The 72089-nt window shown below is 43.7% G+C and overlaps 4 non-coding genes and 3 pseudogenes across 4 annotated transcripts; all 7 read right to left on the reverse strand.

The window, feature by feature from the left end:
* Window positions 1-15816: 15816 nt before the first annotated feature.
* On the reverse strand, window positions 15817-15940 carry LOC130120228 (small nucleolar RNA U3; annotated as a pseudogene).
* Window positions 15941-16964: 1024 nt separating this feature from the next.
* On the reverse strand, window positions 16965-17186 carry LOC130120191 (small nucleolar RNA U3). The gene has a single exon (XR_008810915.1). It is a non-coding gene; the product is annotated as a small nucleolar RNA U3 (small nucleolar RNA).
* Window positions 17187-20241: 3055 nt separating this feature from the next.
* Window positions 20242-20447, reverse strand: LOC130120199 (small nucleolar RNA U3). Its single transcript, XR_008810921.1, has one exon. It is a non-coding gene; the product is annotated as a small nucleolar RNA U3 (small nucleolar RNA).
* A 694-nt stretch (window positions 20448-21141) lies between these two features.
* LOC130120208 (small nucleolar RNA U3) lies at window positions 21142-21348 on the reverse strand. Its single transcript, XR_008810928.1, has one exon. It is a non-coding gene; the product is annotated as a small nucleolar RNA U3 (small nucleolar RNA).
* A 3945-nt stretch (window positions 21349-25293) lies between these two features.
* Window positions 25294-25505, reverse strand: LOC130120189 (small nucleolar RNA U3). Its single transcript, XR_008810913.1, has one exon. It is a non-coding gene; the product is annotated as a small nucleolar RNA U3 (small nucleolar RNA).
* A 2596-nt stretch (window positions 25506-28101) lies between these two features.
* On the reverse strand, window positions 28102-28258 carry LOC130120223 (small nucleolar RNA U3; annotated as a pseudogene).
* A 393-nt stretch (window positions 28259-28651) lies between these two features.
* LOC130120224 (small nucleolar RNA U3) lies at window positions 28652-28882 on the reverse strand (annotated as a pseudogene).
* Window positions 28883-72089: the final 43207 nt, after the last annotated feature.

Raw genomic sequence — 72089 nt, forward strand, 5'->3', positions numbered from 1 at the left:
TAAGGTATGGGTTTTATCAGCTCAGGCAGACAATCGCACAGAGAATACCAGAGCAACAGAGACTAAGTCTTCGCAGTAGCCAAGCTAACAACGGCAATGGCATTTCTGATGGAAAGTACCAAGCTCCTCGGAGTGAAAGTCTTGGATAAAATTAATGGACGTTTCTTTTTATATGTTTCGCTTAGTGTAAGGGTTTTATCAGCTGAGGCAGACAATCGCAAAGAGAATACCACAGCAACAGAGAACAAGTCTTCGCAGTAGCCAAGCTAATCACGGCAATGGCATTTCTGATGGAAAGCACCAAGCTTCTCGGAGTGAAAGTCTTGGATAAAATTAATGGACGTTTCTTTCTATAGGTTTCGCTTAGTGTAAGGGTTTTATCAGCTCAGGCAGACAATCGCACAGCAACAGAGACGAATTCTTCGCAGTAGCCAAGCTAACCACGGCAATGGCATTTCTGATGGAAAGTACCAAGCTTCTCAGAGTTAAAGTCTTGGATAAAATTAAGGGACGGCCCTATGTTTCGCTTAGTGCTAGGGTTTTATCAGCTCAGGCAGACAATCGCACAGAGAATACCACAGCAACAGAAACTAACTCTTCGCAGTAGCCAAGCTAACCACAGCAATGGCATTTCTGATGGAAGGACCAAGCTTCTCGAGGCGAAAGTTTTAGATAAAATTACTGGACGGCTCTTTCTATGTTTCGCTTAGGGTAAGGGTTTTATCAGCTCAGGCAGACAATTGCAAAGAATACCACAGCAACAGAGACGAACTCTTCGCAGTAGCCAAGCTAAGCACGGCAATAGTATTTCTGATGGAAAGTACTAAGCTTCTCGGAGTGAAAGTCTTGGATAAAATTTATGGACGTTTCGTCTATAGGTTTCACTTAGTGTAAGGGTTTTATCAGCTCAGGCAGACAAAACGCACAGAGAATACCACAGCAACAGAGACGAACTCTTCGCAGTAGCCAAGCTAACCACAGCAATGGCATTTCTGATGGAAGGACCAAGCTTCTCGAAGCAAAAGTTTTAGATAAAATTACTGGACGGCTCTTTCTATAGGTTTCGCTTAGTGTAAGGGTTTTTATCAGCTCAGGCAGACAATCGCACAGAGAATACCACAGCAACAGAGACGAACTCTTCGCAGTAGCCAAGCTAACCACGGCAATGGCATTTCTGATGGAAAGTACCAAGCTTCTCAGAGTGAAAGTCTTGGATAAAATTAAGGGACGGCCCTATGTTTCGCTTAGTGCAAGGGTTTTATCAGCTCAGGCAGACAATCGCACAGAGAATACCACAGCAACAGAAACTAACTCTTCGCAGTAGCCAAGCTAACCACAGCAATGGCATTTCTGGTGGAAGGACCAAGCTTCTCGAAGCGAAAGTTTTAGATAAAATTACTGGACGGCTCTTTCTATGTTTCGCTTAGGGTAAGGGTTTTATCAGCTCAGGCAGACAATTGCAAAGAATACCACAGCAACAGAGACGAACTCTTCGCAGTAGCCAAGCTAAGCACGGCAATAGTATTTCTGATGGAAAGTACTAAGCTTCTCGGAGTGAAAGTCTTGGATAAAATTAATGGACGTTTCGTCTATAGGTTTCGCTTAGTGTAAGGGTTTTATCAGCTCAGGCAGACAAAACGCACAGAGAATACCACAGCAACAGAGACGAACTCTTCACAGTAGCCAAGCTAACCACAGCAATGGCATTTCTGATGGAAGGACCAAGCTTCTCGAAGCGAAAGTTTTAGATAAAATTACTGGACGGCTCTTTCTATAGGTTTCGCTTAGTGTAAGGGTTTTTATCAGCTCAGGCAGACAATCGCACAGAGAATACCACAGCAACAGAGACGAACTCTTCGCAGTAGCCAAGCTAACCACAGCAATGGCATTTCTGATGGAAGGACCAAGCTTCTCGAAGCGAAAGTTTTAGATAAAATTACTGGACGGCTCTTTCTATGTTTCGCTTAGGGTAAGGGTTTTATCAGCTGAGGCAGACAATCGCACAGAGAATACCACAGCAACAGAGACTAACTCTCTGCAGTAGCCAAGCTAACCACGCCAATAGTATTTCTGATGGAAAGTACCAAGCTTCTCGGAGTGAAAGTCTTGGATAGAATTAATGGACGGCTCTTTTTATATGTTTCGATTAGTGTAAGGGTTTCATCAGCTCAGGCAGACAATCGCACAGCAACAGAGATTAACTCTTCGCAGTAGCCAATGCTAACCACGGCAATGGCATTTCTGATGGAAAGTACCAAGCTTCTCAGAGTTTAAGTCTTGGATAAAATTAAGGGACTGCCCTTTCTATGTTTCGATTAGTGCAAGGGTTTTATCAGCTCAGGCACACAATCGCACAGAGAATACCACAGCAACAGAGACGAACTCTTCGCAGTAGCCAAGCTAACCACGGCAATGGCTTTTCTGATGGATAATATTGAGCTTCTCGGAGTGAAGGTTGAATGCCCGGGCCAGCGCGTGTCACCAGAATGCCTCCGCCAGTGCTTGTTTAGAGATATCCCCAGAATTAGGGATGTGGATAGAGTTTGATGGATTAAGGATACCGTAAATTTGGATGTTTCTTCTTTACAATTCACCTCCCATCTTGATTAGTTTACCCTGCTTTAAGCTTGAAAAGTTATTGATGGGGTTTAGAGTAATAAGCTTCTCTTTTTTTTGAAGTAGTCTGCTATTGCAATTTAATGTTTTTAGGGTAAGGGTTAGGACTAAGGTTTAGGTCTGGTTAAAACTGGTGGATTTCTGAAATGTTCCCCCTTTTTAACCCCTCAGAATGCGCTCCTTCCTCGAAGCTCCCATAATAGATCAAAAAAAAAACAACAAATGTAGAATGAGCTATCTGTTAATTTTATCCAAACCTTTCACACCGAGAAGCTCTGTACTTTCCATCAGAAACGCCACTACAGTGGTTAGCTTGGCAACCGCCAAGACAGTCTCTGTTATTATCGTCTTCTTTGTGGGATTAATTCTTAGCAGGAGTCAAGCTAACCACGGCAATGGCATTTCTGATGGGAAATACTGAGTGTCTTGGAGCTTTAGGTTTGTATACAATTAACAGATGGCTCTTTCTACATTTTAAAGGGTTGGGATAGGTTTAGTATAAGGGTTTTATCTGCACAAGCAGACAGTCTCTGTTGCTGACCAATAACCCTACACAAACCCTGACTGAAAAATGTAGAACAAGATGGCTCTTTCTACATGTTTCGCTTAGGGTATGGGTTTTATCAGCTCAGGCAGACAATCGCACAGAGAATACCAGAGCAACAGAGACCAACTCTTCACAGTAGCCAAGCTAACAACGGCAATGGCATTTCTGATGGAAAGTACCAAGCTCCTCGGAGTGAAAGTCTTGGATAAAATTAATGGACGTTTCTTTTTATATGTTTCGCTTAGTGTAAGGGTTTTATCAGCTCAGGCAGACAATCGCACAGCAACAGAGATTAACTCTTCGCAGTAGCCAAGCTAACAACGGCAATGGCATTTCTGATGGAAAGTACCAAGCTTCTCAGAGTGAAAGTCTTGGATAAAATTAAGGGACGGCCCTTTATGTTTCAATTAGTGCAAGGGTTTTATCAGCTCAGGCAGACAATCGCACAGAGAATACCACAGCAACAAAAACTAACTCTTCGCAGTAGCCAAGCTAACCACAGCAATGGCATTTCTGATGGAAGGACCAAGCTTCTCGAAGCGAAAGTTTTAGATAAAATTACTGGACGGCTCTTTCTATGTTTCGCTTTGGGTAAGGGTATTATCAGCTCAGGCAGACGATCGCACAAAGAATACCACAGCAACAGAGACGAACTCTTCGCAGTAGCCAAGCTTACCACGGCAATAGTATTTCTGATGGAAAGTACTAAGCTTCTCGGAGTGAAAGTCTTGGATAAAATTAATGGACGTTTCTTTCTATATGTTTCGCTTAGTGTAAGGGTTTTATCAGCTCAGGCAGACAATCGCACAGAGAATACCACAGCAACAGAGACGAACTCTTCGCAGTAGCCAAGCTAACCACAGCAATGGCATTTCTGATGGAAGGACCAAGCTTCTCGAAGCGAAAGTTTTAGATAAAATTACTGGACGGCTCTTTCTATGTTTTGCTTAGGGTAAGGGTTTTATCAGCTGAGGCAGACAATCGCACAGAGAATACCACAGCAACAGAGACGAACTCTTCGCAGTAGCCAAGCTAACCACGGCAATGGCATTTCTGATGGATAATAGAGCTTCTCGGAGTGAAGGTTGAATGCCCGGGCCAGCGCGTGTCACCAGAATGCCTCCGCCAGTGCTTGTTTAGAGATATCCCAGAATTAGGGATGTGGATAGAGTTTGATGGATTAAGGATACGGTAAATTTGGATGTTTCTTCTTTACAATTCACCTCCCATCTTGATTAGTTTACCCTGCTTTAAGCTTGAAAAGTTATTGGTGGGGTTTAGAGTAATAAGCTTCTCTTTTTTTTGAAGTAGTCTGCTATTGCAATTTAATGTTTTTAGGGTAAGGGTTGGGACTAAGGTTTAGGTCTGGTTAAAACTGGTGGATTTCTGAAATGTTGCCCCTTTTTAACCCCTCAGAATGCGCTCCTTCCTCGAAGCTCCCATAAAGGATAAAAAAAAAACAACAACAAATGTAGAATGAGCTATCTGTTAATTTTATCCAAACCTTTCACACCGAGAAGCTCTGTACTTTCCATCAGAAACGCCACTACAGTGGTTAGCTTGGCAACCGCCAAGACAGTCTCTGTTACTATCGTATTCTTTGTGGGATTAATTCTTAGCAGGAGTCAAGCTAACCACGGCAATGGCATTTCTGATGGGAAATACTGAGTGTCTTGGAGCTTTAGGTTTGTATACAATTAACAGATGGCTCTTTCTACATTTTAAAGGGTTGGGATAGGTTTAGTATTAGGGTGTTATCTGCACAAGCAGACAGTCTCTGTTGCTGACCAATAACCCTACACAAACCCTGACTGAAAAATGTAGAACAAGATGGCTCTTTCTACATGTTTCGCTTAAGGTATGGGTTTTATCAGCTCAGGCAGACAATCGCACAGAGAATACCAGAGCAACAGACTAACTCTCCGCAGTAGCCAAGCTAAACACAGCAATGGCATTTCTGATGGAAAGTTCCAAGCTTCTCGGAGTGAAAGTCTTGGATAGAATTAATGGACGGCTCTTTCTATGTTTCGCTTAGGGTAAGGGTTTTATCAGTTGAGGCAGACAATCGCACAGAGAATACCACAGCAACAGAGACCAACTCTCTGCAGTAGCCAAGCTAACCACGGCAATGGCAATTCTGATGGAAAGTACCAAGCTTCTCGGAGTGAAAGTCTTGGATAAAATTAATGGACGGCTCTTTTTATATGTTTCGCTTAGTGTAAGGGTTTTATCAGCTCAGGCAGCCAATCGCACAGCAACAGAGACTAACTCTTCGCAGTAGCCAAGCTAACCACGGCAATGGCATTTCTGATGGAAAGTACCACGCTTCTCAGAGTGAAAGTCTTGGATAAAATTAAGGGACGGCTCTTTCTACGTTTCGCTTAGTGTAAGGGTTTTATCAGCTCAGGCAGACAATCGCACAGAGAATAACTCTTTGCAGTAGCCAAGCTAACGACGGCAATGGCATTTCTGATGGAAAGTACCAAGCTTCTCGGAGTGAAAGTCTTGGATAAAATTAATGGACGGCTCCTTCTATGTTTCGCTTAGTGCAAGGGTTTTATCAGCTCAAGTAGGCAATCGCACAGAGAATACCACAGCAACAGAGACTAACTCTTTGCAGAAGCCAAGCTCACCACGGCAATGGCATTTCTGATGGAAAGTACCAAGCTTCTCGGAGTGAAAGTCTTGGATAAAATTAATGGATGTTTCTTTCTATATGTTTCGCTTAGTGTAAGGGTTTTATCAGCTCAGGCAGACAATCGCACAGAGAATACCACAGCAACAGAAACTAACTCTTCGCAGTAGCCAAGCTAACCACGGCAATGGCATTTCTGATGGAAGGACCAAGCTTCTCGAAGCGAAAGTTTTAGATAAAATTACTGGACGGCTCTTTCTATGTTTCGCTTTGGGTAAGGGTATTATCAGCTCAGGCAGACAATCGCACAGAGAATACCACAGCAACAGAGACGAACTCTTCGCAGTAGCCAAGCGTACCACGGCAATAGTATTTCTGATGGAAAGTACTAAGCTTCTCGGAGTGAAAGTCTTGGATAAAATTAATGGACGTTTCTTTCTACATGTTTCGCTTAGTGTAAGGGTTTTATCAGCTCAGGCAGACAATCGCACAGAGAATACCACAGCAACAGAGACGAACTCTTCGCAGTAGCCAAGCTAACCACGGCAATGGCATTTCTGATGGAAAGTACCAAGCTTCTCGGAGTGAAAGTCTTGGATAAAATTAATGGACGGCTCTTTCCATGTTTCGCTTAGTGTAAGGGTTTTATCAGCTCAGGCAGACAATCGCACAGAGAATACCACAGCAACAGAGACGAACTCTTCGCAGTAGCCAAGCTAACCACGGCAATGGCATTTCTGATGGATAATATTGAGCTTCTCGGAGTGAAGGTTGAATGCCCGGGCCAGCGCGTGTCACCAGAATGCCTCCGCCAGTGCTTGTTTAGAGATATCCCCAGAATTAGGGATGTGGATAGAGTTTGATGGATTAAGGATACGGTAAATTTGGATGTTTCTTCTTTACAATTCACCTCCCATCTTGATTAGTTTACCCTGCTTTAAGCTTGAAAAGTTATTGGTGGGGTTTAGAGTAAGAAGCTTCTCTTTTTTTTGAAGTAGTCTGCTATTGCAATTTAATGTTTTTAGGGTAAGGGTTAGGACTAAGGTTTAGGTCTGGTTAAAACTGGTGGATTTCTGAAATGTTCCCCCTTTTTAACCCCTCAGAATGCGCTCCTTCCTCGAAGCTCCCATAAATGATAAAAAAAAAAACAACAACAAATGTAGAATGAGCTGTTAATTTTATCCAAACCTTTCACACCGAGAAGCTCTGTACTTTCCATCAGAAACGCCACTACAGTGGTTAGCTTGGCAACCGCCAAGACAGTCTCTGTTACTATCGTATTCTTTGTGGGATTAATTCTTAGCAGGAGTCAAGCTAACCACGGCAATGGCATTTCTGATGGGAAATACTGAGTGTCTTGGAGCTTTAGGTTTGTATACAATTAACAGATGGCTCTTTCTACATTTTAAAGGGTTGGGATAGGTTTAGTATTAGGGTTTTATCTGCACAAGCAGACAGTCTCTGTTGCTGACCAATAACCCTACACAAACCCTGACTGAAAAATGTAGAACAAGATGGCTCTTTCTACATGTTTCGCTTAAGGTATGGGTTTTATCAGCTCAGGCAGACAATCGCACAGAGAATACCAGAGCAACAGAGACCAACTCTCTGCAGTAGCCAAGCTAACCACGCCAATAGTATTTCTGATGGAAAGTACCAAACTTCTCGGAGTGAAAGTCTTGGATAGAATTAATGGACGGCTCTTTTTATATGTTTCGCTTAGTGTAAGGGTTTCATCAGCTCAGGCAGACAATCGCACAGCAACAGAGATTAACTCTTCGCAGTAGCCAATGCTAACCACGGCAATGGCATTTCTGATGGAAAGTACCAAGCTTCTCAGAGTGAAAGTCTTGGATAAAATTAAGGGACTGCCCTTTCTATGTTTCGATTAGTGCAAGGGTTTTATCAGCTCAGGCACACAATCGCACAGAGAATACCACAGCAACGGAAACCAATTCTTCGCAGTAGCCAAGCTAACCAGAGCAATGGCATTTCTGATGGAAGGACCAAGCTTCTCGAAGCAAAAGTTTTAGATAAAATTACCGGACGGCTCTTTCTATGTTTCGCTTTGGGTAAGGGTATTATCAGCTCAGGCAGACAATCGCACAAAGAATACCACAGCAACAGAGACGAACTCTTCGCAGTAGCCAAGCTAACCTCGGCAATAGTATTTCTGATGGAAAGTACTAAGCTTCTCGGAGTGAAAGTCTTGGATAAAATTAATGGACGTTTCTTTCTACATGTTTCGCTTAGTGTAAGGGTTTTATCAGCTCAGGCAGACAATCGCACAGAGAATACCACAGCAACAGAGACTAACTCTCCGCAGTAGCCAAGCTAACCACGGCAATGGCATTTCTGATGGAAAGTTCCAAGCTTCTCGGAGTGAAAGTCTTGGATAGAATTAATGGACGGCTCTTTCTATATGTTTCGCTTAGTGTAAGGGTTTTATCAGCTCAGGCAGACAATCACACAGAGAATACCACAGCAACAGAGACGAACTCTTTGCAGTAGCCAAGCTAACCACGGCAATGGCAATTCTGATGGAAAGTACCAAGCTTCTCGGAGTGAAAGTCTTGGATAAAATTAATGGACGGCTCTTTTTATATGTTTCGCTTAGTGTAAGGGTTTTATCAGCTCAGGCAGCCAATCGCACAGCAACAGAGACTAACTCTTCGCAGTAGCCAAGCTAACCACGGCAATGGCATTTCTGATGGAAAGTACCACGCTTCTCAGAGTGAAAGTCTTGGATAAAATTAAGGGACGGCTCTTTCTACGTTTCGCTTAGTGTAAGGGTTTTATCAGCTCAGGCAGACAATTGCAAAGAATACCACAGCAACAGAGACGAACTCTTCGCAGTAGCCAAGCTAACCTCGGCAATAGTATTTCTGATGGAAAGTACTAAGCTTCTCGGAGTGAAAGTCTTGGATAAAATTAATGGACGTTTCGTCTATAGGTTTCGCTTAGTGTAAGGGTTTTATCAGCTCACGCAGACAAAACGCACAGAGAATACCACAGCAACAGAGACGAACTCTTCGCAGTAGCCAAGCTAACCACAGCAATGGCATTTCTGATGGAAGGACCAAGCTTCTCGAAGCGAAAGTTTTAGATAAAATTACTGGACGGCTCTTTCTATAGGTTTCGCTTAGTGTAAGGGTTTTTATCAGCTCAGGCAGACAATCGCACAGAGAATACCACAGCAACAGAGACGAACTCTTCGCAGTAGCCAAGCTAACCACAGCAATGGCATTTCTGATGGAAGGACCAAGCTTCTCGAAGCGAAAGTTTTAGATAAAATTACTGGACGGCTCTTTATGTTTCGCTTAGGGTAAGGGTTTTATCAGCTGAGGCAGACAATCGCACAGAGAATACCACAGCAACAGAGACTAACTCCCTGCAGTAGCCAAGCTAACCATGCCAATAGTATTTCTGATGGAAAGTACCAAGCTTCTCGGAGTGAAAGTCTTGGATAGACTTAATGGACGGCTCTTTTTATATGTTTCGCTTAGTGTAAGGGTTTCATCAGCTCAGGCAGACAATCGCACAGCAACAGAGATTAACTCTTCGCAGTAGCCAATGCTAACCACGGCAATGGCATTTCTGATGGAAAGTACCAAGCTTCTCAGAGTGAAAGTCTTGGATAAAATTAAGGGACGGCCCTTTCTATGTTTCGATTAGTGCAAGGGTTTTATCAGCTCAGGCACACAATCGCACAGAGAATACCACAGCAACAGGAACTAACTCTTCGCAGTAGCCAAGCTAACCTCGGCAATAGTATTTCTGATGGAAAGTACTAAGCTTCTCGGAGTGAAAGTCTTGGATAAAATTAATGGACGTTTCTTTCTACATGTTTCGCTTAGTGTAAGGGTTTTATCAGCTCAGGCAGACAATCGCACAGAGAATACCACAGCAACAGAGACGAACTCTTCGCAGTAGCCAAGCCAACCACGGCAATGGCATTTCTGATGGAAAGTACCAAGCTTCTCGGAGTGAAAGTCTTGGATAAAATTAATGGACGGCTCTTTCCATGTTTCGCTTAGTGTAAGGGTTTTATCAGCTCAGGCAGACAATCGCACAGAGAATACCACAGCAACAGAGACGAACTCTTCGCAGTAGCCAAGCTAACCACGGCAATGGCATTTCTGATGGATAATATTGAGCTTCTCGGAGTGAAGGTTGAATGCCCGGGCCAGCGCGTGTCACCAGAATGCCTCCGCCAGTGCTTGTTTAGAGATATCCCCAGAATTAGGGATGTGGATAGAGTTTGATGGATTAAGGATACGGTAAATTTGGATGTTTCTTCTTTACAATTCACCTCCCATCTTGATTAGTTTACCCTGCTTTAAGCTTGAAAAGTTATTGGTGGGGTTTAGAGTAAGAAGCTTCTCTTTTTTTTGAAGTAGTCTGCTATTGCAATTTAATGTTTTTAGGGTAAGGGTTAGGACTAAGGTTTAGGTCTGGTTAAAACTGGTGGATTTCTGAAATGTTCCCCCTTTTTAACCCCTCAGAATGCGCTCCTTCCTCGAAGCTCCCATAAAGGATTAAAAAAAAAAAAACAAACAACAAATGTAGAATGAGCTATCTGTTAATTTTATCCAAACCTTTCACACCGAGAAGCTCTGTACTTTCCATCAGAAACGCCACTACAGTGGTTAGCTTGGCAACCGCCAAGACAGTCTCTGTTATTATCGTCTTCTTTGTGGGATTAATTCTTAGCAGGGGTCAAGCTAACCACGGCAATGGCATTTCTGATGGGAAATACTGAGTGCCTTGGAGCTTTAGGTTTGTATACAATTAACAGATGGCTCTCTACATTTTAAAGGGTTGGGATAGGTTTAGTATAAGGGTTTTATCTGCACAAGCAGACAGTCTCTGTTGCTGACCAATAACCCTACACAAACCCTGACTGAAAAATGTAGAACAAGATGGCTCTTTCTACATGTTTCGCTTAGGGTATGGGTTTTATCAGCTCAGGCAGACAATCGCACAGAGAATACCAGAGCAACAGAGACTAACTCTTCACAGTAGCCAAGCTAACAACGGCAATGGCATTTCTGATGGAAAGTACCAAGCTCCTCGGAGTGAAAGTCTTGGATAAAATTAATGGACGTTTCTTTTTATATGTTTCGCTTAGTGTAAGGGTTTTATCAGCTCAGGCAGACAATCGCACAGCAACAGAGATTAACTCTTCGCAGTAGCCAAGCTAACCACGGCAATGGCATTTCTGATGGAAAGTACCAAGCTTCTCAGAGTGAAAGTCTTGGATAAAATTAAGGGACAGCCCTTTCTATGTTTCAATTAGTGCAAGGGTTTTATCAGCTCAGGCAGACAATCGCACAGAGAATACCACAGCAACAAAAACTAACTCTTCGCAGTAGCCAAGCTAACCACAGCAATGGCATTTCTGATGGAAGGACCAAGCTTCTCGAAGCGAAAGTTTTAGATAAAATTACTGGACGGCTCTTTCTATGTTTCGCTTTGGGTAAGGGTATTATCAGCTCAGGCAGACGATCGCACAAAGAATACCACAGCAACAGAGACGAACTCTTCGCAGTAGCCAAGCTTACCACGGCAATAGTATTTCTGATGGAAAGTACTAAGCTTCTCAGAGTGAAAGTCTTGGATAAAATTAATGGACGTTTCTTTCTATATGTTTCGCTTAGTGTAAGGGTTTTATCAGCTCAGGCAGACAATCGCACAGAGAATACCACAGCAACAGAGACGAACTCTTCGCAGTAGCCAAGCTAACCACAGCAATGGCATTTCTGATGGAAGGACCAAGCTTCTCGAAGCGAAAGTTTTAGATAAAATTACTGGACGGCTCTTTCTATGTTTCGCTTAGGGTAAGGGTTTTATCAGCTCAGGCAGACAATCGCACAGCAACAGAGACTAACTCTTCGCAGAAGCCAAGCTAACCACGGCAATGGCATTTCTGATGGAAATTACCAAGCTTCTCAGAGTGAAAGTCTTGGATAAAATTAAGGGACGGCCCTTTCTATGTTTCGCTTAGTGTAAGGGTTTTATCAGCTCAGGCAGACAATCGCACAGAGAATACCACAGCAACAGAAACTAACTCTTCGCAGTAGCCAAGCTAACCACGGCAATGGCATTTCTGATGGAAAGTACCAAGCTTCTCGGAGTGAAAGTCTTGGATAAAATTAATGGACGGCTCCTTCGATATGTTTCGCTTAGTGTAAGGGTTTTATCAGCTCAGGCAGACAATCGCACAGAGAATACCACAGTAATAGAGTCAAACTCTTCACAGCAGCCAAGCTAACCACGGCAATGGCATTTCTGATGGATAATATTGAGCTTCTCGGAGTGAAAGTTAAGGGTTGAATGCCCTGGCCAGCGCGTGTCACCAGAGTGCCTCCGCCAGTGCTGGCTTAGATATATCCCAGAATTAGGGTTATGGATGTGGATAGAGTTTGATGGATTAAGGATACGGTAAATTTGGATGTTTCTTCTTTACAATTCACCTCCCATCTTGATTAGTTTACCCTGCTTTAAGCTTGGAAAGTTATTGGTGGGGTTTAGAGTAATATAAGCTTTTTTTTTGAAGTAGTCTGCTATTGCAATTTAATGTTTTTAGGATAAGGGTTAGGACTAAGGTTTAGGTCTGGATAAAACTGGTGGATTTCTCAAATGTTCCCCTTTTTAGCCCCTCAGAATGCGCTCCTTCCTCGAAGCTCCCATAAAGAAGCAAAAAAAAACAAAAACAAATGTAGAATGAGCTATCCGTTAATTTTATCCAAACCTTTCACACCGAGAAGCTCTGTACTTTCCATCAGAAATGCCTGCAGTGGTTAGCTTGGCAACCGCCAAAACAGTCTGTTACTATGGAATTCTTTGTGGGATTAATTCTTAGCAGGAGTCAAGCTAACCACGAAAATGGCATTTCTGATGGGAAATACTGAGTGTCTTGGAGCTTTAGGTTTGTACACAATTAACAGATGGCTCTTTCTACATTTTAAAGGGTTGGGATAGATTTAGTATAACGGTTTTATCTGCACAGGCAGACAGTCTGTTGCTGACCATAACCATACACCAACCCTGACTGAAAAATATAGAACAAGATGGCTCTTTCTACATGTTTCGCTTAGGGTATGGGTTTTATCAGCTGAGGCAGACAATCGCACAGAGAATACCACAGCAACAGAGACTAACTCTCCGCAGTAGCCAAGCTAAGCACGGCAATGGCATTTCTGATGGAAAGTTCCAAGCTTCTCGGAGTGAAAGTCTTGGATAGAATTAATGGACGGCTCTTTCTATACGTTTCGCTTAGTGTAAGGGTTTTATCAGCTCAGGCAGACAATCACACAGAATACCACAGCAACAGAGACGAACTCTTTGCAGTAGCCAAGCTAACCACGGCAATGGCAATTCTGATGGAAAGTACCAAGCTTCTCGGAGTGAAAGTCTTGGATAAAATTAATGGACGGCTCTTTTTATATGTTTCGCTTAGTGTAAGGGTTTTATCAGCTCAGGCAGACAATCGCACAGCAACAGAGACTAACTCTTCGCAGTAGCCAAGCTAACCACGGCAATGGCATTTCTGATGGAAAGTACCACGCTTCTCAGAGTGAAAGTCTTGGATAAAATTAAGGGACGGCTCTTTCTACGTTTCGCTTAGTGTAAGGGTTTTATCAGCTCAGGCAGACAATTGCAAAGAATACCACAGCAACAGAGACGAACTCTTCGCAGTAGCCAAGCTAAGCACGGCAATAGTATTTCTGATGGAAAGTACTAAGCTTCTCGGAGTGAAAGTCTTGGATAAAATTAATGGACGTTTCGTCTATAGGTTTCGCTTAGTGTAAGGGTTTTATAAGCTCACGCAGACAAAACGCACAGAGAATACCACAGCAACAGAGACGAACTCTTCGCAGTAGCCAAGCTAACCACAGCAATGGCATTTCTGATGGAAGGACCAAGCTTCTCGAAGCGAAAGTTTTAGATAAAATTACTGGACGGCTCTTTCTATAGGTTTCGCTTAGTGTAAGGGTTTTTATCAGCTCAGGCAGACAATCGCACAGAGAATACCACAGCAACAGAGACGAACTCCTCGCAGTAGCCAAGCTAACCACAGCAATGGCATTTCTGATGGAAGGACCAAGCTTCTCGACGCGAAAGTTTTAGATAAAATTACTGGACGGCTCTTTCTATGTTTCGCTTAGGGTAAGGGTTTTATCAGCTGAGGCAGACAATCGCACAGAGAATACCACAGCAACAGAGACTAACTCCCTGCAGTAGCCAAGCTAACCACGCCAATAGTATTTCTGATGGAAAGTACCAAGCTTCTCGGAGTGAAAGTCTTGGATAGAATTAATGGACGGCTCTTTCTATAGGTTTCGCTTAGTGTAAGGGTTTTATCTGCACAGGCAGACAGTCTCTGTTGCTGACCATAAACCTACACCAACCCTGACTGAAAAATGTAGAACAAGATGGCTCTTTCTACATGTTTCGCTTAGTGTAAGGGTTTTATCAGCTCAGGCAGACAATCGCACAGAGAATACCAGAGCAACAGAGACTAACTCTTCGCAGTAGCCAAGCTAACCACAGCAATGGCATTTCTGATGGAAGGACCAAGCTTCTCGAAGCGAAACTTTTAGATAAAATTACTGGACGGCTCTTTCTATGTTTCGCTTAGGGTAAGGGTTTTATCAGCTCAGGCAGACAATCACAGAGAGAATACCAAAGCAACAGATACGAACTCTTCGCAGTAGCCAAGCTAACCACGCCAATAGTATTTGATGGAAAGTACCAAGCTTCTCGGAGTGAAAGTCTTGGATAAAATTAATGGAAGTTTCTTTCTATATGTTTCGCTTAGTGTAAAGGTTTTATCAGCTCAGGCAGACAATCGCACAGAGAATACCAGAGCAACAGAGACCAACTCTTCGCAGTAGCCAAGCTAACCACGGCAATGGCATTTCTGATGGAAAGTACCAAGCTTCTCGGAGTGAAAGTCTTGGATAGAATTAATGGACGGCTCTTTCTATAGGTTTCGCTTAGTGTAAGGGTTTTATCTGCACAGGCAGACAGTCTCTGTTGCTGACCATAACCGTACACCAACCCTGACTGAAAAATGTAGAACAAGATGGCTCTTTCTACATGTTTCGCTTAGTGAAAGGGTTTTATCAGCTCAGGCAGACAATCGCACAGAGAATACCAGAGCAACAGAGACTAACTCTTCGCAGTAGCCAAGCTAACAACGGCAATGGCATTTCTGATGGAAAGTACCAAGCTTCTCGGAGTGAAAGTCTTGGATAAAATTAATGGACGTTTCTTTTTATATGTTTCGCTTAGTGTAAGGGTTTTATCAGCTCAGGCAGACAATCGCAAAGAGAATACCACAGCAAAAGAGACCAAGTCTTCGCAATAGCCAAGCTAACCATGACAATGGCATTTGTGATGGAAGGACCAAGCTTCTCGTAGTAAAAGTTTTGGATAAAAACCAACGGATGGTCCTTGCTACATGTTTCGGTTGACGTAGTGTTTGAGTTTAGTGTCAAGTTTTTCTGCTCAGACGGACAGTGCCCAAGCGCTGGCTTAGCGATACCCCAATATGAGAGTTATGGAGAGATTGATGGGTTCAATTTGGATGTTTTTTGTTCTTTACAACTGATCTGCCACTGTCCTGTATTTTGATTAGTTTATCCCGTGTTAAACTTGAAAAATTGCTGGTGAAGTTTGGAGCATTATGATTTATTTTTTTTAAATTGAAGTTCTCTGCTATGGCAGTTTGTTTTTAAAGTTATGTTTCAATAAAATTGATAAGATTTCTCCATTTTACCAATCAGAGGATGCATCTTGCCTCAAATGCACACAGCTTGAGATTATCCACCGTTTATCCGGTTTTAAACTTGAAAAGTTATTGGTGGGGTTTGGAGCATTATAAGTGATTTTTTTTTTTAATTGAAGTTCACCGCTATTGCAGTTTGTTTTTAGGGTTAGGTTTAAAATAAAAGTAATTGATGGCTTTCTCAATTTTTTTCTTTTACCGTTCAGAGCTTGTAATCAAATCACTTCTCTGTACCTGCTTCATGCTCAGGAAGAAGCACCGCAGCTCATCATCGTGGGTGGCGGACTCACACTTAAACATTTTTCAAGCTAAGAACGACAGAAATGACCGCTGAAAGTGTAGTCTTCTGAATCTTTGGGTTAGGATTAGGTTTGCATAATTTGATGGAAATGGCATTTCTGATGGAAAGTACCGAGCTTCTCGAAATAAAAGTTTTGGATAAAATTAATGGATGTCTTTTTCTACATCTTTTGGCCAGGGTTGGCGTAGGGTTACAGTGAGGGTTTTTCCTACTCAAAAGTACTTCCACAGAGAATACCACAGCAACAGACACTGTCTGCCTGAGCAGATAAAACTCTTACACTAAACCTATCCCAACCCTTACAGAAAGATGTAGAATGAGCCATCCGTTAATTATATCCAAACCTTAAGCTCCGTGACAGTATTTTCCGTCAAATACCATTGCCGTGGTTAGCTTGACTTCTGCCAAGAATTAATCCCACAAAGAATACCATAGCAACAGAGACTGTCTTGGCGGTTGCCAAGCTAACCATTGCAATGGCATTTCTGATGGAAAGTACAGAGCTTCTCGGTGTGAAAGGTTTGGATAAAAAAACAACATACGGCTCTTTCAACACGCAAGGGTAGGGTTTGTGTTAAGGTAAAGGTTTTACCTGCTCAGGCAGAAAATCCCACAGCAACAGAGATTAACTCTTCATGTTAGCCACGCCAACCATGGCAATGGCATTTTCGATGGGAAATACTAGCCTTCTCCGAGTGAAAGGTAAGGGTTAGAGAATTGAATGCCAGAGCCAACACATGTCGACCAGGCGCCTCAACAATGCCCAAATACTGGCTTACAGATACCCCCAGGTTTAGGGTTACGAATTTGGAGAGAGTTTGATGGATTGGGTATAGGATCTGTTTGGAGGTTGTTTATTCTTTATACTTGATCCCCCATTGTCTTCCCTCTTGATTAGTTTATCCCGTTTTAAACTTGAAAAGTTGTTGGTGGGGTTTGCAGCAATACAAGTGGGTTTCTTTTATTGAATTGCACTTCCACAACTGTCATGTTTTTAGCGTTAGGACCAAGTTTTAGGGGTAGGTTTAGATAAAATTGATGAATTTCTACATTTTTGCCCCTCCTTTTTACCACACCAAACATGCTCCTTCCTCTTGATAACTCCATAAAAAGCAACACTGAACGGTCACCAAAAGCACATAGCGAGTGATTAAACCACTTCTCTGTATCTGCTTCGCGGTCAGGGAGAAGCACCCCAGGCTCATCATGGTGGGTGGCGGGACTCGCACTTTAGAAAAACATTTCTCAAGATAAAAACTAAAGAAATTATCCCCGAAATTAGTATTAGGTTTTGATAAACTCAATGGATGGCTCTATATCTTTCGGTTACGGTTGGGGTAAGAGTTTTATCTGCTCTGGCAGACAATCCTACAGACAATACCACAGCAATAGAGACCAACTCATCGCAGTAGCCAAGCCAACCACGGCAATGGTATTTCTGATGGAAAGTAGAGAGCTTCTCAGAGTAAAAGCTTCGCATAAAATTAACAGACAGCGCTTTCTACATGTTTCGCTTGAGGTAGGATTTGAGTTAAGGTAAGGGTTTTATCTGCTCAGCCACACAATCGCAAAGAAAATACCACAGCAACAGAGACTAACTCTTCATAGTGGCCAAACTAACCACAGCAAAGTCATTTCTGATGTTAAGTACCGAGCTTCTCGGAGTGATAGTTCCGGATGAAATTAACAGACGACTCTTTCTACATGTTTCACCTAAGAGTAAGGGTTTTATCTGCTCAGCCAGATAATCCCACAGAAATACCGCAGCAACAGACAGTCTTGGTGGTAGCCAAGCCAACCATGGCAATGGCATTTCTGATGGAGAGTAGCAAGCTTCTCGCAGCGATAGTTTTGGGTAAAATAAACGGATGGCTCTTTCTACATGTTTCGGTTGGTTTAGGGTAAGTGTTTTACCTGCTCAGGCAGACAATCCCACACAGAATAGCAAAGCAACAGAGACTAACACGTCACGGTAGCCAAGCTAAACACAGCAATGAAAATTCTGAAATAAAGTACCGACTTTCTCGTACGCAAAATTTTGGATCAAACTAACCGACCTTCTTCATGTTTTGGTTGAGGTAGGATTTGGTTAAGGGTTTTATGTGCCCAGGCAAACAATCTCACAGCAACTGAGACTAACCCTTTGCAGTACCAAAGCTCACCACGGCAATGGCATTTCTGATGGAAAGTACCCAGCTTCTCGGAGTGACAGTTTTGGATCTTATTGACGTATGCTCTTGCTACAATGTTCCGATTACGTTAGCGCAAGTGTTTTACCTGCTCAGACAGACAATCCCAGAGCTACAGAGATTAACTTCGTCGTAGCCAAGCTAACCACAGCAATGGCACTGCTCTTTTCAAGTACCGGGTTTGAGTGACAGCTTCGGAAAAAAAATTTCACGGAGGCTGTTTCTACATGTTTCACTTAGGGTAAGGGTTTTATCAGCTCAGGCAGACAATCGCACAGAGAATACCACAGCAACAGAGACTAACTCTTCGTAGTACCCAAGCTAACTACGGCAACCCTGATGGAAAGTACCAAGCTTCTTGGAGTGAAAGTTTTGGATAATATTAATGGACGGCTCTTTCTAAATGTTTCATTTATAGTAAGGGTTTTATCTGTTCAGACGGACAATCCCGCAGAAATACAACAACAAGAGCGACTAACTCTTTGTGGTAGCCAAGCAAACCAGGGCAATGGGATTACTGAAGTACAGAGATTCTCAGAGTGAAAGTTTTGGATAAAATTACTGGACAGCTCTTTCTACATGTTTCGCTTAGTGTAAGGGTTTTATCAGCTCAGGCAGACAGTCACACAGAGAACACCACAACAACAGAGTCTAACTCTTCGTAGTAGCCAAACTAACTACTTAAATGGCAGTACTGATGGAAAGTACCAAGCTTCTCGGAGTGAAAATTTTGGGTAAAATTAATGGACGCCTCTTTCTAAACGTTTCATTTATGGTAAGGGTTTTATCTGTTCAGTCGGACAATCCCGCAGAAATACAATAGCAACAGAGACTAACTCTTCGTGGTAGCAAAGCTAACTACGGCAATGGCATTCCTGATGAAAAGTATCAAGTTTCTTGCAGTGAAACTTGTGGATAAAGTTAATGAACGGCTATTCTACATATTTCACTTATAGTAAGGGTTTTATCTGTTCAGTCGGAAAATCCCGCAGAAACACAATAGCAACAGAGACTGTCTGCCTAAGCAGATAAAACCCTTATGCTAAACCTATCCCAACCCTTACAAAAAGATGTAGAAAGAGCCAGCCGCTAATTATATCTGAACCAAAAGCTCCGAAACACCAGATATACCATTGCCGTGGTTAGCTTGGCTCCTGCTAAGAATTAATCCCACAAATAATACCATAGCAACAGACACTGTCTTGGAGGTTGCCAAGCTAACAATAACATTTCTGATGGAAAGTACAGAGCTTCTCGGTATGCAAGATTTGGATAAAACTAACAGACGGCTCTTTCAACACGTTTGGGTTGGGGTTTGTATTAGGGTAAAGGTTTTATCTGCTCAGGCAGCAAATCCAACAGAAAACCCCACATTAACAGAGACCAACTCTTCGCGGTACCCAAGCTAACCACGGCAATGGCATTTATGATGGAAAGTACCAAGCTTCTCGGAGTGAAAGTCTTGGATAAAATTAATGGACGGCCCTTTCTATATGTTTCGCTTAGTGTAAGAGTTTTATCAGCTCAGGCAGACAATCGCACAGAGAATACCACAGCAACAGAGACTGACTCTTCGCAGTAGCCAAGCTAACCACGGCAATGGCATTTCTGATGGAAAGTACCAAGTTTCTCGGAGTGAAAGTCTTGGATAAAATTAATGGACGGCTCTTTCTATAAGTTTCGCTTAGTGTAAGGGTTTTATCAGCTCAGGCAGACAATCGCACAGAGAATACCACAGCAACAGAGACCAACTCTTCGCAGTAGCCAAGCTAACCACGGCAAGGGCATTTCAGATTGAAAATACTAGGTTAATTTTATGGTTAGGGTTGAATGCCAGAGCCAACACATGTCAACTGAGCACCTCCGCCAATGCCCAAGTGCTGGATTAGAAATACCCCAAGGATTAGGGATAGAGTTTGATTGGTTAAGTCTAGGGGCAATTTGGGTGTTTAGTCGTTATAACTGATCTCCCATTGTCTTATATCTTGATTACTTTGTCCCGTTTTAAACTTGAAAAGTGTTGGTGGGGTTTGAAACAATACAAGTGTTTTTTGTTTGTTTTTTTTAATTGAACTTTTCTGCAATTGCAATTTAATGTTTTAAGAGTTAAGACTAAGGTTTAGGTTTAGATCAAATTGATGAATTTCTGCACTTTTTACCACTCAGAACATGCCCCTTCTCTTGATGCTCCCATGAAAGAAACATTGATCATCTAAAGCACAGAGCTTGTGATTAAACCACTTCTCTGTACCCGCTTAGTGCTCAGGAAGCAGCACCCCAGCTCATCGTCGTGGGTGGCGGGACTCACTTTAGAAAAACATTTCTCACGATAAAACTAAACTTAACCCCCAAAGTAGGATTAGGTTTGGCTAAACGTAACGGATGACTATGTTTTTCGATCAGGGTTGGGCCAAGGTTTCATCTGCTCTGGCACACAATCCTACAGAGAATACCACAGCAAGACACCAACTCGTCGCAGTAGCCAAGCTAACCACGGCAATGGTATTTCTGATGGAAAGTACCAAGTTTCTCGGAGTGAAAGTCTTGGATAAAATTAATGGACGGCTCTTTCTATAAGTTTCGCTTAGTGTAAGGGTTTTATCAGCTCAGGCAGACAATCGCACAGAGAATACCACAGCAACAGAGACCAACTCTTTGCAGTAGCCAAGCTAACCACGGCAAGGGCATTTCAGATTGAAAATACTAGGTTAATTTTATGGTTAGGGTTGAATGCCAGAGCCAACACATGTCAACTGAGCACCTCCGCCAATGCCCAAGTGCTGGATTAGAAATACCCCAAGGATTAGGGTTAGGGATAGAGTTTGATTGGTTAAGTCTAGGGGCAATTTGGGTGTTTAGTCGTTACAACTGATCTCCCATTGTCTTATATCTTGATTACTTTGTCCCGTTTTAAACTTGAAAAGTGATGGTGGGGTTTGAAACAATACAAGTGTTTTTTGTTTTTTTTTTTAAATTGAACTTTTCTGCAATTGCAATTTAATGTTTTAAGAGTTAAGACTAAGGTTTAGATCAAATTGATGAATTTCTGCACTTTTTACCACTCAGAACATGCCCCTTCTCTTGATGCTCCCATGAAAGAAACATTGAACATCATCTAAAGCAGAGCTTGTGATTAAACCACTTCTCTGTACCCGCTTAGTGCTCAGGAAGCAGCACCCCAGCTCATCGTCGTGGGTGGCGGGACTCACTTTAGAAAAACATTTCTCACGATAAAACTAAACTTAACCCCCAAAGTAGGATTAGGTTTGGTTAAACGTAACGGATGACTATGTTTTTCGATTAGGGTTGGGCCAAGGTTTCATCTGCTCTGGCACACAATCCTACAGAGAATACCACAGCAAGACACCAACTCGTCGCAGTAGCCAAGCTAACCACGGCAATGGTATTTCTGATGGAAAGTACTGAGCTTTTCAGAGTAAAAGATTTGCATAAAATGAACAAAGAGAGCTTTCTACATGTTTCACTTGAGATAAGGTTTGGGCTTATCTGCTCAGTCAGACAATCCCACAAAAAAAAAATACAACAGACAATAACTCTTAGCAGTAGCCAAGCTATCCATGACAAAATCAGTTCTGATGGAAAATACTGGGCTTTTCCAACTGAAAGGTTTGGATAAAATTAACAGATTGCTCTTTCTATATCTTTCGTTTAGGGATGAGTTAGGCTAAGAGTTTTGTCTGCTCAGGCAAACAATACAACAGACAATACCACATCAACTACCTCTTCGCAGTAGCATTTCTGAACATGGAGTGATAGTTTCAAATAAAATTAACGGATTGCTCGGTCTAGATGTTTCGGTTGGGATAGGGTTTTAGCTGCTAAGGCAGAAAATCTTAGAGAATACCAATGCAACAGAGAATAACTTCGATAGACAAGCTAACCACAGTAATGGCATTTCAGATGGAATGTACCGAGCTGCTCGGAATAAAATCTTTGGATAAAATCAAGGGTTGGGTCGTTCCACATCTTTTGGTTAGAGTAGAGTTACGGTTATGGTTTTATCTGCTCAGGCAGACAATCCCACAGAAAATACCCGGGCAACGGAGACTAACTCTTCATAGTAGCCAAACTAACCACAGCAAAGTCATTTCTGATGGAAAGTACCGAGCTTCTCGGAGTGATAGTTCCGGATGAAAGTAACAGATGACTCTTTCTACATGTTTCACTTAAGAGTAAGGGTTTTATCTGCTCAGCCAGATAATCCCATAGAAATACCACAGCAATAGACAGTCTTGGTGGTAGCCAAGCCAACCATAGCAATGGCATTTCTGATGGACAGCAGCGAGCTTGTCGCAGCAATAGTTTTGGGTAAAATAAACGGATGGTTCTTTCTACATGTTTCAGTTGGGTTGGGGTAAGAGTTTTACCTGCTCAGGCGGACAAACCCTCAGCGACAGAGACTAACTCTTCATAGTAGCCAAGCTAACTACAGCAATGGCATTTCTGATGGAAAGTAACAAGCTTCTCGGAGTGAAAGTCTTGGATAAAATTAATGGACGTTTCTTTCTATATGTTTCGCTTAGTGCAAGGGTTTTATCAGCTCAGGCAGACAATTGCACAAACAATACCACAGCAACAGAGACCAACTCTTCGCAGTAGCCAAGCTAACCACGGCAATGGCATTTCTGATGGAAAGTACCAAGCTTCTCGGAGTTTAAGTTTTGGATAAAATTAATGGACGGCTCTTTCTACATGTTTCGCTTAGCGTTGTATCAGCTCAGGCAGTCAATCGCACAGAGAACACCACAGCAACAGAGACTAACTCTTCGTAGTAGCCAAGCCAACTACGGCAATGGCATTCCTGATGGAAAGTACCAAGCTTCTCGGTGTGAAAGTTTTGGATAACATTACTGGACGCCTCTTGCTACAAATTTCGCTTAAGATCAGGGTTTTATCTGTTCAGGCGGACAATCCCACAGAAATACAACACCAACAGAGAATAACTCTTCGTGGTAGCCAAGCTAATCACATCAATGGCATTTTTGATGGAAAGTACCGAGCTTCTTGGAGGGAAAGATTTGGGTAAAATTAATGCACGGCTTTTCTACATATTTCGCTTTGTCTAAGGGTTTTATCCATTGAGGCAGACAATCCCTCAGAAATACAACAGAAACAGAGACCAACTCTTTGTGGTAGCCAAGCTAACCACGGCAATGGAATTTCTGAAGCAAAGAACCGAGCTTCTTGGAATGAATGTTTTGGATAAAATTAACGGACGGCTCTTCCTACATGTTTTGGTTGGGTTAGGGTAAGTGTGTTACCCGTTTAAGCAAACAATTGCAGACATACAACAGCAACAGAGACTAACTCTTCGTGGTAGCCAAGCTAACCACGGCAATGGCATTTTTGATGGAAAGTACCGAGCTTCTTGGAGGGAAAGATTTGGGTAAAATTAATGCACGGCTTTTCTACATATTTCGCTTTGTCTAAGGGTTTTATCCATTGAGGCAGACAATCCCTCAGAAATACAACAGAAACAGAGACCAACTCTTTGTGGTAGCCAAGCTAACCACGGCAATGGAATTTCTGAAGCAAAGAACCGAGCTTCTTGGAATGAATGTTTTGGATAAAATTAACGGACGGCTCTTCCTACATGTTTTGGTTGGGTTAGGGTAAGTGGGTTTCCCGTTTAAGCAAACAATTGCAGACATACAACAGCAACAGAGACTAACTCTTCGTGGTAGCCAAGCTAACCACGGCAATGGCATTTCTGATGCAAAGTACCAAGCTTCTTGGAGGGAAAGATTAGGGTAAAATTAATGCACGGCTTTTCTACATATTTCGCTTAGTATAAGGGTTTTATCCGTTTAGGCGGACAATCCCTCAGAAACACAACAGAACCAGAGACCAACTCTTCGTGGTAGCCAAGCTAACCACGGCAATGGAATTTCTGAAGCAAAGAACCGAGCTTCTTGGAGTGAATGTTTTTGGATAAAATTAACAGACAGCTCTTCCTACATGCTTTGGTTGGATTAAGGTAAGTGCGTTACCTGTTTAAGCAGACAATCGCAGAAATACAACAGCAACAGAGACTAACCCTTCATTGTAGCCAAGCTAACTACGAAAATGGAATTTCTCATGGAAAGTACCAAGCTACTCATAGCAAAAGTTTTGGATAAAATTACTGGACGGCTTTTTCTATATATTTCGCTTAGTTGTAAGGGCACTATCTGCTCAGGCAGACAATCGAACAGAGAATACCACAGCAACAGAGACTAACTCTTCACAGTAGCGAAGCTACCCACGGCAATGGCATTTCTGAAGGAAAGAACCGGGCTTCTCGGACTGAAAATTTTGGATGAAATTAACAGAGTGCTTTCTAAATGTTTAGCTTAGAGTAAGGGTTTTATCTGTTTAGGCGGACAATCCCTCAAACAATAGCGACAGAGACTAACTCTTCGTGGTAGCAAAGGTAACCACGGCAATGACATTTTTGAAGAAAAAACCGAGCATCTTGGAGTGAAAGTTTTGGACAAAATTAACGGATGGCTCTTCCTACATGTTTTGGTTGGGTTAGGGTAAGTGTGTTACCCGTTTTAGCAGATAATCGCACAGAGAATACCATAGCAACAGAGACCAACTCTTACTTGTAGCCAAGCTAACCACGGCAATGGCATTTATGATGGAAAATAGAGGTACTCGTAAAAATTTTGAATAAAAATACTGAACGGCTCTTTCAACATATTTCAGTTAGTATAAGGATTTTAGCAGCTCAGGCAGACAATCGCACAGAGAATACCACAGCAACAGAGACCAACTCTTCGCAGTAGCCAAGCTAACCACAGCAAGGGCCTTTCAGATTGAAAATACTAGGTTAACTTTATGGTTAGGGTTGAATGCCAGAGCCAACACATGTCAACTGAGCACCTCCGCCAATGCCCAAGTGCTGGATTAGAAATACCCCAAGGATTAGGGTTAGGGATAGAGTTTGATTGGTTAAATCTAGGGGAAATTTGGGTGTTAAGTCGTTACAACTGAACTCCCATTGTCTTATATCTTGATTACTTTATCCCGTTTTAAACTTGAAAAGTTGTTGGTGGGGTTTGAAACAATACAAGTGTTTTTTGTTTGTTTTGGTTTTTTTTTTTAAATTGAACTTTTCTGCAATTGCAATTTAATGTTTTAAGAGTTAAAACTAAGGTTTAGGGTTAGATCAAATTGATGAATTTCTGCACTTTTGTCCTTTTTACCACTCAGAACATGCTCCTTCTCTTGATGCTCCCATGAAAGGAACATTGAACATCATTTTAAGCACAGAGCTTGTGATTAAACCACTTCTCTGTACCCGCTTAGCGCTCAGGAAGAAGCACCCCAGCTCATCATCATGGGTGGCGGGACTCACTTTAGAAAAACATTTCTCACGATAAAACTAAAGAACTTATCCCCGAAAATAGGATTAGGTTTGGCTGAACGTAACGGATGGCTCTATATCTTTCGATTAGGGTTGGGGCAAGGGTTTCATCTGCTTTGGCACACAATCCTACAGAGAATACCACAGCAAGACATCAACTCGTCGCAGTAGCCAAGCTAACCACGGCAATGGTATTTCTGATGGAAAGTACTGAGCTTTTCAGAATAAAAGTTTTGCATAAAATGAACAAAGAGAGCTTTTTACATGTTTCACTTGAGATAAGATTTGGGTTAGGGCTTATCTGCTCAGGCAGACAATCCCACAAAAAAAAAAATACCACAACAGAGAATAACTCTTAGCAGTAGCCAAGCTAACCACAGCAATGGCATTTCTGATGCAAAGTACCAAGCTTCTCGGAGTGAAAGTCTTGAATAAAATTAAGGGACGGCCCTTTCTATGTTTTGCTTAGTGCAAGGGTTTTATCAGCTCAGGCAGACAATGGCACAGAGAATACCACAACAACAGAAACTAACTCTTCGCAGTAGCCAAGCTAACCACAGCAATGGCATTTCTGATGGAAGGACCAAGCTTCTCGAAGCGAAAGTTTTAGATAAAATTACCGGACGGCTCTTTCTATGTTTCGCTTAGGGTAAGGGTTTTATCAGCTCAGGCAGACAATCACAAAGAATACCACAGCAACAGAGACGAACTCTTCGCAGTAGCCAAGCTAACCACGGCAATAGTATTTCTGATGGAAAGTACTACGCTTCTCGGAGTGAAAGTCTTGGATAAAATTAATGGACGTTTCTTTCTATATGTTTCGCTTAGTGTAAGGGTTTTATCAGCTCAGGCAGACAATCGCACAGAGAATACCACAGCAACAGAGACGAACTCTTCGCAGTAGCCAAGCTAACCACAGCAATGGCATTTCTGATGGAAGGACCAAGCTTCTCGAAGCGAAACTTTTAGATAAAATTACTGGACGGCTCTTTCCATGTTTCGCTAAGGGTAAGGGTTTTATCAGCTGAGGCAGACAATCGCACAGAGAATACCACAGCAACAGAGACCAACTCTCTGCAGTAGCCAAGCTAACCACGCCAATAGTATTTCTGATGGAAAGTACCAAGCTTCTCGGAGTGAAAGTCTTGGATAGAATTAATGGACGGCTCTTTTTATATGTTTCGCTTAGTGCAAGGGTTTTATCAGCTCAGGCAGACAATCGCACAGAGAATACCACAGCAACAGAGACGAACTCTTCGCAGTAGCCAATGCTAACCACGGCAATTCTGATGGAAAGTACCAAGCTTCTCGGAGTGAAAGTCTTGGATAAAATTAATGGACGTTTCTTTCTATATGTTCCGCTTAGTGTAAGGGTTTTATCAGCTCAGGCAGACAATCGCACAGAGAATATCACAGCAACAGAGGCGAACTCTTCGCAGTAGCCAAGCTAACCACAGCAATGGCATTTCTGATGGAAAGTACCAAGCTTCTCGGAGTGAAATTCTTGGATAAAATTAATGGACGACTCTTTCGATATGTTTCGCTTAGTGTAAGGGTTTTATCAGCTCAGGCAGACAATCGCACAGAGAATACCACAGCAATAGAGTCAAACTCTTCACAGCAGCCAAGCTAACCACGGCAATGGCATTTCTGATGGATAATATTGAGCTTCTCGGAGTGAAAGTTAAGGGTTGAATGCCCGGGCCAGCGCGTGTCACCAGAGTGCCTCCGCCAGTGCTGGCGTAGAGATATCCCCAGAATTAGGGTTATGGATGTGGATAGAGTTTGATGGATTAAGGATACGGTAAATTTGGATGTTTCTTCTTTACAATTCACCTCCCATCTTGATTAGTTTACCCTGCTTTAAGCTTGGAAAGTTTATGGTGGGGTTTAAAGTAATATAGGCTTCTCTTTTTTTTTTGAAGAAGTCTGCTATTGCAATTTAATGTTTTTAGGGTAAGGACTAAGGTTTAGGTCTGGATAAAACTGGTGGATTTCTCAAATGTTCCCCCTTTCTAACCCCTCAGAATGCGCTCCTTCCTCGAAGCTCCCATAAAGGAGAAAAAAAACAAAAAAACAATGTAGAATGAGCTATCCGTTAATTTTATCCAGTCCTTTCACACCGAGAAGCTCTGTACTTTCCATCAGAAACGCCACTGCAGTGGTTAGCTTGGCAACCGCCAAGACAGTCTCTGTTACTATGGTATTCTTTGTGGGATTAATTCTTAGCAGGAGCCAAACTAACCACAGCAATGTCATTTCTGAAGGAGAATACCAAGCTTCTCGTAGTCAAAGTTTTGGATCAAATTAACAGATCGTTCTTTCTACACGTTTCGGTTTAGGTAGGGTTTGGGTAAAGTTTTATCTGCTCAGGTGGACAGTGCCTAAGCGCCGGCTTGGAGAAACCCTCAGGATTAGGGTTATGGAGAGAGTTTAATGGGTTAATGGTAGGTTCAATTTGGATGTTTTTTATTCTTTACAATTGATCGCCCACTGTCTTGTATCTTGATTGGTTTGCCCCGTTTAAACTTGAAAAATGGATGGTGGGGTTGGAGCATTATAAATTATTTTTTTTGAAGTTCACTGCTATAGCAGTTTGTTTTTAGGGTTAGGTTTAAATAAAAATTGATGGCTCTCTGCATTTTACCACTCAGAGCATGCTTCTTTCCACAAAAGCACAGAACTTGTGATTAAACCACTTCTCTGTACCTGCTTGATGCTCAGGAAGAAGCATCACAGCTCATCATCGTGGGTAGCAGGACTCCCTTTAGAAACATATTTCTCTAGAACAGCACCAGACTAACTCGTCGCAATAGGTAAGCGAACCATGGCAATGGTATTTCTGATGGATAATACGGACCTTCTCGGAGTGAAAGTTTAGGGTTGAATGCCCAGGTCAGCGTGTCACCAGACTGCTGGCTTGGAGATACCCCCAGAATTAGGGTTAGAGATGTGGATAGAGTTTGATGGATTAAGGATACGGTAAATTTGGATGTTACTTCCTTACAATTCACCTCCCATTGTCTTCCATCTTGACTAGTTTACCCTGCTTTAAGCTTCAAAAGTTGTTGGTGGGGTTTAGAGTAATAAGCTTTTTTTGTTTTTAAGTTGTCTGCTATTGCAATTTAATGTTTTTAGGGTAAGGATTAGGTCTGGATAAAACTGGTGGATTTCTGGATTTTCTCCCCCTTTTTAACCCCTCAGAATGTGCTCCTTCCTCGAAGCTCCCATAAAGGAGCACTCAACAGTCATAAAAGCAGAGTTTGTCATTAAACAACTTCCCTGAACCCGCTTTGCGCTCAGGAAGATTCATGACAGCCCATTATCGTGGCTGGCGGGAATCACTTTCTACTCATAGGTTTCCGTAATGTGTGTGTGCGCGTATATGTTTGTTAGTGTAGATAGCGGGACCCGAAACTAAAGCATTTATGATCCTAATTCTTTTTGGAGGTGGTAGGTATTGTCTGAGAGAGTAAAGGAAAAATCCCAGAAAATTAAAATTATGCATAAATATGCATTTTTCTAAAAATGGCTAAAAACCACTTTTATCTGCATTTCAAATGATTCTGAGCATCTTTCATTGTTTCACCTATGTAAAAAAAAAAATCTGGGACTTAGAAATGTTTGGCATTATGCAAAATAAATGCGTTTTTGCAAAAATGCACTTATGATCCTGATTTTTTTTGGAGGTGGTAGGTATTGTTCCAGAGATGACCAGAAAATTAAAACAATTTTAATAATTATGCAAAATATGCATTTTCTAAAAATGGCTAAAAACCACTTTTCTTGGCATTTCAGATGATTCTGAGCATTTGGGGGGAGGGAGTTGGAGTAGGGGGGTAAACCACTTTTCTCGGCATTTCAGATGATTCTGAGCATTTGATGGGATGGAGTTGGAGTGGGGGATTTGTGGGCAGGGGGAAGGCGGTCAGCTGGCAGGATGAAGATTTAGACGGGTGGATAACCAAACCGCTACATTGCAGCAGGGTTCCTCTAGTAGAAATATTTCAAGTTAAGAACGGCAGAAATGATCGCTGAAAATAGTCTTCTGCAGCTTTTGGTTAGCGTTAGGTTTGGATAAACTTAACAGATGGATCTTACGGTTAGGGCGGACAATCCTACAGCAGAGACTGGCTGCCTCAGGAAAAAAAAAACAAAAAAAAAACCTCTTACCCTAGTTCTACCGCCAAGTCCAACAGAAAAATGTAGACTGAGCTATCCGTTAATTTTATCCAAACCTTTGACACCGAGAAGCTCTGTACTTTCTATCAGAAACGCCACTGCAGTGGTTAGCTTGGCAACCGCCAAGACAGTCTCTCTTACCATGGTATTCTTTGTGGGATTAATTCTTAGCAGGACTCAAGCTAACCACGGCAATGGCATTTCTGATGGGAAATACTGTGTCTTGGAGCTTTAGGTTTGTATACAATTAACAAATGGCTCTTTCTACATTTTTAAGGGTTGGGATAGGTTTAGTTTAAGAGTTTTATCTGCACAGGCAGACAGTCTCTGTTGCTGACCAAAACCCTACACCAACCCTGACTGAAAGATGTAGAACAAGATGGCTTTTCTACATGTTTCGCTTAGGGTATGGGTTTTATCAGCTCAGGTAGACAATTGCACAGAGAATACCACAGCAACAGAGTCCAACTCTTCGCAGTAGCCAAGCTAACCACAGCAAAGGCATTTCTGATGGAAAGTACCAAGCTTCTCGAAGCAAAAGTTTTAGATAAAATTACTGGACGGCTCTTTCAACATGTTTCGCTTACGGTAAGGGTTTTATCAGCTCAGGTAGACAATCCCTCAGAAATCCCACAGCAACAGAGACCAACTCTTCATCGTAGCCAAGCTAATTATGGCAATGGCACTGCGGATGGAACGTACCGAGCTTCTCGGCGCGATAGTTTTGGATAAAATAAACAGATGGCTCTTTCTACATGTTTCGGTTAGGGTAAGTATTTTATCTGCTCAGGCATACAATCACACAGAGAACACCACAGCAACAGAGTCTAACTCTTCGTAGTAGCCAAGGTAACTACGGCAATGGCATTACTGATGGAAAGTACCAAGCTTCTCGGAGTGAAAGTTTTGGATAAAATTAATGGATGGCTCCTTCTACATGTTTCGCTTAGGGTAAGGGTTTTATCAGCTCAGGTAGACAATCAAACAGAGAATACCACAGCAACAGAGTTCAACTCTTCGCAGTAGCTAAACTAACCACAGCAAAGTCATTTCTGAGGGAAAGTACCGAGCTTCTCGGAGTTATAGTTCCGGATGAAATTAACAGATGACTCTTTCTACATGTTTCACTTAAGAGTTTTGTCTGCTCAGCCAGATAATCCCATAGAAATACCACAGCAACAGACAGTCTTGGTGGTAGCCAAGCCAACCACGGCAATGGCATTTCTGATGGAGAGCAGCGAGCTTGTCGCAGCGATAGTTTTGGGTAAAATAAACGGATGGTTCTTTCTACATGTTTCGGTTGGGTTAGGGTAAGTGTTTTACCTGCTCAGGCAGACAATCCCACAGCGACAGAGACTACCACTTCGCGGTAGCCAAGCTAAACACAGAAATTACAATTTTGAAATAAAGTACCGAGTTTCTCGTAGACAATTTTGGATCAAATCAACCAATGACTTTCTTCATGTTTTGATTGAGGTAGTGTTTGCCTAAGGGTTTTATCTGCTCAGGCAAACAATCTCACAGCAATAGAGACCAACTCTTCGCAATAGCAAAGCTCACCATGGCAATGGCATTTCTGATGGAAAGTACTAGGCTTCTCAGAGTGACAGTTTTGGATCTTATTAAAATATGCTCTTACAACAATGTTTCGATTTGGTTAGCGTAAGGGTTTTACCTGCTCAGGCAGACAATCCCACAGCAACAGAGGCTAACTTCGCCATAGCCAAGCTAAACACAGCAATGGCATTGCTCTTCAAGTATCGAGCTTCTGAGTGATTGTTTCGGGGAAAAATTCACGCAGGCTGTTTCTACATGTTTCAATTAGGGTAAGGGTTTCATCAGCCCAGGCAGACAATCGCACGGAGAATACAACAGCAACAGAGACTAACTCTTCGCAGTAGCCAAGCTAAACACGGCAATGACATTTCTGATGGAAAGTACCAAGCTTCTCGGAGTGAAAGTTTTGGATAAAATTACTGGACGGCTCTTTCTACATATTTCGCTAAGCGTAAGGGTTTTATCTGCTCAGTCAAACAATCCCACAAAAAAATACCACACCAGAGAATAACTCTTCACAGTAGCCAAGCTATCTATGACAGTCATTTCTGATGGAAAGTACTGAGCTTTTCCAACTGAAAGGTTTGGATAAAATTAACAGATTGCTCTTTCTACATTTTTCGGTTAGGGATGAGTTAGGCTAAGAGTGTTGCCTGTTCAGGCAAACAATACAACAGCAACTACCTCTTCGCAGAAGCATTTCTGAACATAGTTTCAGATAAAACTAACAGATTGCTCTTTCTACATGTTTCGGTTGGGAGAGGGTAAGGGTTTTACCTGGTCAGGCAGACAATCCCACACAGAAATGCACAACAGACTAACACTTCGCAGTAGGCAAGCTAAACACAGCAGTGACAATTCTGAAATAAAGTACCTAGTTTATCGTAGTCAGCATTTTGCATCAAATTACCTGATGACTTTCTTCATGTTTTGGTTGAGGTAGGGTTTGGGTAAGGGTTTTATCTGCTCAGGCAAACAATCTCACAGCAACAGACAGTAAATCTTCTCAGTAGCAAAGCTCACCATGTGAAGGAGTGACAGTTTTGGATCTTAACATATGCTCTTTCTACAATGTTTCAGTTTGGTTAGCGTAAGGGTTTTATCAGCTCAGGCAGACAATCGCACAGATTACCACAGCAAAAGAGACCAACTCTTCGCAGTAGCCAAGGCTAACCACGGCAATGGCATTTCTGATGGAAACTACCAAACCTCTCGGACTAAGTTTTAGCTAAAATTAATGGACAGCTCTTTCTACATGTTTGTCTTAGTTGTAAGGGTTTTATCAGCTCAGGCAGAAAATGGCAGAGAATACCACAACAACAGAGTCTAACTTCGCAGTAGCCAAGCTAAGCACGGCAATGGCATTTCTGATGGAAAGTACGAAGCTTCTCGGAGTAAAAGTTTTGGATAAAATTACTGAAGTGCTTTCTACATGTTTCACTTAGGGTTTTATCCGTTTAGTCGAACAATCCCTCATAAATCCCACAGCAACAGAGACCAACTCTTCATCATAGCCAAGCTAATTATGGCAATGGCACTGCGGATGGAAAGTACCAAGCTTCTCGGAATGAAAGTTTTGGATAAAATTAACGGACGGCTCTTTCTACATATTTTGATTAGTGTAAGCGTTTTATCAGCTTGGGCAGTCAATCGCACAGAGAATACCACAGCAACAGAGGCCAACTCTTCACGGTAGCCAAGCTAACCATGGTAACGGCATTTATAATGGAAAGCACCGAGCTTCTCAGAGTGATAGTTTTGGATAAAATTAACGGATGCCTCCTTCTACATGATTCGGTTGGGTTAGGGTACGGGATTTATCTGCTCAGGCAGACAATACCACAGCAGAAGAGACCAACTTCGCAGTAGCCAAGCTAACGACGGCAATGGCATTTCCTATGTAAAGTCTTGAGCTTCTCAGAGTGAGTTTTGGATAAAATTGCCGGATCTTTCCACACCTTTGGGTTGGATTTTTGTTAGGGTAAGATTTTACTTGCTCAGGTAGACAATCCCACAAAGATCACCACAGCAACAGAGACTAACTCTTCACAGTAGGCAAGCGAACCATGGCAATGGCATTTCTGATGGATAATACTGACCTTCTCGTTGTGAAAGTTAAGGGTTGAATGCCCGGGCCAGCATGTGTCACCAGAGGGCCTCCGCCAGTGCTGGCTTGGATACCCCCAGAATTAGGGTTAGGGATGCGGATAGAGTTTGATGGATTAAGGATACGGTAAATTTGGATGTTTCTTCTTTACAATTCACCTCCCATCTTGATTATTTACTGACCTGTTTGATGCATCCGTATAAATCTGGATGCAACTGTGTAATTATCAATGTAAGCCTGTATTTTATGTCAATCAGAATTCAAATCCTTACATTTGTTCTTTTCTAATAATGGGAAATCTATTGAGGAATCTGGAAGTATCCGAGGTGGTATTGCTGGCAAAGGCACTGTTGGCTCAATGTTTAATTGATGTACTTCAAATTCTATTGCTTTCCGTGTCATTGTCCATCCAAAGCTTTTTGTTTCCCTTCTCTCCTTTTCCCAACAAGGGACTGAAGTGTCTAGTGTTGGATGATCCTGACTGTGGCCCTGTAAATTAGCCCAGTAGTTCAAGGATAACTATCCTTCTCATTTCTAGTGGCATGTCTCCCATTTCTACCTGTAATGCTGCTGTTGGGCTTGTTTTAAATGCACCTTTGCATTATCTCAAAGCCTGATATTGTACTTTCTCATTTTTTCCCCCCCAATGTTTGCTGCTGACCCACACACACTACACAGCCATAATCTAATACTGACCAAAGTAAACCATTCTATATGGCCTTCAAAGCAGTTCCATCTGCCCCATTCACTTCCAACACCATTACATTTAGTACCTTCTTACATTTGTCCACTACTTTCTGAATGGATAAGCATGTAATTCTTTCATCGAACCATATCCTTAAAAACTGAAAGGGTTCCACTTTTCCAATTCTTGATTACATAATTTGTTATATTTCATTATCAGTTCTTTTCCTTGTAAAGAACATTGTTTTTGTCTCAACTGAAAATTTAAAACCCCATATATGACAACTCTACTTTCATAATAGTTGACAATGACAATGCAGTTTCTGAAGGCAGCAATCGTCATCGTCAGTTTACGTGCCATTGGGAGGGCTGTCCTGCTCATTACCGATTGGCTCTCTGGTGTGTCTCCAGGCAGATTTGGAGTTTGGGTGTGTTTTTTTTGGAAAAATTTAAAAAAATTCTGTAGCTAAACATTCGCTCTCCTACAGACTATGCGATTTGGGCCGTCTCAGATGACTAAACGTGGCGATATGTTTGGTCGGGGTTCTAAAAGTGGTCTTACGTTGCACTGCGAGACAGGTTCAAAGATGGCCATAATTCCAGTCTTACGACCGAAGATAACCTGGGACAAAAGTCTGACAGTGTCAAAGTTAGGATGACCATCTCACAATGTGACCGTTGGTACGAGCTACGTCTACTAACCAACCAATGGAAATTATGCACTGCTCAACGCGACGCAAAATCTGAAGAGGTGGCACGTTGGCTCTCTGCATGATGAAGACTCGTCTCGTTAAGCTAGCTGGCTAGCTAATGTTAGTGTTAAAAGCCATGTTACTAACACGTTATGAGTTGTAACATTTTCTGTTTTGAAATACATTTTCTCTTGATCAATTATTAATGGCATTGGACATATTCACAACCATCCTGTTCACATTCCATATGTGCCCTAACTTTACAATGTTAAACCAGAGCCTGTCTGCCATTTGGAAATTCTTTGCTTAAACGTCGCATTGTTGTCATGGTGACATGTATGGCTGGAGATGGTGTTGCTGCCGAATACAAAAGTTTGGAGAACACCGGAGGATTTGATACTTGAATTTGTGAAAGATCTCTACAACTTGTCTATGCGTGCATGCCCAATGTGGGTTGCATTCAAATTAATTGGAACAAGTTGTGGGCTTGTTGGATCTTGTAATGCTACCATGGATGGCTTTCTTCAAAGGAAGCAGACTTGTACACCCCAGCAAGCAACTGCCCTCACTGAACTAGTCCTAGTTAACCATTCATTAAAAAATACATTTTTGAATCAAGGTCTCATCTTTATCGTTACCGCATGCCTAAAACAACCTCAAGCTACATTTGAAAGCAGATAGATAAATAAGAGCCATTGAGTAACTGTGCAAGTCATAATCTGAATAATCGATTATTTGTATCTATAATCGATAAGTTATTCGACTGTCAAAATAATTGTTAGTTACAGCCCTAAATGAGACAACTGTTAAGTTAACTTTTGTTGGTGCCTATAATACAGTAACCTGTTTTGTTAGTCACTTCTACTGCAGTCTTTACAGTAACCCTCCTGTTAGGAGGAAGGTGCGCTGCTAGTGAAAGGCAGTTGTTGAAATGTTCGGTAGGCTGTGGCCACTTGCTGTTGAGCTCGCAAATAAAGTTCAGTTAAATAAGTACAGTTGTCTTATTTGAAAACAACAACTACATCAACCAAATATGAACAACAAGTACATTTAATAGCTGTCTGCTGCAGGGGTAGCGAGCTGTATGTGGCCATATGAAATAAGTCACTCATCTCTATACCATGAACAGAAAAGACGGGGCAAATGGAAAGTAGGCATAAACCAGTATCAAAAATACAAATAGTTTAATCATAGAAAACAAGCCTTAAAAAGAGCTGTAATTGCTTATGTGAGATGTTTTCACTTAATTATATTCAAATTCATACCCAACTGGAAGTGAATTAGTAAATTGTGCAAAATGTGTTCAGATGAAGTTTGTAGGTTATTGCTAAGGTAGGACTACATGACAGGCTAAATCTGGCATATTTATGATTTAATTAATGTGCACTCTCCCAAAAAAATAAAAACAATTAAAGAGTACTACAACTACTTACATTTCTTGGTGACTGATTGTTGAGATCCGTGACAGAGTGTGTCAAAGAGGTGGCCTGTGTTTGGATCTGGGTCTTTGGGCCTCCGTCCAAGTTCTTCTTTAAGAGAATGTACCATATATTTTGCTGCCTGTTTTGACAAGACCTAATCGCAAGGAACAAGACAAGGCTTACATTAATGCAAGGATATGTCAATGCATGAATTCTTTTGTTATCCATGCATCGATTATCCAAACCGCTTATCCTGCTCTCAGGGTCGCTGGAGCCTACAAATTAGATATGTACATTGGCATTTTTATAGTGCTTCCCTTTTGTACACACGTCAACTATACAATCATAAAGCCAAATGCTAAATAACTGAACAATTGCAGCTCAAAACTCGAACATTCATTCATACAGAGAGCAGTTTTTAATTACCTTTCTTGTGGGTTGTCCCTTCTGTGAGGGTGTTGAGTCCATCAATTCTGGCGCCTGCAAATTAAATACAACCATCTTTATGCAGGAGCATTAGCAATTTGCTAGTCCAGGTAGGCTGACACTTGGATGGAAACATATTGCACCAAGAAAACCTCATCGACTACATTTCAGCACATATAGATCGTGTGCGTTTCTGGACAATAGAGGGCACTCCATCCTCCCCCAATACTCACAGCAGAATGAAAGTTTTCCTTGCTTCCCTGCCATTTATATTAGCGATCTCTCAGTGCGTGCTGCATCAGGTTGGATGAAATACAAAACCTTGAAACTACTTTAAAAATGTTTAGCAGGTAGTGAGTGCTGCTCACAGTGCTTGCTAGGTCAAGAAGTTAAAACAAAATTAAAAAAAAAACAGTTGTTAGCCAATTTATTAGACATCTGACAACAATTTGCTCCTGTGCAATCACAAAACTTCCACTCAATCAAGGTAGAGCCAGAGGGGTGTCTGGACACCCCTGACGCCATACTAAAACTTCCTTCGCCATCACTTGCAGTTTGATGCCGATTGACATCTCATTTCACCTCTTCTTGAAATAAGCGTTTATTTTGACATCCAACACCGCTTTTCAAAAATCAAGGATGAGAAAATATTTCCACAGCTCACGAGTTGCGCAAGCGACCGACAACTATGGCAGACCTACGGCGAAAGCACCATTTTGAAGTAAGTTTTACCATCGAGTTTAGGTTTCCTGAACAACTTTTATGAAAGTTGAGTGGCTGTGTAGATGCATACTGGCCATTTGACTCCATAACAGAGTTAAATCAGCTGAGAGAGCTAGGTTCCCAGTTTAGCCTAACATTGTTTACATCTGCGCTAGTAATACACACCATGCATAGACAGCGAACTGTTGTAAGTTACAATATACAAGTGTTTAGATAATTAATACAACTAAGTGTTCAGCAAGTTAACATTTAACAACCTGAAATCCATCAACTCAGATTTTTGTTCTTGAACTCGAAACGAACAATTCTTATTATCAATCTGTTAACATTACCACAATTTGCAGATGGCCTGTTTGCCATCCTAAGGTATAGGAAATTATAGCTACTTGAGAAATTATGTTTTTCAATAAAAACAAACCTTGCAATAATTGCAGGGAACGTTGTTTAAGTTTGTAACCTTGGTGGGCACCAAAATTATTTTTCTTTTTCCAAGTCCATTTTTGCTTGATAATATTTTGTACAAGCACATCTTGTGTTTTCACAAAACAAAAAAAACAAAAAACATTGTTTGACTTGGGAATCAGAGAGGTCTGTACAAGTTGGTCATACCTGGTACATCAAATTGCAGTGTTAATTTGTAAATTTACTTCCATAAATAAACTATGCAAATTATGTCACACACAAATGCCATCTTATCTCCTTGGTGCTTGAGCTTTATTTCCTGAAAATATTTTGGATGTTCAACACGTGGACCCAGATTATATATTCATGAAAACAGAGTGACCCCAGTCTCTCCAGTATAGTATAGTAGTATAGCAGTGTGTGTGACAAAGAAATTGAGCTGCAGTTCTGGAAGTAGAGACACTGGCTACTCATAGTACGTTAAAGAATTCTAGTGAAGTAACCCTAGCAGACCACACTATGTGCCACATTGAAGCACTCCGGGCTAAGTGAATTATCACTTCAACCTCTAATCAGCAACCACAGGATTCATTCATACTCATTAAATGCCAGGTTAGGGTTATACACTAGTTTTCTGTCATTGTCTGCGGACCTCCTGAATTAGCCTTGGCCAATCCCTGTATAAAACTCTAGCTCCACTACTGGGTGGATCTTCTACATTTCATGCAACAAAAGTGCCTGTAGCAACAAGAGCTACCTTTGCCGATTTTTTTTAGGGTTGATACGAAGGGTAGTAGCGGTGCTTGACTCAGGACTAGATGTCGCAGCCCTACATGGAACGTTAAAAGGGGGGGGGGGGGACAGAAAAAGTTATTTTTTTTATAAATTTCTGATTTTTCCCTTTTTTCTCCCAATTTAGTGGCCAATCGATGCCTACTTTAATTCAAACACCCAACCTCGTACTGCATGCGTTCGCCAACTGCATCTCTCCGGCCAGCAGTCTCGAAGGAGACCGCCTCCCCACTTTCGTGACAAGACGACTCCAGGCCGAACCAATTTTTTTTCCCGACACAAGCCGACTCCGGCCCCCCTCCCGAAGACAGCGTCGCCAATGATTGCTGCTTCATCGAGTCCAGCCATAGCCAGATCTGACGAGACCGGGGCGCAAACCCCCGTGGGCAACTGCATCGACACAAAGCCGATGCTTAGACCGCTACACCACCGCGGACCCCAGAAAGAGTTATTTTAAAGGAAAACAATAAGATAGTGTTTAAAGCATGGTACAGCCAGGGGCTAACAAAGCTAGGAGATTTATTCGATGGCCAGACTTCAGTATCCTTTCAGTGTTAGACACAAAATTATGCCTGGGGCTCAGTTTGGTGTAACACATTTTAGTAGGAAAACTGTAGAAAATACAAAATATTAGCGCACTGAATCTTTCTGTAGTGGTCTTATCACTCGCATCATGTACTGAATGTTTCTAGAATCAGCAACCTACTGATGATTCTCAAACAATACAATCAAGTAACATCAATATATAATCAACCATCAATACCATCATTTAACTCATACAATAATACACAATTGTACCTTCCTAGTACAAAGTTGACTACTCTTCAATTACAATGTCCTTATTAACCCATATTTCATTTACAGATCAAGATCTCTTTCTTACAGGACTCCAGTCGAGTATAAAGGTTAAATTTCCCTCCCCTTATAAGTTTAGGTAAATAACGTCAATTGTTTAATTTATACTCTATAGTTTACAAAACAAGTATTCTATAGTTACATACACACAATATATAACGTATTGTTCATTACAGACTGTATACCCGTTTTACTGTTCCAACATATCCTGACCCTGAAATATCTTAGGTTGGTACCATTGCATTAAAGAGATAGATTAAACATATGCCAACATTAATCAAACGATTCTTATTTTGAAAACCAGTATACTTATCTTTTAAGAATAGCAGATAAACTCTTAAGAATAACGTGTCTATTTAAAAAGAGCTGCGTTTACTTCATCTGATACACCGTGTTCTTACTACATGAACACCATACTATGCCTGCAATCCGACGAGGTCGTACTAAAGTCCGGAGTAGTTCACAAAATTAGAAAGGCTACATCCATCGACCCATTACTACACGCAGTCACATAAATCCATTACGGGTTTTATCTATTGTTATCAATCTATTATCACATTAATATATTCTATTTATTGTTAATCCCCATTAGTCTAAAGATGACAGGCTGATTCACTAGCTGCCGATATGTTAAAATTAAATCGCCACTCTACTAGCACCAGTACGTATAGCGTGCCGTGTCTCCCACCTCATGGTGACCGTAAGCTAGGCTAGGCTAACTACTGCAGTGTTTTACTGTAGTCCAAGCTAGCGGTTAGCTAAGCTAGAACCTCATAAATGGACAAATCGTCTTCGGATAATTAAGCTAATCAGCGATCTAGCACCGAGTATAATAAGACACAAAGGCTTCTATCATATTCGCTGCATATTGATATCTCGTCTTTTGTGAATACAACATTTACGTGACTCGTTCCGTCGGCGGTCGCCATTTTACTGCTGTTGCTAGTTTAATGTAGTCATGCTAAAATACGGTCCAACTCGACATTTCCTTGCTTAACGATTACCGTTACTATTCACGCGAGTGTACAACATCATTACATTTATTAGACCGATAATCATGATCAACCTACCTGTAGAAAAGTAGAGCGCTGAACCTTTCTATTGTGGTCTCAGCACTCACATGACGTACTGACGAAGCTTCTAGAATCACCAACCTACAGATGCTTCGGGAATACGAGACTCACTGCGCCCTCTGTTGGCCAAGCGTACCTTGATCATAGTGACCAGTAATAATGCAAGGACACGATGTAGGTCAGTTACCAGTAATATCACATTAATTCCTGTACTTTGACAAGCATGTGTTTTTTTCTGTACATTTACAACAAAAAATAAAATGGGGGCATCCGTTTACATTAACCAATTTTAAAATGGGGGGGGGGGCTCTGTTTGCATTAAACAATTTTAACCAAGCGCCACATCAGCAGTTGCAGCAACCATATGGCTTGCAGAGAGGTGGAATTTTTTTTAAGATACTTGCAAATCAGACACTTCATCACTGAAGATACCACATTAAAAACCATGAATACCACCTCACCATCTCCCTCAACTCCACTCTGAGGGGGATGGTGAGGCGGCATTGGACAGGTAGGTCACCAGTGCCTCTGGCTGGTTAAGACTATCATGGTCGCTGCGTCTCCAGCCTGGACTTTGCAAACATTCAACACCTTTGACTTGACCACTACAGTCTGATCTGGACCCAGATAGCTGCAGAACACCAAGTAACACTATTGTCACTCTGTTTCTAGCTGCACCATGAGTCAGTTTGGTCATATTTGAACATTTTACTTGCCTCACAACAAGACCCAACTGTTTGGTGACAGAGATGCACGTCTGTTGTCTCGTCAACCATTATGTCCCACGCTGGAGACTTGGACACCTCTGTCACCAATTGGCGGTCGAGCATCTTGCTGATTAGCTTCCAGCATCTCTACATGGTTTAGCACCCTCATACCTATCTGACTATGTTCAGAGTCGCTCTCTTAGATCCTCTGGTGCTGGCCTGCTCAATGTTCCTAGAATGAACTACAAAAAGTATGGCGAAGCAGCATTTTGTTTTTATGGACCGACAGCTTGGAATAAACTCCCAAAAAATGAGAAGCAACGTCCATAGATTGTTTTAAGAATCAGCTCAAGACCCATTTTTATGCTCTTGCTTTGAATAAATTCCATTTCTTTTATCTTATACTGTGGTTTTATTTCTTGCCTAGGTCTGTTTTATTACTTTTAACTTATCTGTATTGTTTGAGTTTTATCGTTTCCCTTATTTTTAATGTAAAGCACTTTAAGCTGCATTTTATGTATGAAAGGTGCTATACAAATAAAGTTTATTATGTATGATGTGACTGCTGGTGTAGGAGCCAGCTTTAAAGTCAATTGTAATAGTCACTCTTAATAGCTTTTTGAAAACAGATTGTCGTATAAGAGCTATTAAAATACTGACAACTTACGACAGTATTACCAAAGTTTTTATATTTCATCCAAAATATCCACATCCTAAATTAAAAAAAATTTAATTTTTTTTAAACCCTTGATAAAAGTATCTCGTTCATATGGGGGAATAAGTCTTGCCGAATCAGACAAACCCATCTCCAAAGACCAATGCACTCAGGAGGCCTGGTTTTGCCTAATTTCCTTTAGGATAGGGCATGCAATATTCAGAAAATAATTCACTGGTTTGAAGAAAAACCAATTGCAGGAAAGGCAGACCGGGTATGATTAGAGTTCTCATCATGCCAACACCATTTGGGCTCAGTGGTTGGTGCAGCCTTGACCCTTCTTAGCAATAACCTCAGTTTGAATATAATAGTCAATCACTCAATAAGAATATGGACTCAGTTTAGAAGGCATTTTGGGCTGCAAGGAACTTCTATTCTCTGCCCGATTAAGTCTAATCATTCCCTCTTGTACAGACGCTGCATTTACTTTATGGTTTAACAAAGGGATTAGATCAATCCATAAAAGACATATTTGCATCTTTTCCTCAATTATCCAAAGTCTGACTTACCGGAGAACCACTTTTTTCGTTATTTACAGATCAGGAGTTTTGTACAAAAGACATTTTTCTCATTTCCATACAAAATTGACTTCAGAGCATAGAGGTACGACATCCCAGATTTATGAGTTCATTAACATCCCATGGAAAATTTAAAACTGGCCTGGAACACCTTTAACCGATGACAGTTGGGACTCCATTTTAAATTTGATAAACACATTGTCTACATCTGTACAACTTTCAGTTACATTAAGCCATGTTTAGCAAAGTACATTTTACTAATGCTAGATTGGCAAATATTTATCCAAACATTGAGCCTTTATGCAGATCATCAAGGCGGCCCAGCATATCACCGGTACCCAGCTCCCAGCCATAAAAGACTATCAAAAACGCTGCCTTGGAAGGGGTCTGAGCATCAGCAGAGATCCCACCCACCCCAACCATAGACTTCTCCCCCCGCTACAGGAGCCTCAGAGCCCGCACTACCAGGCTCAAAAACCGCTCCTTTCCACAAGCTGTTGCCCACCTGAACCTGGCTACCCTCTGAATGTCTGTAGATATTTTTAAATATTTTGTACTCCAGCTCTTTAACTTATTTTAGGTTTTGGTCTTCATGTGTGTGTATATATATATATATATATATATCTTATATTGTGTTCACTGTGTTTGTCTGTCTTGCACTGTTTGGTGAAGGCACAGCCCTCATTTCATTTTTAACATGTGCCTGCACATCATTTTTAATGACAATACATTGAATTATGCCCTCGATTTAGAAGCCACCCAGCAGATTTAATGCACAAGTTTTGGCTGTGTCCGAATCTCTCCACCTTTTGAATAAGAATTTTCGGTAACGCTTTCTATGAAGCTTGCATCTATAATGCCTTGACCCCTATATGACTAGAGCGCACTCGTGCCAACATTTGGAGGCGGAGTAATGCCTTTCACCTTTGAATAATATCCCATTTGGAATACTGAGCTCCTCCTTAAATGCCAGTATTCCCTTGCTGCAAGTGGAGCTTCATCTGTTTTCAGGGCAGCCGCAGGGTCAGATTTCAGTGTGTGTTGCCGGATCTGTACGAGTCGCTCATCTGTGACATTGCGGTAGTCAGCCGGGTGGATGAGCTCCACATCCAGCTGCTGTCTCTAAACTACAGACAGCGTGATCATTGTGCATGGACCCTGCATGTGTGTGTGACAGTGGCTCTTCTGAGGGTCTCACTCACGTGTATCACTGGTCCCAGCTTCTACACTGTACTCATGTGTCGTAGGTTAGTTTACATTATTACGACAGAGGGGTCACCAGAAACCGATTTACCGTAGTGCCTAGTGGAGCACGAATAAAAGTACAGAAGCGAATTTGAGGGGGGCCGCCCAGGAACCGTCGCCACAGCCGGGACGCGAACCCGTGTCTACTACTCCGCAAGCGACAACGTTAACCAGTCGACTAAAGGGTCCGACCAGTTAGTCAAAGACCAACGTGTCTACTTATGCATGCACGTTAAATGGCTCTGTAGGACCTGCCATGACTACAACTACCAGTGTTCATTGTTTGGTAGTTGATGTTAACGTCCAGACTGAGAGTGAGGTTAATTCTGATAGCATGCCTAGCCGACGGCCACGAGTGCCTCACTTGTAACTTTTATTCTTCAATTAAACGGCACAAAGAAAGCTTGGTTTTATAGTTAAGACACTCCTACAGGCTCTTCTGCGTTAAAATCATTTATGGTTATTTTAGCCAACCAATACACACCAGAGGTTGTAGCTCTGCAGAGCCAGCAGCATACTCTGCAGACGCTTTGGGGCACTCAGGGAAGGCTTGCTGAACATGGTGGTGAGGGGCTTGTGATCGGTCTCTGCTATAACGCTGTCGCGTCTATACAGATAATGGCGAAAACGCTGGTGTGAGGTCCCTCGAAGCGAATGCGACCCTCCTGCATCCGGCAGCAGCCCAGGCCATGCCGGCTTGAATCACCGAATAACGACCGCATTTGCCACGTCGTAGTAACAGGCGTTGTCGTCACCAGCCGTTTTATCCCTCACCGCTGTATCATGCTTTGGGAGCCAGTGCCAGACTGCGTCCTTGTCCACGAGTCTTCAACAGCTCGCACACCTTCGAAAACCGTGGCAGGAATTTGGCCAGGTAGGTGACAAATCCAACAAACCGCTGCACAGCCTTCCTTTTATGGGGGGGGGGTCATTTCCAATCGCTTTCACCTTCAGGCCCATGGAAGACAGGATGTGCCCGTGGATGCACACCTTTGGCACCTTCAATTGGAGCTTTTTTTAAGCCAAGTCGCAGCTTGACCTGCCTGCATCGGTCCATTAGGGCCGACAGCTTGGCATTATAGTCCCGGTCTGCCTTTCCATCCGGTTCGCCACAGCCCACGACGAGAACGTTGTCAGCTATAGACTCCACCCCATTGAACCCAACCAGCAGCTCGTACCATTTCCGTTGGTACAGAGACACACCCAAGGGAAGCGTCAACCAGCGTTCGACCCCAGGGCGTCCAAAAGGTTGTCAGGTAGCTGCTAGGCTCATCAAGCTGGCATTGAAGGAAGGCATCCCCGAAAGTGAAAACCCTCGCCTGAGGAAGCTTGTAGAGTACATCCTCTAGCGTGGGCATGAAGTAATGTGATCGCCTCAGCGCTTGGCTGAGTTGCTTTGAATCAATGCATGTTCGCAGCTTGTCAGGTCGCTTAACAATCACCATATTGCTAATCCAGTCTGTTGGCTCTAACTGGAGGAATATGGCCCTCCGCTTCGTATTGATCACGCCGTGCCTTCACTGCTTTCTGCGTAGCGACTGGAACATTGCGAGGTGGACTGTACTGGCCGAATCACTGCATCCAACTCAAAATGCACCTCATCTGGCACGGAGTCAACTGGGGAAGTGAAAACACCTTGGTATTTGCTAACCAGCGTGTCCTCAGTCAGCTGGAATGGTGAAATGCACGAGACCAACGTGCTCACAGGTGGACCGTCAGAGCAATGGCTGCTGACTGGCCTCAACTACCTCGAAATCTAGAGTGCATGTGGCCGCGCACAACACTCACCAACAGGCCCATGGACGGCATCAACTGGCCTGAGTAGAGTCTGGTGCTACTTGGCATGAGATGGTCTGGGTGCAATCCGCATTTTGCCCTTGAAACTCATGACATTACACGTGGCTCCTGAATCGAGTTGACATTGCTGCCTCTAGTTCAGTTGAAGAGTGACAAACCACTTTTCCCCTTTCCTCCCCGTCAAAGGTCCAGGGCAAGTAACAAAAGAAAAAAAAAAAGTATCGCGGGGGGGAATAAGAAAGGTGGGAGGCGGAACAAAGTGTAAAAACAAACGAGTTTATTAACAAAATCAATACCAAACATAAGCCAATACATGCAACAACAAAAAAAAAAAATCAACTCAAGATGCTGTCTCTTAACTAACCAGGGTTAGGTAGCAAACAAAATAACGCAGATTAGACCCCACTCCCTCACAAAAAAAAGACAATAGCACAGGTTTCATCCTCAAGGAATATCGACCACACACACACACTCTTGCTACCAACAGTGGCCCACTGGGCGTCTCTCCAGGTTATATACACAGCTGATGAGGGATTGAAATCCCCTATGATCAACCAGCAGCTCCACAGGAGGAGGGGCATTACACACATACACCACACAGCAATGGGGCCGTAACAGTCCCAATACATGTTTGAACAGACGTCATTTTCGGCGCTGCCGCTGTCCTGGAATTGAATTGTCCACGGAATGAACTCCTGCCCCCGGCTCTTGGGTTTGATGCACACTTGCAAAATGGTTAGCCGTGCCACAGGCTCTGCACACCTTGCCATACCCCCCCCCCGGCCAGTCTGCTGGATTTACATTTAAAAAACATTTTTTAAAGTACATCGATTGCAGTTTTCGAAAAATTTGTTAAAACATTAAATTCTTATTCGTTTAACAAAGTTGACTGTTAATTGAAAGCATTTCTTTGTTTTTTTTTTTTAAAACATGGTTGTCTGTAGTTTTCTCGGTCTCGACACCATGTAAATAATTGCGATGGAGGCCTCATTTAGCTACTGTTGGTCTTAATGAATCACCGTTGTCCACCGCTTCTCGCAGGACCCGCGACAAGCTTCTATCATCCAGAACCTGGATTAGCTCTGCATACGCCTCGGCATGTCTCTCCTCGTCTTCCGCGTCCTCATCGTCGGCTGGCTCAGTTAAAACGGTGTCCTTTAGAACTTGCAGCCGAAGACCACCGAAGTGTTCGTCTCTCACTGTTCAACATTCTTGGCACCTCCGTCAAATACGAGCGCCGAGACCAGCGGCTCCCCGACACGGCGGCTCGCCTGCTCATGACACGGTGCTAGCATAGCATGCCAACTCTCACCAGACACGCTGTCCGACGCCACATGTGTCTCGGTGGTAATGGCCTCGGTGGCAACTCTGGGGCCGGCCGTTCGTGAGAAGTCTAAACCCTAACCGGCCCGGCCGACCTCACTTGATGGGATATTTCGCGACCAACCCGAAAGTTAATCATAAAATATGGACACAAACTCCAGGCCCTGACTGACCCCACTGAAATTATGTTTTTTCCACGACCACAGAAGGAGTGGTGGTTATTCGCTGTGTGGTAGAATGCAATACGTGCAGGTATTAGTGGGAGGTTTTTGTATTTTTTATATACGACCACCAGCTAGCGAGTCTACTCACACTCTTACTGCACAAGCAATACAACAGCAAGTGAAAGTGTTTCTGTTGTACAGCATTAACTACCAAACGTGTAAGACACTCATTAACGTTAGGTGTCTGACAGGAAAAAAAGAAAACTTACCAGGGTCACACGGCGATGTAGCGTCCGATTTATACACCACTTCTAGCATTGCGGTCGCTGGTCCTGGCTTGCAGAGCACTACGAACCGGGCTGAGTCTGCGGAGTCCATATTGTGACCAATCCGCAGTCTCACAATGACGAAGGACCCACAAAGCAGACTGACACAGGCAGCAAAAGCTCCAAAAATGTTTAACCGGGCAAAAAGGTCGGTACACGGCAACCAGCCAGCTCAGGGGGAAGCGACACGCTCTTCACCGGGGTAAAGCCGAACTGACAGCACGAAGGAGAAACGCATGGCTTAAATACACACATGGGGGAGATGATGACACACAGGTGCAACACATTAGGGCGGGGCCGGTAATCACACAGGAGGGAAACTTGACAGGAAGTGGCGTCTGAAAACGAGACACACATGAATACCACAATAAAACAGGAAACACTGGGGAATATGAAAAACTCATAAAACATGAGCTAGGATGTGGAGCGGGTCATGACGGTCTGAAATGTTGCTTTGGATGTGCTGTGACAGTTGCAGACCACAATGATCCTGTACTGCTTTTTAACTTTGGATTTGTAATGCGGTGCTTTAACACAGATAATGCACCAGTGGTGTAAGATCGAATGCCCTTGTTACGTCTCCACTTCCGCTAACTCCTGCGCCGCGTTATGTTAATATGTTAACTTCCGCTAACTCCTGCGCCGCGTTATGTTAATGTGTTACGTTATCTTCCGCTAACTCCTGCGCCGCGTTGTTAATGTGTTACGTTATCTTTCGCTAACTCCTGCGCCGCGTTATGTTAATATGTTAACTTCCGCTAATTCCTGCACCGCGTTATGTTAATGTGTTAACTTCCGCTAACTCCTGCGCCGCGTTGTTCATGTGTTAACTTCCGCTAACTCCCGCGCCGCGTTATGTTAATGTGTTACGTTATCTTCCGCTAACTCCTGCGCCGCGTTGTTAATATGTTAACTTCCGCTAACTCCTGCGCCGCGTTGTTAATGTATTAACTTCGAGACGCATCTGGCTGCAGACAAAATGGCGTACCTCCGCAAGAGGCACCTCCGCAGTTGACAGGAAATCACGTGACCTACGCGGTCGCCATGACACCGGACGTTGGTCTTCTTCGTGTTGTTTTTAAGATTGCAATCCGCCATAAAACGGAAAGAAGAAGTAGAAGATACTGCGACAGCGGTAAGAAGATACTTTAAAAGGTTAGTTTTCTTTTCTAAGGTTTTATTCAATGTTGTCTATCAAACTTAATGTATCGAAGAATCCAGCGAGCTTGGGTATAACTGTTACTGATATGGAGAAAATACATTCGAAATGTCAAGTGGCTCTAAGCATTTAGCTAACGTTAGCTAGCGATGTTTCGTTGCGTAGTTGTTGCAGGTCATGTAGCTAGCTAAGCACTTATTGAATATTTGTGTAAATTAATTAGTTTAATTGAGTTTAAAATGGATACTGTTTGAGGTTCGACGGATTACCCTTCAAAGTTGATTCCAACGAAACGACATGCAAGCTCTGTTCAGGCAATCCCAAATTGGAGGAAATCTCGCACATCACAGACAAAGCCAGAATAGTTGGCATGAATGGTGTAATCCAAAGTAAGTTAAATGCATCCTTTAGTTTAGTTTATTTAGTTTATAAAAGGACAGTGTGCATGTACATTAATCGTTTGATTAACCATATACAGCTGATTTAATGTCCTAATTCATATCCTTATGTCCATTACAGACATCTCTACTTACAATAGAAGGTGTACTGAATGCCACATGATCTACCGTTATCAGGAATGGACAGATGGTCTGCTTAATTTCAATGACCATGTCATTCTGACACTGCAGCTTTGCCTTTACCTAAGGCACAATCTTCAGGTGTGTAAAACGGTGTTAATGACAGACAACACAAGGTGTTATGACCTTCATTTATTCCATATTGACCCAGAAAGATTACATCAATTGAAAATTGTTCAACTAACTATTGTCGCAAGATTTTCCAAATTCTCTGTAGCCCCTTTTCTGCTAGTACTGTGGTTTCTGCGGCACTAATCAAAGTTAAATTGGCAGCCTATTCCACATCTGTAATTTATTTGCCCATTTTTAAAATAAATACATTACCAGGTACAGTGATTGCAGGGAATGATATTACTAGTTACAGTAGTACTGTGTTTTCAGCATATTCATACCTTCCATTTCAAACCTTTTCCTGTCTTATTTTTTACCATAGAATCATGTGTCAGTGTCTAGAGTCATCAGCTCTCTGGAGGCTTTGTGTGAAGAACGGTTTCCAGCCACCATAATTTTTCAAGCATACTGCCACTTTGAGGCACTTTGCTACAGACAATACACATACTCATGTGTAAACTGTGGGTTCTACCCCCCTGTGGTGGATATGGACCTCCACAGAAAAGCAGTGTTCAACTAAAAGTGATATTTAGGTAAATCGCTTTTTAATTACCGTTTTGTAGGTGCCACATAAACTACAATGTACTTACTACTCATCCTCAAAGGATATTTTGTGTCTTATGTTGTATTTGATGATTGCAGTTAGTGAGCTGAAACAACTGAGTGATGACTTCCAAGGTGAACACAACATAGAGGCATTTTGGGAATCCGTCCATCTACACATGATAAGCAGAGGATTTTTTGATGGTGAGTGTTGTGAGGCCAGGTCAGGTTGCTCTCCATGGTGCCGAAGGTGGGTTGGCAGTCCAGTGGAGCGCCGATGGGAGATCAGGGCGCCACAGTGTATATAGTTTGTCAAAAGAGTAAAATACACCAGGTCCCATCGGATGTGACTGGGTCTCCCCGGAATGAACTGTATTAGATATTTTAATATTTTTGAAATTATGTTTTTGATGCAGACTCTTCACAGAATCCATTTGTTGTCCAACCAGCATATGACAATTGGGCACCATGGATTGGGAGGGAGACAAGGAAAAGCAGCAAAGTACTCAACACGGAGTATGAAAAGGTCCCACTGCAGACATGGAACTAGACATGGAACTAGAACAGGGTCTAATTGGCTTTTCAGATTTCATGTTTTCATCTTTTCAAGGCATGGCAAGGTTTTTGCCCACTGGACAGAGCAGTCCAAAGCTCTACTGAGAGGTGACCTGCCTCCTGTCTTCAGGCTCCCAAGACTCCGGAAACTGACGTTTTCGGAAGTCGTCCAGGTCAGATTGAAATTCAATTTAACTACCGGTATAATTAGAACCATTAATAACTAATACATTCAGGTGCTTCAAACACTTTATTAACTAATGTTGAAAAGTGTACTGTTAAATAAATATATTTTCAGTCATCATCTGTCTTGTTGCTCTCTTACATTACAGGAACATAACGAGGGCTTAGAACCAGAGGGGGGTAAGTGACATTTGACAAACTTTACAGGACAGCCACACCAAAAAATGACCATACATTGTCATTGTGTGTTGTGTTTTTACAATATTTGATGAATTACTCTGGGTTGGTTTAGAATTCACAAGTTCTCCTTTGCCACACATCCCTAGAAGTTCCTTTACATTACTTGATGACCACTACACCCACTACAGCAAAGATGGCAAAACGTGCAAGAGAAGCCCGCAGGTCTGCCCATGAAAGATTGGTGGACTTCATCACGAAGCTGAAGGGGTCAGACAAACGGCTACTGGTATGATACAAATAATAATAATGCTTACACATAAAAACATTTCTAATAGCAAAAAAGATGATCAAAGCCTGATCTTCTGCAGTGCATTTATTTGACATGGTCTTTGTTTCTATAGGAAATAATCACAGGTGAAGGCAGCTCCAAGTGGCTGGTGAATTTCAGGTCTGCGAAACCAGACAGGGTCTTCACCTACCTGAAAGAAGACGACCAAATTGATGAAGTTTTTAAGCACATCAACTTGGTCCTCAAAGGAGCCACAAAATGTGCACCTTATGTCCCAACGACAGAGTTCCAGAGAGTCAGCTTCGGGTTGGATGTGCTGATGCCTGAGGTGAGGTTTAACTCAACCATCTAATCTTAGTTACATTGATTTCAATAATTGTCTGTTTATCCAGTCATCAAAGCCTGTGTTATAACTGTTAAAAGGGCATTCCCCAATTTAGTGAATGGGTTATGCTCGCCCCACCACTAATTTGTATTGTGTTGTAAATATGGGAGCCCTTTTAACTGGAGGTTATCTATCTCTACCAGGCCATTGTCCACGCTCTTGTGGCAGTGGACAACCTCTCTCTAGCTGAGGCAAAGAGAAGATTTAACACGGGACCGTTGTATGATGAAAGGTACAAATGTCTGAAATCAGTCTACCACTTTGTGCCTAACATCCCCTAGCTGTGTTAATATTCATGATATACCATGAGTTCTCATGTCCGATCGATTGTATTTCTTATCTCCTTTTCTCTATCTCTTTTCTTTTCCCAATGTATTCTTTAGTGAAGTGCAAGAATTTAATGATATTATCAAGATGCAGAAGAGGCAGTAGATCGTGGCCGAGCATTAATATTTTTATTTTTATTTTATTTTTACTTTGTTTTGTTTATTATTATTATTACGTAAAACCTTAACCACATTCTGTAAAATGCTGAACCCGATGATAACACTGAAAAATAATAAAATAAATTACTTTTAAAAAAAAAAAGAAGAAATGTGCGTCTGCCTTGGGGGCCCTCCACCCCGGGGACCCCAACCAAGTCCCGGGTCACAGATGTTTACCATGTGAAGATGTCAAATGTTGCGCACAATGTCACATTAATAAAGATTATTGTTATATTTAACCCAATTTATTCTGTTTATACATGCATATTAACCCTTAATAGAGTGGGATATCCCAATGTTATTATGGCTAAAACAAATAGTGTCATTGTCATATGTATCTTAGACTGTGTGCACAACTGCACTGGTAATTGTAAGATTTGACTGTATGAGAGGAAATACCAAATTTCTCAATTGAATACACATCACATTAGTGATCGGCTTGATAGGTTTTGAAGATATTTTACTTTTAGACATTGAATACTAAAAGCCTATGTTGACTTAACTAGTATTTCACCTGGGCCCTATACTACAAAGTGAGTTTGTAAGTTTCGGTAGATAGCCCCTTCAGTCTCATTTGTCCCAGCAGTAGATAATGGAAGGTTTTATGGGTGTGTTTAAACTGTGGTTAGATAAGGCACCATGTTATCAGCCTGTGTATTGTGCTCAGTGTTTGCTCAAAGGGGCATCTTTGCCATTGAGTCTAGGTTATTTTGCCCTCGATGGGCTTCTGTAAATCTTACCATAATTGTTACACATTCAGGCAGTGACTTTCTGTATCCAATAATAACTGATTAATGAGGGTCGAGTCGTTAGAAAAATGGCCCACATTCTAACCATCCATAGCGAACGTTAGCTGGCAATCGCTATTGTTGTTAGCTAGCTAGCTAACGTATCGCTATTGTTGTGCCTCTTGCGCATGCTCACGAAAAATAGAACGAAACAAAGAACAACAACGTCCGGTTTTCTGTCAACTGCGGAGGTCACGTGATTTCCTGTCAACTGCGGAGGTGCCTCTTGCGGAGGTCCGCCATACTGTCTGCAGCCAGCTACTCTTGAAAATTTCCGTAACTAAACGTTATCCCTCTCCTAGCTTCAGAATGGTGTTCCTACGTCGCACAGGTGAGACAGGCTCAAAGACGGCCGTTATTACGGTCTTACGACCGAAGATAACCTGGGATGTCTGACAGTGTCAGAAATGTAGAATGACCATATATATATATATATATATATATACACACATATACACTCACCGGCCACTTTATTAGGCACACCTGTCCAACTGCTCGTTAACGCAAATTTCTAATCAGCCAATCACATGGCAGCAACTCAATGCATTTAGGCATGTAGACATGGTCAAGACGATCTGCTGCAGTTCAAACCGAGCATCAGAATGGGGAAGAAAAGTGATTTAAGTGACTTTGAACGTGGCATAGTTGTTGGTGCCAGACGGGCTGGTCTGAGTATTAAAGAAACTGCTGATCTACTGGGATTTTCACGCACAACCATCTCTAGGGTTTACAGAGAATGGTCCGAAAAAGAGAAAATATCCAGTGAGCGGCAGTTCTGTGAGCGAAAATGCCTTGTTGATGCCAGAGGTCAGAGGAGAATGGCCAGACTGGTTCGAGCTGATAGAAAGGCAACAGTAACTCAAATAACCACTCATTACAATCGAGGTATGCAGAGGAGCATCTCTGAACGCACAACACGTCGAACCTTGAGGCAGATGGGCTACAGCAGCAGAAGACCACACCGGGTGCCACTCCTGTCAGCTATGAACAGGAAACTGAGGCTACAATTCGCACAGGCTCACCAAAATTGGACAATAGAAGATTGGAAAAACGTTGCCTGGTCTGATGAGTCTCGATTTCTGCTGCGACATTCGGATGGTAGGGTCAGAATTTGGCGTCAACAACATGAAAGCATGGATCCATCCTGCCTTGTATCAACGGTTCAGGCTGGTGGTGGTGGTGTAATGGTGTGGGGGATATTTTCTTGGCACACTTTGGGCCCCTTAGTACCAATTAAGCATCGTGTCAACTCCACAGCCTACCTGAGTATTGTTGCTGACCATGTCCATCCCTTTATGACCACAGTGTTCCCATCTTCTGATGGCTACTTCCAGCAGGATAACGCGCCATGTCATAAAGCTCGAATCATCTCAGACTGGTTTCTTGAACATGACAATGAGTTCACTGTACTCAAATGGCCTCCACAGTCACCAGATCTCAATCCAATAGAGCACCTTTGGGATGTGGTGGACCGGGAGAGTCGCATCATGGATGTGCAGCCGACAAATCTGCAGCAACTGCGTGATGCTATCATGTCAATATGGACCAAACTCTCTGAGGAATGTTTCCAGTACCTTGTTGAATCTATGCCACGAAGGATTAAGGCAGTTCTGAAGGCAAAAGGGGGTCCAACCCGGTACTAGCAAGGTGTACCTAATAAAGTGGCCAGTGAGTGTATATATATATATATATATATATATATATATATATATATATATATATATATGTGTGTGTGTGTGTGGTTGTGTTGTGAATGTCCTGTGGGAGAGAGATCCATAGGCAGGGTTAGAAGAATAGGCAGAATGACTGAAGGTAGTCAAGCGGGTCAATGGTGTAGTGAATTGGAGAGCAGAAAAGGATAAGAGAGTGCAGGAGGACGTGTGGATATGAAGGAGTTCAGAAAGTTATGAAAGAGCTAGGCTATTAAGGGCCTTAAAGATGAGGAGCAGGATCTTGTAGTCAATACATTATTTAATTATATTTCATATGGTTTTCCTTTTGATTTTATTTGTGTAAAGCACATTGAATTGCCCTGTGTATGAAATGTGCTCTTTAAATGCATTTGTTGCTTGCTTGCTTAACAAGGAGCCAATGGAGTTGCTGAAGAACAGGAGTGATATGATCTATGGAAGGAGTTCTGGTAATGATACGGGCAGCTGATTTCTGGACCAATTGAAATTTATGAAGACACTTGAGGGGAAGACCAAAGCGGACAGAATTACAGTAGTCAATACGGGATGTAACCGGGGTGTGAATGAGTATGGCGGTGCTGTTAGGTGTAATTGACGGGCAAAGATGATTAATATTGTGTAGGTGGAAGTATGCAGACCAAGTAACATTGTTGATGTCAGCTTCAAAAGATAATGTGCTGTCCAGGATGACACAAAGACTGTTAACCTGCGGTAATGGGGGAACTATAGAATTGTCAACAGTAAAAGAAAAACTATCAGGTTTGGCCAAAATAGGTTTAGTGCCTACTAGGAGGACCTCAGTTTTATCACTGTTAAGTTTGAGGAAGTGATATGAAACAATTTTTAACACAATCTTGGAAAGTGAGAGGATACCTGAGGAGTGGAGAAGAAGCATACTGGTACCGATTTTGAAGAACAAGGGTGATATGCAGAACTGTAGCAACTACAGAGGTATAAAGTTGATCAGCCACAACATGAAGATATAGGAAAGAGTAATAGAAGCTAGGTTAAGAGGAGAGGTGATGATTAGCAAGCAGCAGTATGGTTTCATGTCATGAAAGAGCACCACAGATGTGATGTTTGCTTTGAGAATGTTGATGGAGGAATATAGAGAAGGTCAGAAGGAGTCATATTGTGTCTTTGTACATTTAGAGAAAACATACAACAGGGTGCCGAGAGAGGAGGTGTGGTATTGTATGAGAAAGTCAGGAGTTGCAGATAAGTATGTAGGAGTGGTACAGGATATGTATGAGGGCAGTGTGAAAGTGGTGAGGTGTGTGGTTGGAATGACAGATGGGTTCAAAATGGAGGTGGGATTACATCAAGGATCGGCTCCGAGCCCTTTCTTGTTTGCAATGGTGATAGACAGGTTCACGGACGAGAACAGGCAGGAGTCTCCATGGACTATGATGTTTGCGGATGACATTGTGATCTGTAGCGAGAGTAGGGTACAGGTGGAGGAGAGCCTGGAGAGGTGGAGCTATGCACTGGAGAGAAGAGGAATGAAAGTCAGTAGGAGCAAGACAGAATACCTATATGCGTGAATGAGAGGGAGGACAGTAGAATGGTGAGGATGCAAGGAGTAGAGGTGACGAAGGCATGAGCTTAAATACTTGGGGTCAACTATCCAAAGTTAACGGGGAGTGCAGATGAGAGTGCAGGCAGGGTGGAGTGAGTGGAGAAGAATGTCAGGAGTGATTTGTGACAGAAGGGTACCAGCTAAAGGGAAGGTTTACAAGATAGTTGTGAGTCCAGCTATGTTATATAGTTTAGAGACAGTGGCACTGATGAAAAGACAGGAGGTGGAGGTGGCAGAGTTGAAGATGAAGTGTTACGGGTTGTGCAGGAGGACCCAGACGACCACACGGGAGGCGGATGACTCTTAGTATGAAAATTAACAAAGGGGGAAAAATAATAAGGGAGAGAGAAATGCAGGATGTGTATGGTTGTTACGTTCCCCATTAAAGGTCCAGGGGATGAGGGGAAGTAACAAAGAAAATAAAAGTGTCCCGGGGGAATAACAAAGGTGGGAGGCGGAACCAGGTGCAAAAACAAATAGATTTATTGACAAAACTAACCCTATATACAATAAGAAAAGGCAACGGAAGATGCTGGCCCTTAATTATCCAGCCTTAGATAACAAAACAACCTCAGATCAAACCAAAACGAAAGAAACAAGAAAACTAACATAGGTTTCACCCTCCTTCTCAAGGAGTATAGAGTACTGACACAAGAGCTTGCTCTCTGGTTGACAACAATGGCCCACTGGCCGTCTCTCTCTCACTCTCTGGCTGCAAACAATGGCCCACTGGCACTGTTGGGCGTCTCTCTCCGAGTTGCATACCCAGCTGATGAACAATTGGGGTCACCTGGGCTCAATCAGCAGTTCCACAGGAGGCGGGGCATTACCTGGAGAGGGAAAATTACAGACACGCGGCACTAGGGCCGTAGCAATGGTGCTCGGGTAGTTTCGTTAGTGGGGTGTGTGAATACGCTATGTGTAGAGACAGGCGGTAATGTGTCACTGTAAATTATCCTAAGTGTGCGTAATATGCGAATGGGGCGTTGAGTGTTGTGTAAGTGTGCGTGTACCAGCCAAAATACCAAGTCCGAAGGCAAATGGGAATCGAGGAGTAGGTAGTCCGAGGAGGTAGGTGGGTTGGCAGGCGTGCCGGCTCTGTGCAACAGGTCAGAGGTATCCTATGGGAAGATCTGGCAATGCGTTTGAGAGAAGACCAGGTTCTTGTAGGGGCAGAAGTGATTGCAGATGGGGAACAGCTGAGATGATTATAGATGGGGCACAGCTGAGGGAATGAGTGACCGGGGAACAGCAGAGCCGTGCTGCCAGTCTGCCAGCAGATGGCATCAGTGGCACCGTAGGGCATGCCGTGCCCGTTGGGAGGTGTTGGGGACCTCAGGGTCTGAGTCTGGTGATGGAGAACGTGAATGCGCCCCAGGTTTGGTGGTGAGGAGTGGATACTCAGGCAAAGCCGAGCGCCGTGGAGGTCCAGCGGAGGAGACTGGGGTCCACGATGAGTTGGGGAGACACCCAACTGGGCTCCTCTGGACCATAGCCCTCTCAATCCACCAGATATTGGAAGCCACAGCCACGGCGGCGCACGTCCAGCAGCCGCTGCACCATCCATTGTGGGTGGCCGTTGACCAGTTGAGGAGCAGCAGGAACAGGGGGCATAAGAGGGCTAGGAGACTGGCTTGAGGTTGGAAACATGAAACACTGGGTGAACTTTAAGAGAGGCAGGGAGGATGAGACGAACAGCCGTGGGGTTGATGAGGTTGTCGACAACACAGGAGCAAATGAAGTGGGGTGACAACTTCTTCGAGGTGTCCTGGAGCTGGAGAGGAAGGCCCGCTGTGGACAGCCATACCTTCTGCCCAGGTTGGTAGGCAGGAGCCGGAGTGCGGCGTCGGTTGGTCCCCCAACAGGTGCGGTCATTGGACCAGAGCAGGGCGGCCTGTGTGGTCTTCCAGACCCTTCGGCACCAGCGGAGATGGGCTTGTATGGAGGGAACCGCCACTTTGACCTCCTGACTGGCGAATACTGGGGGCTGGTACCCGAGAGAGCACTCGAAGGGAGAGAGCCTGGTAGCGGCGCTGGGCATATTTTTCAGGGCGTATTCAACCCAGGGCAGGTCGTCGCTCCAAGAGGAGGGGTGCTTGGCCACAACACAGCGGAGAGCCGTCTCCATGTTCTGGTTGGCTCGCTCGGCTTGCCTGTTAGTTTGAGGGTGATAGCTGGAGGAGAGACTGACAGTGGCATCGATCCCTCGACAGAAGGCTCGCCAGACCTGGGAGGTGAATTGGGGTCCACGGTCTGACGCAATGTCACGGGGCAGGCCATGAAGCCAGTACACATGCTCTGTAAGCAGCCTGGCAGACTCAGCAGAAGACAGAAGCTTGGGGAGGGTGACCAGGTGCACAGCCTTAAAGAAGCAATCTACCACTGTGAGGATGGTGGTGTTATCTCGAGAGGGGCGCAGATCGGTCACAAAGTCCACGGCTATGTGGGATCAAGGACGGCTGGGTACAGAAAGAGGGCACAGCAGGCCCGCTGGGTCTTGGTGTGAGGCTTTACTGCGGACGCACACCAAACAGGCCCCAACGAACTCCCGGACGTTGGACCTGCATGAAGGCCAGGGTGTGATGGATGCCGGGGTGTCAGGCGTACTGACTAGAATGGCCCCATTGGAGGACTGGGGACCGAACCCTGTTCGGAACAAAGAGACGATGTGCGGGTCCGTTTCCTGGATCGGGCTGAGTGCATTGGGCCCGCTTCACCACAGTCTCAATGCCTATGGTGACTGCCCCAATCACCTGAGCCGCAGGGATGATGGTATCCGGAGCCTCAGTGGTCCCTTTAACTGGGAAAAAGTGGGAGAGAGCGTCCACCTTGGCGTTACGGGAACCTGGGCGGTAGGTGAGGGTGTAATCGAAATGACGTGATGTTGTCGAGTTGTCTGTCATCAATGCAGGGTCAGAGCTCTCCACTCTTCTTCTTGACCAAGAAAAAAGCCGCTGCCACCGGGGAAGAAGAGGGCCCGGATGAACCCCTTGGCCAGACACTCACCGATGTAGGCCTCCATGTCTGCCTTCTCAGGAAGGGAGAGGTTGTAGAGACGACTAGCAGGGAGAGGTGACCCAGGAATGAGCTCAATCGCGCAGTCGTAGGGACGGTGAGGAGGAAGGGTGCGGGTGCGCTCCTTGTTGAACACCTCACCAAGGTCGTGGTAGATGGGGGGCACCGAAGAGAGGGACTAGGGGAGATGACCCGTGAGGGAGTCCGGGCTGCCCGGAGGCAGCGGGTGTGGCATGAGGTGCTCCAGCTAAGGATATGTCCGGAGGCCCAGGAGATATGGGGGTCGTGAAGTTCCAGCCAGGGTCGTCCCAGAATGAGAGGTGCGTTGGGGGTAAGGATAATGAGGAAGCGGGTCTCCTCCACGTGGTTCCTGTTTCGGGTGGTATTATAGCACCACCCAGTGGATGTTAGCTGTAATCAATGTTACGTAAGGCACGCAGTCTCCTGCATGCGTCAGTTCATCTCTGTATTGTTGATACTTACAGTTCGACACTAAAGCCCCATTAACTTAACTTGGAGATGTCTCGTTTTTACACACCACTAGCTCAAACATGGTGTCAGAAGTGGACCTTTGATTCGGCGATTTGGTGGCTGAAGGGATATTGAACTGTCAAGCGGGTTTTGTAAGTTTTTTTTTTGCTAATGCTAGCTAGCCGTGCCGCAGTAAAAGCAGTGAATAGTCATGGCCACGACCATACCCCCGCCAGCTCCGATGAAGCTCAGTGGCAACCTGAGTGCAAATTGGGAAATCTTCCGAGCAGAATATGAAGATTATGCTTTAGCCAAAAGGCTGGTGGACAAGGACAAGAAGGTCCAGGCGGCGACTCCGAGGAGTGTCATGGGAGCTGAATGTTGACATGTCTACAAACAACTTAAATCTAACCGACACACAGCAAGAAGACGCAACCGTCATACTGGACTCATTGGAAAGGTATTTCAAACCCGCTAAAAATGTGATTCATCAGCGCTACGTTTTTGGCTGTTGTAAACAAGAGGAAGGTGAAACAGTAGACTGTTTTGTGACATGGCTCAGGGGGAAAGCTTCCACATGCGACTATTGAGCCCTAAGAGATGACTTAATCAGGGACAGAGTAGTCATCGGCATTGCTAAAGAGGGCACACGCAGACGATTGTTAAGGGAAAAGGACTTGACTCTAGCCAGTGCTATTGAAGCATGCAGAGCAGCAGAGCTGAGGGATTTGCAGTTGAGATCCATGGAGCAGGAGAGATCACTCGTGGACAATGTCAATGTTGTAGGGAAACAAACATTCAAAAGATCTGCCAGTACTACAGAGAAAATGAGTGGGCACCCCAGATCACAAGTTTGGGGCCTCGCCGCATGCAAATACTGTAGCACAGCACATGAGTGGGGAAGAGAACACTGCCCAGTGTATGGCAAGACCTGCAATGCTTGTGGCACAGCCAGTCACTTTGCGAGAGTTTGCAATAAAAATAAGAAAAAGGATGGTAAACTCCACGCAGTTGAGGGACTGAACATGGATAAAGACAACACAGTCATGGACACAAATGATGTGTATGCAACAGAAAGCATTGGTGCAGTGGGAAGAAAAGGCAAGAAATGGTTTGTCAATCTCCACCTGAATGGCAAACTACAGAGATGCCAGCTTGACTCAGGAGCTACATGCAACGTCATGAGTCTCAGGAACAAGAAGGGGCTAGCTCGCAGAGAGAAACCAAAGCATAGTGGCACTACACTGAAAATATACTCAGACCAAGGTTTGCCATCATTTGGGGTCCTTACCACTGAGTGTGTTGTACGGGGTAGCAAATACAAGCTGGATTTTGAGGTCGTAAATACACGACAGTTGCCACTGCTGTCAGGGTCCACGTCAGAGGAGATGGGGCTCATACACTTTACCATCCCAGAGGAGCTCAGAGTAGAAGGGCTCAACGCAGTGGACGGCAGCGTCACCATGCCTCTCACCAGAAGTACAGTCATTAGAGCATATCAGGATGTCTTCACTGGTCCTGTGGAGGCACTCCCCGGAGAGGTTCATTTTGACTTGGATCCAGCGGTTCAGCTGGTGCAGAGTGCACCACACAATGTTCCAGTGGCTATGAAGGAAGCTGTGAAGGCTCAGCTCGACCGATGTGAAAGAGAGGGTCATATCATATCAGTCAGTGAGCCCACGGATTGGATCAGCAATATGCTCATAGACAAAAGACCATAAAAGCTGCATATATGTCTACAGCCGCTCCATCTCAACCAGGCACTCAGATGCTTGCATTACCTCATGCCCACACTGGAGGATATGCTCTACAAGCTGCCCTAAAGTCAAGGTCTTCACACTGGTCGGTGCAAGAGATGACTTTCTTCAGTCTAAACTGGATGAGGCTAGTAGCCTCATGACCTTTGGACCCCCTGGGGCCGGAAGAGATAGTTGAAACTTCCGTTTGGTGTGTCAGTAGCCCCAGAGGTCTACCAGAGGAAACAGCATGAGCTGTTGGAAGGGCTTGAGGGACTGGAGCCTATAGCTGACGACATCCTCATCCTTGGTTGTGGCGACAGCGGTTCCATGGCCATATCCTGTCGGCTGCAGGTCTAAAAGCTGACCCGGAGAAAGTCAGAGCGGTTTTGGACATGCCAGCCCCATCCGATGTCAAGGGTGTGCAGAGACTAATCGGATTTGTCACGTACTTGGCTAAGTTTCTCCCGCGGCTCTCAGAAGTATGCAAGCCTTTGAGGAGACTCATAGACAAGGACACAGTCTGGCACTGGCTGCCGAAGCACGATGCAGCTGTCAGGGAGATAAAACAGCTTGTGACATAGACGCCTGTGCTGCGATACTATGATGTGTCAAAACCCATCACAGTACAGAGTGACTCCAGCCAGCATGGCACGGGCTGCTGTCTGATGTAGGAAGGACAGCCTATTGCTTTTGCGTCAAGGGCACTCACGCCTACAGAGCAAAACTATGCGCAGATTGAGAAGGAATGCCTCAGCATAGTATTTGCCTGCCAGCGTTTCCATCATTATCTGTACGGTAGAGACAATATCACAGCGGAGACAGATCACAAGCCCCTTGTAGCAATCTTCAGCAAGCCTCTCCTCAATGCTCCCAAGCGCTTGCAGAGCATTCTAGTGGCTCTTCAGAATTACAACCTGAGGGTGATCTACAAACCAGGACCAGACATGTTTGTGAGTGACACATTAAGCAGGGCTGTCACTTCCAAAACACACCCTGGCTCTATGCATGCAGAGCACACTGTCTGCAGTATGGTGGACGAGCAGCTGGCAATTGAGCACATAAATATGGCCGACTATCTGAATGTCACAGAAAAAAGGCTGCTACAGATACAGCATCACACAGACAACAACAGACAGCTGCAAGTCGTGAAGTCTACTATCCTGAAGGGTTGGCCCACTGATAATGATGAAACAGAGCAGGCAGTCAGAGAGTTCTGGCCTATCAAAGAGGAGCCAATTGTCCAGAATGGAGTCTTGTTTAGGGGGGAAAGAGTGGTGATCCCAAAATCATTGCGCCCTGAGATGCTTGCCAGAGTACATGGCAGTCACATCGGTGGCGAGGCCTTCTACAGACAAGCACAGGAGACCATATACTGGCCTGGAATGCAGAGCGAAATCAAGGATTATGTCAGTAAATGCTCTACATGCAATGAGTATGTGATTGAGCAGCAAAAGGAGACAATGCTGAGCCATGAACTGCCCACACACCCCTGGCGAATCATAAGTCTGGATCTTTTCCAACATAGTGGGAAAGACTTTCTGATGGTAGTTGATCACTACTCACATTTCTGGGAGATTGATGTTCTGCCAGACTTTAGCGCGGAGACAACAATAAAATGACGCAAGGCTCAATTTGCTCATTATGGGCAACCTGACAGGGTCATTTCCGACAATGGGCCACAGTTCGCCTGTACTCAGTTCGCTGTGGAGTGGGGGTTTGACCATATCACCTCCTCACCAAGGCATCCCAAGGCCAACGGGAAGGTGGAAGCAGCGGTCACAATCGCAAAGAACCTGTGCAAGAAAGCACTACGGGATGGCAAGGATGCCTGGATGGCAATCTTACAATGGAGAAACACCCCAATGGAGGGTATGGACAGCAGTCCTGCCAACAACTTATGTCATGGCGTTTGAAGTCAGCTCTGCCAGTGGTTGATGCACTTCTTGAACCATGTGTCGTTACGGATTTTGTAGATAAACTGCGGCACAGGAGACAAATCTCGAAATTCATCTACAACAGGACTGCTAAGGACTTACCTGAGCTCGCAGTGGGAGAAGCAGTTCGGACAAAGCCACTACCAGGGGATAGGATTGGCATCTGGCAACGGGAGTGTGTCTGCAGAAAGTGGCCCCACGGTCATATCTGGTAGAGGTCAACGGCTCCTTGTATCGTTGCAATTGAGTCAATCTACGTATGGCAGAGCAAAGGCCATCACAAAATCCTAGGGCTGGCGCAGAGGGGCCTTCATCTGAATGCAGTGGGTCTCAGCCACAGAGTGAAATGACGGAGGGTGAGAGGGCATGAACGTTTTCTTCTCGACCCTCTCCCAGCAGGCTCTACAGCAGCCCACAGGCTCCGTGCCCACCACAGACTTTGGACACCTCTGCTGTCCCATCGTCACCCCTCTCTCTCAATATGGCCGTCAGATACGGCCTCCCAACAGACTGAACCTATAAGCTCACATGGACTGGTTCTAATGTTCATTGTTTAGACAGGTTTTTTAATTGTTTTTGAGATCTAGATATAACCATGCCTTGGGTGAAGTTCACAAGTTGGTATTTCATGAAGTGTTTTGTTCACTTTAAGGAAAGGGAGATGTTATGGATGGTATTATAGCACCACCCAGTGGATGTTAGCTGTAGTCAATGTTACGTAGGGCACGCAGTCTCCTGCGTGTGTCAGTTCATCTCTGTATTGTTGATACTTACAGTTCGACACTAAAGCCCCTTAACTGTTAACTTGGAGTATGCCTCGTTTTTACAAACCACTAGCTCAAACAGTTCCCAGAGATGGTAAGAGTGAGGGGCAGAATGTGATGAGTGATGGGACCCATGGGATGACCGTCCAGGGCGAAGGCAGTGATTGGGTTGTCTAGAGTCTAGACGGAAAAGGGGAAGAGCCACTTTGTGGGCAAAGTCCTTGTCGATAAAACTCTCGTCGGCCCCCCGAGTCGACGAAAGCTCCGACCGAGAGAGTACGCCCCTGCCAGGCGAGAGTGGAGTCAAACCTGGCGGAGCGGGTAGGAGGCTGGGGATGAGAGATCTGGCTCAGCAGGTATCCCCAGATGACTGATGAGCCTAGTCTTCTTGGGGTCCTTGGGCAGGTAGGACAGATCTCCAGCAGATGTCCCTTAAGTCCACAGAACATACATAAACCCCTAGCTCTCCGGTGTTCCCATTCTGCCGCAGAGAGGTGGGTCCGGCTGACCTGCATGGGTTCGTCCTCCGACCCAACAGAAGCAGGGGGAGATTTGGGGGGGGGGGACGCCGAAGCACAGTGGAAGTGGTCCCGGACGGTGAAGACCTTGTGGCCCTCTCCCTGCGACGTTCGCAGAGACGATTGTCTATGCCGATGGAGATCGAGATGAGATGATCGAGGTCACGGGGTGCATCACGAGATACCAGCTCATCCTTAAGAACCTCGCTTAGCGCACTGTGGAACGCTGCCTGGAGCGCCTCGTTGTTCCATCCACTTTGCGTAGCGAGGGTCCTAAATTCCGCGGCGAACTCCGCCACACTGCGTGCGCCCTGACGGAGCGTGAGGAGACGTTTGGCGAACTCCTTGCCGCAGACGGGCTGATCGAAGACTTTCTGCATCTCCGTGGTGAAAGCCTCGTACGTGGCACAAGCAGCCGTTCCCCTCTCCAGTTCAGAGCTACCGCAGGTGAGACCAGAACCCCTCAGACAGCCCACAAAATAGGCGATGCAGGAGCGGTCAGTGGGATAGGAAAGGGTTTGTTGGTCAGTCAAACAATAGGGCGCACTGGCTCAGAAAGGCTCGACAGCCCCCCCCCCCCCAAGTCGCCATCATAAAGCTCCGGTGCGGGGATGAACGGCTCCCAATGGAAAGAGGCCGGCAAGGGAGTGGGGCCGGGGGCTGTGGCAGTGACTGCGATGACGGGTGGAGCGGAGGCAGCGGCTGAGGCAGCGGCAGTGGTGAGAGAGAGCATAGCAGCAGAGAGCGTCTGGGTAGCCTGCTCAAGCTGAGTCTGTCTGGCTGCCTGGTCGGCGATAGTCTGTAGTTGCAGGGTTATCAAAGAGCGGATCTCGTCCGGAAGAGACCGGAGTTCCTGTACCTGGTCTTGCAAGGCTTGGTGGGCCGTGACAATCTCCCGGAGCTGCCGAGCCTGAGCTATGAGAGACTGGGCTGGGTCCATCTTGGCCAGATCGTCTGTTACGAGATGTGCAGGAGAACCTAGACGACCACACGGGAGGCGGAGGACTCTTAATAACGTTTAATGAAAATTAACAAAGGGAAAAAAATGTGTATGAGGGATGTGTATGGTGCTCGGGTAGTTGTGTGTGTGCAGGGGTTAAAGTGGGATTTGGTAAGTGGGGGATCTCTGTATTAGAGAGGGGGGCAAAAGTGCGGGAGTGATAGTCGGCCTCAATACTGCGTCTCAAATCAGGAAATTAACCCTACGAGCACATGCACACACACACACACACACACACACACACACTACATGCTCAATAAATCACTGGCTACATGTTCAATTTAAAAATTGAAATGCATTTTAATCAGCCTTTTGTATTAGTTGAAAGTGCCACTGAACAGACTTCATGAATTTACTAATAGTCATCACAACATTTAATGTTCCAATTCCAATCATAATATAAAACAAACCAGTTTTTCAGCAATAAAAATTGAATACTGAAACAAAACAGCCCCTTCCTACCTGTCTCCACCCATCCATCCCAGCCCCTACCTACTGTCTCCACCCTTCCATCCATCCCAGCCCCCACCTACTGTCTCCACCCTTCCATCCATCCCAGCCCCTACCTACTGTCTCCTCCCTTCCATCCATCCCAGCCCCTACCTACTGTCTCCACCCTTCCATCCATCCCAGCCCCTACCTACTGTCTCCACCCTTCCATCCATCCCAGCCCCTACCTACTGTCTCCACCCTTCCTTCCCAGCCCCTACCTACTTTCTCCACCCTTCCATCCATCCCAGCCCACTACCTACTGTCTCCTCCCTTCCATCCATCCCAGCCCACTACCTACTGTCTCCACCCTTCCATCCATCCCCAGCCCACTACCTACTGTCTCCACCCTTCCTTGCCAGCCCACTACCTACTGTCTCCACCCTTCCTCCCCAGCCCCCCACCTACTGTCTCCTTTAGAAAGTGTATCATACTCTTACTTCTATTTGTAGAGAAAGTGTATCTTTATATACAGCTCCTATATCCATTCATATATCTTTCCCTACATCCATCTTTCTACACCTCAGTAAATAATCATTAAATTAAATAAAAACATTTTTTTAAAAATCAAATGTTTTACAACTCTCATTTCAAAAGATCCCAGATGGGCTTGTATGTTGAAACCTGTGGGGGGGGGGCATCTCTGCATACATGCCAGGTGATCAGCAGATCTTCTAGTCAGGACCCACTTTTTAACATATCTCATGGGGTTCCAAGACTCAAGAGGAGGCCCAACCATTTTAATAAACATAAGTGCTGAGGTGTTTTCAACTTTAAGTTTTGTGCGCAAAGGTGTCACAACATTATTCATTTCAGAAAAACCTCTTTCACAATCTGCGGTACTCACGGCAATAGTATTAATTGCATGTGTAAGTTTTAGTAGGCCTTTCTGCATAGGCATGTTAGGATTTTCCTCAGTCTTAGTGGTGGCTAGATAGTCCTCTTGTCCTTTATGTAAGTTGGACTCCAAAACGCTTTCACTTTGTTTTTTTTACAATCTCAGTTGCAAGCTTATGGCTATGTGAAACACTATGTTCAAATATTTTCTTCCTCAAAGACCTCATGCGTTTTTCCTTGGTGTTACCATAAGGGCCAACTTTACAGTTTTGCCACCAAGAAGAGAATGTGTATCTTAGTGTTGAGGTTCTGTGCGCCCCAGGTGCTCCTGCAGCAATGCATATTTGGCACCCAGCTGTCTTGTTACGAAGAATTAGGAATGGGAAGGTTTTTTTGAAATAGTCATACTGAGAAGCAGTCCAACAGTCCGGGAGAACTCCTTTTTCGCTACGGTCTTCTGTCGCTGTGTTACCTCCCTCTGTGGTCCCCTCATCTGTGCTGGTCTCATCTATGGTGGTCTCGCATGTGGCTGAATTTCCTCCCTCTTGGGACATCAAAAATGAGAAATGTTAATGGGTTGAAATGACGCAAATCCTTCCCATACAGAAGCAAAATGAAAAAGGCTGCCTGATGCACTAATCTAGTAGAACCACCATTAGCATGATAAACATTTTGAAATTCTCTAATTTAGTTTCTTAAGAAAAACCTATTTGAATCTTCAAAATAAACATTGGCACATAGTAAAGGGCACACAGAACATTTCAACTGACAGCTTTACTTTGTTAATGTTGAAATGGTCAATTATCGGTATGATAATCGGTTTATCACTACCTCTCTCTGTGCTGGTCCGCTCTGTGGCTGTGCTACTCCTCTTTCTCTTGGACTGACTCCCTGTTGCTGTGCATTTTCGCTTTCTGTTGTTTGTGTTTGTTGCTTTGGCCCCCCTCTTTCTGTTGGTCTCTGTGGCCGCTGTTGCTGTGGCCCCCCTCTTTCTGTGTTAGTCTCTGTGGCCCTTTGTTCTGTGTTAGTCTCTGTGGCCCTTTGTTCTGTGTTAGTCTCTGTGGCCCCTTGTTCTGTGTTGGTCTCTGTTGCTTCCCTCTCTGTCTCTGGTGACTCAATTCTAGTGTATAAGAATAATCGGTTTTATCAAACTACCTATCCATGGACCATGACCAATTTTAATCAGACACCCAAAGCTCAATAAGCAGCAATAAATACATTGAAACAGCAACAATTCTGAATTCACAAGCCTAAGTTAGGCTAGCTATCTTGCTATATCCTTCCGTACCTTTTAAAGAATTCGGTCAGCTTTCTCAGCTTTGAGTTTGCTCCTCTCTTTTTGTCCATTCTTCTAACGTTAGATGTTCTGCAATAAAACAAAGTAAGTTAAAAAAGAGGCTCAAAGCAGCTCATTTTGACATTCACAGGGGAAAAAACTACAGAAATTGAACACTGAAATTCAGAGCCACCTTGCTTGCATTGATAGCTAGCATGCTAACATTAGTGGGGGGCGGGAGTTTATCACGCTCTAATTTGATTTAGCTAGCTAGCTAGCTAATGTTTGTCTGGCTCTAGAAATGCAGTGTTTTCATTCAAACAAATCAGCAAACTTAGCTAGCAGATAACGCACTTCATATTAACATTCACAGGGGAAAAACTACAGTAATTGAACACTGAAATATAGCCACCTTGCTTGCATTGCTAGCTCGCATGGTTTGGGGGCGGGAGTACAATGCTGTAGTTTGATTTACGTTAGCTAATGTTTTCATTCAAACAACTAGCAGATGTTAGCTAACCATTAGCCAAAGTTAGCCAACGTTAGCTAGCTAGCTATCGCGATTAGTTGTTTGAATGGTAGCTAGCTACCTAGCTAGCTAGGTAACGTTAGGCTAGCTAAGCACTGGTCCAGTACTCCCAACGTTAGCACTGTTAGCTAATAATAGCTACCGGTAGCTAACGTTTGCTAGCTAGTTAGTTATTTGAATGAAAATATTGCATGGCCAGAGCTAAGGTTGGACAAACATAACTAGCTAGCTACCGGTAACGTTACCGGACGCTACCGATAGTCAGCTTGCCTAGCAGCATTCAAACAACTAGCCAGCAACGTCAGCAACTAGCTAGCAACGTTACCGGGTGGAAGATAGCTAGTTAGCTAGCTAGCTAACGTTACGTTCGCTAACGTTAGTTGCTTGAATGAAAACCACAGCAGAGATAGACAAAACTATTGGAAATACACTTAAGATACTCAGTCTTTATGCCCCCCAATCCAGGATAATAGTGCAGGTAGCAGGTTGACGCTCTCTCGAGTCTTGTCTGCCTGGTGCGGTGAACTGACCCTGAGCCGTGAGTGTGAAGCCAGTCTCTTCTGACGTCATGTCTGGTGAAGCCACACAGCAGGCAGGTGCGGGTCACGTGAGGACGCGACGTCATTCAAACTTTCAGAAAAAGTAAAGTAGTATAGAAATAGAAGAACGACTTTATTTGAGATTTATTTTGTAATGCCTGTGAATTGGCTGCATCATGTTTTTTGTTTTAAATTTTACTGTGACAAAAAGGTTGAAATTACTCCTGTCCACAGAGTGCCGCCGGATCTCAGCTCCGGTTGACTCGGGGGAGGAGGAGGAGAAGCGCCGGTGTCGGGATCCGGGGAGCTCCGGCCCACTTTAATCACTGTGTGTGTGGGGTGTGTGAATACGCTATGTGTACTGGCAGGCGGTAATGTGTCTAGCTATGTGTTAGTGTAAATTATCCTTAGTATGTGTAATATGTGAATGGGGCGTTGGGTGTTGTGTAACTGTGGGTGTACCAGCCAAAATACCAAGTCCGAAGGCAAACGGGAATCGAGGAGTAGGTAGTCCGAGTTCAAAGTCTAAGTGGTAGTCCGAGGAGGTAGTTGGGTTAGGGTTGGCAGGCGAGCCGGCTCTGCGCAACAGCTCAGAGGTATCCTATGGGAAGATCTGGCAATGCGTTTGAGAGAAGACCAGGTTCTTGTAGGGGCAGAAGTGATTGCAGATGGGGAACAGCTGAGATGATTATAGATGGGGCACAGCTGAGGGAATGAATGACTGGGGAAAAGTAGAGCCGTGCTGCCAGTCTGCCAGCAGATGGCATCAGTGGCGCCGTAGGGCGCGCCGTGCCCGTTGGGAGGTGCTGGGGACCTCAGGGTCTGAGTCCGGCGATGGAGAACGTGAACGCGCCCCAGCTCTGGTGGTGAGGAGAGAATACTCAGGCGAAGCCGAGCGCCGTGGCGGTCCAGCGGGAACGGAAGAGGTAGGTTGCGAGGTTTGTGAGGGTGAAACCGTAACAGCTAAGATGTTCATTGGGAGTGATGAAGGAGGACAGGATTAGGAACGAGTATATTAGAGGGACCGCTCAGGTTGGACGGTTTGGAGACAAAGCAAGAGAGACAAGACTGAGATGGTTTGGACATGTGTGGAGGAGAGATGCTGGGTATATTGGGAGAAGGATGCTGAACATGGAGCTGCCAAGGAAGAGGAGAAGAGGAAGGCCAAAGAGGAGGTTTATGGATGTGGTGAGAGAGGACATGCAGGTGGCTGGTGTGACAGAGAAAGATGCAGAGAACAGGAAGTGATGGAAATAGATGATCTGCTGTGGCGCCCTCTAATAGGAGGAGGAGGAAGACGAGATACTGTGCTAATACTTCAATCAAAAACCTTGAAAGAGGAGGTACCGTGGCAAACTTCTCCACACTTAGCTGTGTGGCAGTGAATTGTTATAATTGTAGTGATATGTAGCCCGTAGTAATGTGTATGACTTGATATTAGCCAACAAACGATAGGGGACATGAAAGAAGAAGTTTTTATCACTGAATTTTTTCATCTTCATGACATAGTTTACCGAACTTTTGATTTAGATCGCCAGCTGTGGATATGATGCTACAATTATGGGACAAGGTGTGTTCATGTGTGGGTTTTTTTGGAGGTGATTTATGGTTTATTGATCCCTGCACCTAGAGTGAGTAGTTTTCTATATAAATAATGAATACATGTAGAAAAAAGTACATTAATACAGGGTCATGAAGTTCAAAGATATTTTAATACACAGGATACACAAGGCTAGGATTGAGAGTCTGCTGTAAAATGAACAAAAACAAACACAAAAATAGCCAGTAAACTGATGGTCTTGCGGTTTACTGAGGTGATACTGACCATCAACTCAGGGAGGAAGCTTCAGAAGAATTTGATGTAAGGAATAAAGTGATGAAAAATGGCTTAAATATGAGATAGATGTGATTACAAAAACTTCAGAAACGCAAAAGTTTGACAAAGGAGCTGCCAGTAGACTTCTGACACCTCACAACATGCCGGGTGAGAAGGTGATGATGGTGCTAAACAAGTTTTACAGCAAAGATTATAAACTGAAATTTTAGACTATAAATCGTAGTGTATAGATAAGAGACTGACATTTTAGACCATATCTTGTAGCATATGGGTTATAAATTATAATTCAACAACGGCAAAAAAAAAAAAAAAAAAACAGAAAAAAAAGAACAGGTTTATTTTGAGCTGAGATCCAAAGAAATTATTGTGGCAACGCTGACGTCATTTGGACAAACACAATGTTTAAAAATCAGAATTCAAACCCGACTCCTTACCATATATGAAGAGGAAAGCACAGCTAAGCTTTAGAATCAACAGTCCTCTGCAGTATTTAAATGTCATACAGGAGAACAGAAGTATTTCTCTGCATGGTAACTAGGCATTGCTACTGCCACTTGTAGGAGTATATAATGGTTGATAGTCTGTTTTTATATATTACCAGTAACAAATTTATTATTAAGCTTTCTTGAACCTATCAAGATAGGGGGGGGGGGCATCTTACTAGTAACCTGCTCTGTCACTCATACAAGCTGGACTAGTTGGAAGATATTACGAGTAAGCATGTTTATATCTGTACTTGTCCAACCAGGAACATGTAATGAGTAAGCTGGTTAGCCACTTGCATTATTATCTGGATCCTTGTCTAGGAGTGACACATTACCATTTGGATCCTTGTCTAGGAGTGACATATTATCATTTGGAACCTTGTCTAGGAGTGAGACATTATCATTTGGATCCTTGTCTATGAGTGACACATTACCATTTGGATCCTTGTCTAGGAGTGAACACATTATCATTTGGATCCTGGTCTAGGAGTGACACATTATCATTTGGATCCTTGTCTGGGAGTGACACATCATTTGGATTCTTGTCTAGGAGTGACACATCATTTGGATCCTTGTCTGGGAGTGACATATCATTTGGATCCTTGTCTAGGAGTGACACATTATCATTCGGATCCTTGTCTAGGAGTGACATATCATTTGGATCCTTGTCTAGGAGTGACACATTATCATTCAGATCCTTGTCTAGGAGTGACATATCATTTGGATCCTTATCTAGGAGTGACACATTATCATTCAGATCCTTGTCTGGGAGTGACATATAATTTGGATCCTTGTCTAGGAGTGACACATTATCATTTGGATCCTTATCTAGGAGTGACACTATCATTTGGATCCTTGTCTAGGAGAGACACATTATCATTTGGATCCTTGTCTAGGAGTGACACATTATCATTTGGATCCTTGTCTAGGAGTGACATATCATTTGGATCCTTGTCTGGGATTGA

Source organism: Lampris incognitus, chromosome 10, assembly GCF_029633865.1.
Source record: "Lampris incognitus isolate fLamInc1 chromosome 10, fLamInc1.hap2, whole genome shotgun sequence".
Lineage (NCBI taxonomy): Eukaryota > Metazoa > Chordata > Actinopteri > Lampriformes > Lampridae > Lampris > Lampris incognitus.